Source organism: Dasypus novemcinctus, chromosome 13 (genome assembly GCF_030445035.2).
Source record: "Dasypus novemcinctus isolate mDasNov1 chromosome 13, mDasNov1.1.hap2, whole genome shotgun sequence".
In the NCBI taxonomy this organism is placed as follows: Eukaryota; Metazoa; Chordata; class Mammalia; order Cingulata; family Dasypodidae; genus Dasypus; species Dasypus novemcinctus.
In genome coordinates this window covers 35,904,484-35,976,572 of record NC_080685.1, presented here as the reverse complement: position 1 = coordinate 35,976,572, position 72,089 = coordinate 35,904,484, and the positions used below count along the sequence as shown (strand labels likewise).

General features: G+C 39.8%; 1 protein-coding gene and 2 pseudogenes across 1 annotated transcript; 1 reads left to right on the top strand and 2 right to left on the bottom strand.

Moving 5' to 3' along the window:
- Positions 1–27,410: 27,410 nt before the first annotated feature.
- LOC139436216 (uncharacterized) lies at positions 27,411–40,154 on the bottom strand (annotated as a pseudogene).
- Positions 40,155–44,414: 4,260 nt separating this feature from the next.
- LOC101444547 (serum amyloid P-component) lies at positions 44,415–50,627 on the bottom strand. The gene is given in 6 exon segments (XM_071207295.1): positions 44,415–44,692; positions 44,695–44,814; positions 44,817–44,998; positions 45,112–45,141; positions 47,525–47,568; positions 50,430–50,627. Coding segments are annotated over 6 exon segments (852 nt in total).
- Positions 50,628–69,489: 18,862 nt separating this feature from the next.
- LOC105744245 (olfactory receptor 10J5-like) lies at positions 69,490–70,409 on the top strand (annotated as a pseudogene).
- Positions 70,410–72,089: the final 1,680 nt, after the last annotated feature.

Sequence of the window (72,089 nt, the reverse complement as noted above, 5' to 3'; positions counted from 1 at the left end):
TTTCTCTAATGAACCTAGACGCAAAAATACTTAACAAAATACTTGCTAATCGTATTCAACAACACATTAAACGAATTATACACCATGACCAAGTGGGATTTATCCCAGGTATGCAAGGATGGTTCAACATAAGAAAATCAATCAATGTAATACACCATATAAACAGATTGAGAGAAAAAAACCACATGATTATATCTATAGATGCAGAAAAGGCATTTGACAAAATAGAGCACCCCTTCCTGATAAAAACACTCCAAAAGATCGGAATACAAGGAAACTTTTTGAACATGATAAAGAGTATATATGAAAAACCTAAAGCCAACATTGTTTACAATGGCGAAGTCCTGAAATCCTTCCCTCTAAAATCAGGAACAAGACAAGGATGCCCATTGTCTCCGCTCCTATTTAACATTGTCTTGGAAGTACTGGCTCGAGCACTGAGACAAGAACCAGATATAAAAGGCATTCAAATTGGAAGGGAAGAAGTCAAAATTTCATTATTTGCAGATGACATGATCCTATATATAGAAAACCCTGAGAGATCTTCAACAAAGCTCCTAGAACTCATAAATGAGTTTAGCAAAGTCGCAGGTTATAAGATCAATGCGCAAAAATCAGTAGCATTTCTATACACCAATAATGAGCAAGATCAGGAGGAAATCAAGAAACAAATACCATTCACAATAGTAAATAAAAAAATCAAATACTTAGGAATAAATTTAACTAAAGAGGTAAAAAACTTATACATCGAGAACTATACAAGATTGTTCAAGGAAATCAAAGAAGACCTAAATAAATGGAAGAATATTCCCTGTTCATGGATAGGAAGACTGAATATTATTAAGATGTCTATCCTACCAAAACTGATCTACACATTCAATGCAATCCCAATAAAAATCAACACAGCCTTCTTTAAGGAACTAGAAAAACTAACTATGAAATTTATTTGGAATAGAAAGAGGCCCCGAATAGCCAAAGACATATTGAAAAAGAAAAACGAAATAGGAGGAATCACACTTCCTGACTTCAAAACATACTACAAAGCTACAGTAGTGAAAACAGCATGGTACTGGCATAAGGAGAGACACACAGACCAATGGAATCGAATTGAAAGTTCAGATATAGAACCTCATGTATATAGCCATATAATATTCGATAAAGCCACCAAACCCTCTCCACTGGGAGAGAATGGCCTATTCAACAAATGGTGCCTGGAGAACTGGATAGCCATATGTAGAAGAATGAAAGAGGATTACCATCTCACACCTTATACAAAGATCAACTCTAGATGGATCAAAGACCTAAATATAAGAGCCAAGACCATAAAGACCTTAGAAAGCAGTGTAGGGAAACATCTACAGGACCTTGTAATAGGAAATGGCTTCATGAATATCACACCAAAAGCACGAGCAGCAAAAGAACAAATAGATAAATGGGACTACCTCAAAATTAAAGCCTTCTGCACCTCAAAGGAGTTTGTCAAGAAAGTAAAAAGGGAACCCACACAATGGGAGAAAATATTTGGCAACCATATATCTGATAAGAGACTTATAACTTGCATATATAAAGAACTCATATATCTCGAAAACAAAAAGATAAACAACCCATTTAAAAAATGGGAAAAAGATTTAAACAGACACTTCTCCAAAGAAGAAATACAAATGGCTAAAAAGCACATGAAAAAATGCTCCAAATCCCTAGCTATCAGGGAAATGCAAATCAAAACTACAATGAGATACCATCTTACTCCCATAAGATTGGCAGCCATGAAAAAAACAGTAGAATACAAATTCTGGAGAGGATGTGAAGAAAGGGGAACACTCATCCATTGCTGGTGGGAATGCAGAAGGATCCAACCATTCTGGAGGACAGTTTGGCAGTTTCTCAAAAAATTATCCATAGATTTGCCATATGACCCAGCAATACCACTGCTGGGTATATACCCATCAGATCTGAAAACAAGGACACAAACCGATATATGTACACCAATGTTCATAGCAGCATTGTTCACCATCGCCAAAAGTTGGAATCAATCCAAAAGTCCATCAACAGATGAGTGGATCAATAAAATGTGGTATATACACACAATGGAATACTACTCAGCTGTAAGAACCAATACACTACAATCGCACGTGATAACATGGATGAACCTTGAGAATCTTACGTTAAGTGAAGCAACCCAGGCATTGAAGGACAAATACTATATGACCTCAATGATATGAAATAAGTTAACTGCCTCAGAGAGCTAGAGTCTGGAAAAGTGGCTTACTGGAAATCGGGGGGTGGAGCAAGGATGTGAGTTAATGTCTGTAGGGGTGGAATCTGTGATGAGCTGGGGGTAAGTATGAGCACAAAGAAGGGACAAAATGGGGGCAAGGGGTTACCTTCGGGTGGGGTTTTCTGGGCTTGAGGGGGGCTGGGGATGGGAAGAGGGGTAATATGGTCCAAGAAATAGATGGGAGGGAGGGACAACATACAAACATGGGAGAGTGCCAGAAGTTCGTTGAGAACTAAATGTTGAGTAAAACGTATCAAAGTATAAATAGGAGGGTCACCTGGTTAGGACGCTCAGGGGGTATGGTCTGATGCGGGACGGACTCCGGAGGGAATAGCTGAAGGCTCATTTTGCCAAGGTGGATTCTACCATTGGGTGGGGTGGACCCATATCCTGGGGAAGACTAATGCCGTCGAATAGAGAGAACTGTATCTCTCGTGAGAAAGGACGGCTCCCAGGGCATTAGATTGGCAGGCATTGTGGGCCCTAAGGGGAGGGGAAAATGGACGTGCAATGGATAGAACAAAGGTAAATAAGGGGGCAAAAAAGGAGTTATGTGAGAGTACACGAGGATGAATATAAAACAGATAATATTACACCAAAAACATATAGGGGACGACAGACTAATAATGAAAACCATAAGACAAAACATAGGATAACTAAAAAATTTAGAAAACTGTACAACCTAAAGTATGGACCACATAGTAAGCACAAATGTTACCTTGTTTGAAAACTATAGTTTCGGAATCTGTACATCAGTTTCAGGAAATATGATATGAATAAGTTAAAAGATTATTGCTGAGGAAGGGAAAAGGTTTTATGGTGGATCTGGGGAAATTCTGTATATTGTATATATGAATTTTGGTGATCTAAGACTCTTCTGAAGCTGACATTATGTTGGGATTCACTTTATGGGAAGTTTTGGATCACAGAGTGGTTCAACAATGGCAGCGGAGGAATACTGATATGGGATGTTATTGACAGGATATATATGGTTGACAGGGAGTTATACAGGGCATATGCCCAGGGTATATGGTAATGTCTATATATACTCATAGTGGAAACAATTAAAAACAACAGCTGGGGGGGTACTGGCCTCCTGGCCGGGGGGTCACTGTTGTGGGCCCTGGGAGAGCAGCGGCAATCCTCCAGGTGCAACGGCAAGAACCAGGAAGGAAGGAGGGCCCAACAGTGGGCTCTTGATACTAATGGCTACACTTTTGAGCCTATGCACCTGCAATAAGAACAAGGCCTAGAGTAGCATTGTGCCTGGGGGTTTCCTCCTGACAGCCTTCATGTTACTCAAATGTGGCCACTCTCACAGCCAAACTCAGCGTGTAGATGTGATGCATTCCCCCCAGCGTGGGACACGACACCCGGGGATGAGCCTCCCTGGCACCGAGGGATCACTACCACATACCAGCTGAAGAAGCAACTAGAAAATGACCTTGAATTAAAGATTCAATGCGGAACAGTAGAATATACCTGTCTACATATAATAACATGACTTCGGGAAGTGGTTTGACCTAATGTAAGGGGGAAATGGAAAGGAGAAATGAGATTATAAGACTGTGAGTCTCTAAAAAAGAGTCTGGAGGTTGTCAGAAGGAATACCCCTATGTACAACTGAACAGAGTCTAAGAGACAGATAAGGTAGATACAACCCCAGGTATTGGTTCTTTTGAGGGATATAGAGACCCACGGGTTCTATGGTCATGGCAGAAGGGGTTCACTGCCATGACAGATGGCCCTTCTTTGGAGCTGGTGTTTCTGCGTGATGGAAATGGACTCAGAGGGGATCTCTTTTCACAAGACTTGCATGCTACTTTATTGGAATTGTAGTTGGTGCTGAGTTTAAGATATATGTAGGGGATTTGAATCTCTGGACTGATAATATGACACCCAGGCCCAGAGCCTCAACAGACTTCAGCTCCTACACTTTGACTTATTGGACTTACTCCACTCAGCTAACATGGAGTTGAAGAAGGTCAACCACCACAACATGGAGCCTAGAGTGTCTACAACTAGAAGCGGGAAGAGTGCATCCAGTACCCATGTGGAATCTAAGCCCTCACTTGACATAGGTGTGCAATGGACACATCCAATCCAATGTCCACAGAGGAAATGTGAAATGGGTGTGGGAACGGTAGCCATGGGGGCTGCTGGGTGTGGGGAACGGGAGGAAGAGATGAGATGTGGAGGCGTTTTCGGGACGTGGAGTTGTCCTGGATAGTGCTTCACGGACAATTACGGGACACTGTAGATCCCCCCAGGGCCCACTGGATGGAACGTGAGAGAGTCTGGGCTATGATGTGGACCATTGACTATGGGGTGCAGTGATGCTCAGAGATGAACTTACCAGGTGCAATGGATGTACCACGATGATGGGAGAGAGTGTTGCTGTGGGGGGAGTGGGGGGGCGGGGGCGGTGGGGTTGAATGGGACCTCATATATTTTTTTAATGTAATTAAAAAATAATAATAATAAGTAAATATTTAAAAATAAATAAATAAAACCTCATTGGAAATAAAAAAAATAAAAATAAAAAAAATAAAATAAAATAAAATGTGTTCACACTAATGAAAGAAGTTGTTAATGTGGGGAAAAGAGGGAGGTGTGTGGAGTGGGGCATATGGGAATCCCTTATTTTTTTTTAAAGATTTATTTTTTATTTATTTCTCTCCCATTCCCCCCACCCCCCAGTTGCCTGCTCTCTGTGTCCATTCGCTGTGTGTTCTTCTGTGACCACTTCTATCCTTATCAGCAGTACTGAGAATCTGTGTTTCTTTTTGTTGTGTCAGATCTCCATGTGTGCGGCGCCATTCCTGGGCAGGCCGCACTTTTTTCACACTGGGTGGCTCTCCTTACAGGGCACAATCCTTGTGCATGGGGCTCCCCTACACAGGGGACACCTGTGTGGCAGGGCACTCCTTGAGTGCATCAGCACTGGACATGAGCCAGCTCCACATGGGTCAAGGAGGCCTGGGGTTTGAACCACGGACCTCCCAAGTGGTAGGCAGACACCCTATCCATTGGGCCAAGTCCGCTTCCCCTTATATGTTTTAATATAACATTTTATGTAATTTAAGCATTTAAAAAATAAATAATATATTTAAAAATGAACAATAATATGGCATACTACCATATGGTTAAAAATTTTTCTGTACATGTGTCATGTATGAATGGTCGCATATATTTGTATATGAAAAAAAGTCTAGAAGTATTAATACCGTATCCTATTATGGGTTAACTATTATGTTGAAGCAGTGGTGAGATTACAGGAAACTTTAACTTTTTACACTGCTACATTGAGAGCAAGGAGCATATCACTTATTTTAAAATATTTTAATTTGAGCATAAAATTATGACTCATCAATCATGTAGAGAAATCAAGGAGGAAGAAAACTGAGAATAGATATGAAATTAAGCAAGAAAGAGCCACTTACTGACTACAATATCAGTAGAGTCTTGGGCTGGAAAGTCTTATAACAAGGAATGAATAAAGAATTTTGTTAATATGTTGTGGATGAGAACCACAGACTTTATATGTCTTTTCCCTTTTCTAAGGAATCTGTTATAACAAGTGACAAAAAAGAAAGAAAGAAGGAAAGGAAAGGAAAGAAGGAAAGGAAAGGAAAGAAGGAAAGGAAAGGAGGGAGGGAGGGAGGGAGGGAGGGAGGAAGGAAGGAAGGAAGGAAGGAAGGAAGGAAGGAAGGAAGGAAGGAAGGAAGGAAGGAAGGAAGGAAGGAAGGAAGGAAAGTTTAGGAGACTGAGCCAAGAAAAGTGTGGATAATACTCGGGGTAGGGACAAGGAGACAATTTTAAAGTTGAACTGGGTCAGGAGAAAGAAAAAAATCCCTGGTGTCTTTAAGTTAGGTCCTGAAAAGTGCTGCTTTCACCCCAAATCAGCCACAGATTTGTTGTAAATGAGTTTCATGCAAATATGAATTTCTTTTCTTTGATTTAGTTTTAAGGGCATATGCAACATGGCTGGTGATTCAGGGAAAGTGCACCAGGTACACAGGCCCAGGAAAAAGGGAAAGAGAAGTAACTTGATCACCTATGTTGCACGTTCAAACTGGATTGAATGGACAATAAAAGGATATCTTGAGAAAAGATATTCTTAAAACTTGGGGAAAAAAAAACAGAAAGAAGACCAGATCCAGACATATGAGAGCACCGAACATGCCCCTTCAAACCAATATTCTTTTCCTATGGTTTAGTATTTATCTAGAGGAAAGGCTGTGCAGTGTGTGAGGGAAGGGTGGAATGAGGCCATTAATGAGAGTCCTGAGCTTCCTTCCTGAAGGCTCAGCTACACCATTTAGCAAAAACAAATAAAAGAGCCCACAGCAATTAGAATTTGCCTTTCCTAGAGTGCATTTAAGTGAACGTCTACTTCTTAGATTGGGCTTTAACTGCTCACCCTGATGTTTCCAAATATTTTTCCCAACATTTTCTCCCTGAGAGGAGAAGTATATATTTTCCTCCATTTTGTTATAATTCCGAGGCTTTTATAGCTTTCCTCATAGACTAAGGGCAATTTTCTCTTTGTCCCACTTCTAAATTTGTCTCTTTTTGAGGTGCAGAAACAATCCAAACTTGCTACTGTGGAGGAATTTATGACTCTAATGGCAAACACAGAGCTGTTGACCTCTGCAAAAGAAAGAGGTGTAAGATATGGGAAAGACCAGAATGTAGGAATAAGTCACACTGTTAGCCTTTCTTGGTCTTCTGCCAGATTTACACAGAAGAAATAGGCAGCAATGAATGCCAAAATTTGCCTTGGGAAGGGAGAAGAGGTCTTACAGGGCTCCAAGAAACCACAAAAGTGTGTGGAATGGGAGGGTCACTTCCACTACGGGAGGCTGGCTGAGATGAGTTCTATGCTGTTAGACCTTGTGTTAATCTGGGGCAAGTTGACCACCTTCTCCTACCCCTTCCCTCGCCCCCACCACTGCCACTGGTTATTTTTTTAGTCTCTGCCCAACCGGAAATAACTGGGCATAATAGCAAGAGTGATATACCAACCAAATCTGGGTCCTCTCTGTGTCTGAACCCTTAGGGTAGTTCTGTGTAAGCAACACACCAATAGATAATCTCATAAGCAGCACAGTATAGGACAGAAAGGAGGGGTTGTTGATGTGGGAGGGGTGGGGTGGGTGGGGTGAGTGGGGTTTGGGGTATATGGGGACCTCATATTTTTTAATGTAACATTTAAAGGAAAACAAAGAAGAAAAAATAAATAAATAAATTTCTAAAAAATGATTTACATATTCCAGAAGGATAAAAATGCTGTGGAAGAGTAAGAACACTGAAATATACTCATGCATCAGAATCATAGTCATGAAACCAATATTCCTACCTGAGGAAAAGGAAAAATAAAGTGGAGGAGAAAAATAGTTTGAGGATGCAAAAGAAACACGCTATACAATGGGAAGAAATGATGACAAAAACCATGGATACTCACAAATAATTAAACCTTTATAAGCAAAATCTGTGCATAGAACCAGAATCTATTTTTAAAAGATAGGCTAAGCCCTTGTAATTATATACTGTGTATAAAGGAATCGTGCAGTAAAAAAAATAATGGCCTGTATTTTTCCCACAATTTCCTCTCTCCTTCTTTCCTCCCTTCTAACCTTCCTTCCTTCCATTTTTAGACAAATAAGCATAAGGATGGAGGAACTGAGTCTTAAGAAACTGATGATTATATGAACTGGTTGAATAAACAAGAATGATGACTTTTCTGTGGGACAGAAGATTCTTCAGTCCCAAAAGAGTTCACCCACACTCTTGTGTCTGTGGAATATTTCTGTGCTGTTTTCTAATTTAGAACATACCAGGCATTTGTGACTTATTTACAAAAGACCATTGCAGTGCATAGAAATGATTGTCAATCTCTGCTAAAAGAAATAACAGAATCTTGGTGTTGTTTAAAATTCAGCCTATTTAGGTTCTAGGTCGGTCTTAATAGATTATTAGGTCACTTACATTTCACTGGACTCTGGCTGAAGCACAAGGTGATACATGCATTGTGAGACCCTATGGCCCTGTTGGCTTTGCCTTTAAGAGGAGCTGCCCCTTTAAACTCTACAATTGGGAGGGGACTTTCAGAGGAGACATTTTGTTGTCTAGCTCTTGTCTCCTGGGTTAATTTGCCAAGAGATTTACTGTATATCCCATGGGTGTGTGTGGAATCAGAAACAGAAATGACCCCAAGGGATGTCATTACAAGTAGATCACACAAGGAATGCTGGGCAAGCTTGCTCTTATGTGGCCTGGAACTTACTTTTTCTTCTATGACAGAAAAATGGTTCAACTAAGAGAAAGATGTGGTGAATATCACATGGCACTGTCTTTTGCTCTTTAGAATCCCTGTTTTGTCCTTGTTTAGTAAATATAAGTAAAAATGCACCTGTATAAATGTCAATTTGGTATCCCTCTGTATATACAATGAGCTTACATCATTTCTTCTTCTGGCAGGGTACATGCATAAGTTTAGTTAGGCAAGGATTAGATTTGGAGGCAGGGACTAGAAATGGAGTATGAATATTTATTTGTAGGAATAGACAAAGATATTAATGGAGATGATTTAAGCTTTTATGCTAAATTGTAACACCACATTGTCTTCATCACCATACCTAACACACTCCAGGCTCTTAAAGTGTGCTTGAACAAGTACTGAATAAGTGTTTTGTATGTATTATCACATCTAATCCTTATAAGAACTCTATAAGGCTACAATGAGGAGAGAAGTTGCTGGGGAAGCTAGAGCTTTAGATGAGTCCACAGCATTTGCCTTTTGACATTTTCCTCCAGACTTAGATGTATGAACTCTCAGAGACTGTGGGCATTAATGCAATACATAAGCACCATTATATTAGTTTTGCGTCTGGATCTTGTGGTTGTTGGAGGCATGATGGACATGCGTTTTACCACTGCTCCAACTGTATAATGGTGCCTCTAGGCATTTTCCATGCTAGACTCAGAGAAAAATAGCCACAGCCAGACTAAGCATAAATGGAAAATTCTGCAACCCAAATGGAAGTTAGTTTATAAGCTAATTAGTTATTTATGCCTGTCAAGATAAGAATGAAAGGTGACCCTGGTCATGTTCACAATTCTTTCTGTTCTTTGAATGGTCTTGGGTCCCTATTTTTTCTGAACAATAGAAAGTCCCATGACCACCTGAAAAGTCTCCACATTGCTGGACTATACATTGGTCTCTCTAGCTCAGATAAAAGAAATACATGCTTCTTTCTCAGTCCAATTCAAGCCTAAACTAAGACATATTCCATGCTCAAGGAGACCTTGTTGCTGTCAGCCTAAGGTTCTTTACAGAGTTTCACATATAAAATCCAGAGATAACTACAAGCCTTTCTATCCAGGAAAATTCCTAGTATACTTTTTGGTAATATTAGTCCTGGAGCCAGAAAATGTGGCTAATGCTCATGTTTTTCTGTAGCCACACAAATTAGCACCAAATCCTTACTTATACAGGACAGAAGCTCCAAAATTGCTTCTCTTATTAGAGATGATTCCTTGTTTCAGCCTTTCATTGTGCATTTTGTGTTCTCCTCATTCCCCATATTCAACCAGCCTTAAGTAAAAGTGTGGAGAGGATGGCAATTATCAAGTTGTTTGACACTGAATCACCACCTAATTATGTTCCTGGGTCATCATGCCTTCTAGATCTTTCCATTTTTTCTTTTTTTAAAGATTTTTTTTTTATTTCTCTCCTCTTCCCTCTATCCCCCTCCCCCCTCCCCAGGGTCTGCTATCTATGTACATTCACTGTGTGTTCTTCTGTGTCCTCTTGCATTCTTGTCAGTGGCACCGGGAATCTGTGTCTCTTTTTGTTGTATCATCTTGCTACATCAGCTTTCCATGTGTGTGGTTCCACTCCTGGGCAGACTGTGCTTTTTTTGCATGGGATGGCTCTCCTTGCAGGGGCACACTCCTTGCACATAGGGCTCCCCTACGCAGGGGACACCCCTGCATGGCACAGCCTTCCTTGTGCACATCAGTACTGTGCATGGGCCAACTCATCACACAGGTCAGGAGGCCCTGGGTTTGAACCCTGGGCCTCCCAAATGGTAGGCGAATGCTCTATCAATTGAGCCAAATATGCTTCCCTCCATTTTTTCTTATAGGTTCTGAATGCCTTGAGTAGTTTCCTCTCTGACTTTTGCTGCTTTCTTTATTTTGACAACCCTGGAAAATGATGTTAAGCTAAAACTCTTCTCTTTTCAGTTTTGAATGAGCCATTGATACAATAGGTATCATACCCACATGCAGAATTTATAGAGGAAATAATTAAGAACCAGCTCCATGCCTCTTGTATCCTAGGCCAGAAAGAGGTATAAAAGGAAGATAGTGTGGAGATGGGGAGGAGATTTGCATAGAGACTTCTTTGGAAAGAGGTGTGTTACTTTGCTATGCGGACGTGCTGGGTTGTGTTCCTACTATCTTGAAAGGATGAATGGTGGTTTTTCTATTTTCTTCACTTTAAGCCAATTAAGGGGCTACCATGGAATCACTCAGAGAGCTTAAAATATGTTCTGTGCTGTTGAAAGGCTAAAGTCAACATGGAAACAGGAAAGTGGTGTTTGGACCAAGGTCAGCCTGAACTCCTAGACTTTATAGGGACAAGAGATGCATGAGTGTTTCTTTTGGGCAAGGTGTGGGTTACATATAAGAAAAAGTTGACATGTGGTCCTCTTGGTTTCTGTTCAAAGAGCCATCTCAAGAAGCAGAGGAGTGTTACCAAGAGAAAGAAAATGAACACTGGATTCTAGGGTCATGGAAGAAGTTGCAGATATCACCAAGAATAAGTGATATCTCTAACTCAGGTGGATAGGACTATGGAAGGGATAGGATATCAAATTGAAATAAAAGAAAGCCTAATAACATAATACATGTAATACAAGATAGATTGATTCTTGTTATGAAGCATTGTGATGACACAGACTTATTCAAATATAAACTCCAAGAAAGTAAACACCATATTAGCTTTACTCACTATTGTATTTTCAGTAACTGGCATAATGTCTAGCATAGAGTAATTGCTCAATAAAGAGTTGAATGAATGTATTTCATCATTTGAGAGTATATAAATAAAATTTATTTTAGATTCATTGGCAGTGGGGGCTGTTAAATTAAAATAGATAGCCTACCTTTGGGTTCTAACATAATATTAGGGCATGTTGGTAGAAATATCTGTTACACAATGATAGAGAGGTCTTTTTTAGTACTCATAGTATACATTTACAGAAAGGGGGTTAATGGTAAGAAACCATAGAGCAAGCCTTAAATCATCAGATGACAACTGGAATATTAAAATTTCCCATATTTCTAAAATCCCTGTCTAGTCAACTTGATGTCCTAAATGGTTCCCCAACTTCTATTTTTTTTATTATTAATTTTTTATTTTTATTTTTAAAGAAACTTTAGATTACATAAATGTTACATAAAAATATTGGGTATTCTGATATACCCGACCCATACCCCTCCCACACGTTCCCACATTGACAACATCTTTCATTAATGTGGTACATTTGTTGCAATTGATGAACACATATTGAAGCATTGCTACTAACCATGGACTACAGTTTACATTGTGGCTTACATTCTGTCCCACTCAATTTGAAAGATTTGACAAAATATATAATGGCCTGTATCCATCATTGCAACATCATGCAGGGCAATTCCGATATCCTGAAAATGCCCTTATATTATACCTATTTTACCTTTCCCTCTGCTCAGAAACTCCAGTGGCCACTGCTTCCACATCAATGATAAAAATCTTTTCCTTGCTAGACTGACAATAAGTCAATAGTAAAATAATAGTATGTGTAATTTAGTTTATTGCTCATTCCCCAATCTTAAGGATTTGGGGATGTCCACTTTTTTTCTGAGACCGAGCTTAGATCCCATGGGGCAAATGAATGGAACTATTTTTGCTTTCAGTTGCAGACACTCTCTGTTCCTTGGGATGGGCACTGTCCATCATCATCTCATTAGTTATCCTGGGTGAGTTCAATGAACTGGAGAGTAGGTTTTACAAATCTGTTGAGATTCAGTGCTCCTCTGGCACATGAATGGACCAAAGATTTAAGTCTCTGGGATATATATTTAACAGGTATAGTGCTAATTATAGATTCAAATAAAAGGAGAAGAAGAGCCATGTGCAGGGAAATTATAAATTAATCTAACTCTGTTACACTGGGGAGCATAAACTCAAAAGTAAGGTCCATTGACAGGGTGACAAATTCCTGAGCTTGTCTGCACTGCTTAAAGTGTCTGGATGTCTCTAGAGCTCTCAGGAGCCCTGTTATTTGAGGCAATATTTACTCTGGCAGTCAATGAGATCCTGCTGAGATGTGCATAAACATAACCTCTGGAATGATCTCCTGACTCACTTTGAAATCTCTTAGCTATAAAAACCCATTTACATTTAATATTTCCCCCTTTTGGTTTTGGTCAAGGTCTTTTTCCAGGTGTTTGGTAATAATCCCTTGGTGCTAGGAAGGCTCATCCCCAGGAGTCATGTCCCATACAGGGCAGAAAGTCATGCATTTATACTCTGAGTTTGGCTTAGAGAAAGGCCACATTTGAGCAACAAGAAGGTTTTCAGGAGGTAACTCTTAGGCAATATATAATACTAGGCTGTTTCAATTTCAAAAGAAAAGTTTCTTAAGTACAATCATCAATATCAAGGGCTTGGATAATAGTCTGTCTTCCTTCACTAGGCAATGCCCTTATACTTGGTATTCTTGTTGTCCTGTTAAAGAATGTAGCAGAACTCCCCAGGATAGGAATTCAATATTCTTTTGGTTATTGTGTGGGTTTCCACCCACCAAGACAGAGTCCAATGAACATGTAGCAATTTGATATTATTTATGAATTCCAAAAAGAAATATAGATTATTTTTGTAAACTAGTTAATTCCTCTGGCATGATAACCCTTTGATTGTATTAGATTCAGTTTAGATGTCTCATTAACTTATGTTAAGATTAGGGCTCTGATCCAACCACATCATCAGAATGTGACTCAGCATTGAGTCCCAACCCCCTTGGGTTGATAAAACATTCTCAAATGGAAGGAAACATACACTTAAGCAGATATGCAGGAAGAGAGAGAGCTCCATAGATACAGCCTCAGGAAGAGAGATGAGCCTGATAGTCTACAGCTGACCTTGTGGAAAAAACAGAGCAGCTGAGCACAGAAAGAAATGAGTCCAGGGGAGAATGATGAACCTTATGCCATGTTACAGCTGAGATTGGAAGAAACTGGGCCTATAGAGCCTTAAGAGTAAGGAGAAAGGCTGAACTCTCACAGACATCACCCACAATCCTGTGTCAACACATGGCAACAGACTTTGGGTGAGAAAGTACCTCTTATGGTACCTAAAGTTGGACTCTTTAGGTCTGGTAACTATAAGCTTCTACACCCAAAAAATACTCTTTATAAGAGCCAACAGAGTTTTGGTAGTTTGCATTAGCACCACTTTGGCTGACCAATAAAGAATATTTGAATATATTCATATGCCTTAGAGTCACGGTACAGGTGAACCCCTCTCCATTCATCCTCTGAATGTTTTTCACCTCATCAGAAATTATACCAAAATGTATTTAAGAAGATCCTGCAGCTCCATTTAAGTACTTCAACAAACCTCCCCAGGTTCCTGCTGCTCCTTTCTGCCCCAACCTCATTGTTCTATTATGGAGTTAATTGAATTCATCATACTTCCTTGTATCTGGTGCCTGCCTCTTTGCCTATCCTGGGTGAACGGACTTGTGGGTTTGAAGTAAGCACTTTGATTATCATTCTTAAGCTGTCCTGGATGCTGTCTTTCTGATTCCCCTCCACTACCCCCAATATATTAAGAGGAGTTAAACTCCTGGCTTATTGCAGCTGAGAGGGGAGCAGATATCTTCTCCCCTGTCAGCTGTTACAAGGGAAAAGAAAGGGAAAGTCAGGGGCTTTTCTTCAGTGAATTCAGCCAGCAAGGCACACTTTGAATCTCAACTCTGGTCAGACCAAAACACAGGAAAGCAGAGATTGAAATGCTTCCATGGATGGTATGCCAATGAGTGCCATCTGATGGCTAGTCTGAAAATTGCATGGACAATAACTCTGTACCCTAACTCCTGGGAGAAACTGGTCTGATTTTGATAAAATTTTGGGAAATTTTAAAGACTTAGAATAGGTTGAGCCATTTATCAAAGAAGAGCTGTAAAAAAAAAAAATAGGCAAGAGAGAGAAATTGGCCATCAGAGTAAATTCACCAACATATTCAGAGGCCTAGACATCAGCAAAAAATTACAAGCCATACTAGGAAGAGGAAGAGATGGCCCAGCCAAAGGAACAAACCAAATATCTTAAGATACAGGATTTAAGACAATCAATGATAATCACACAACTCTCCTAAACCAATTCAAAGAATTGAAAGAAAATTTGACTAAAGAGATAAAGCATATTAAGATACTAAGTGAGCATAAAGAACAATTTGAAAGCCTGAAAAGAGAAGTGAGAGACTTTATGGGAATGAAGGACCTGATGGATGGGATTAAAAATGCATTAGAGGAGAAGGCAAGATGGCATCTGAGTGAGTGCATTTCATAGTTTCTCCTGCAAAGAGGCAGCCAAGTGGGGCTGGAGTCTTACCGGAGCAAGGTTGCAAGGCAGGAGGTATGTGGACATTGATTTAGAGAGACAGTGACAGAGGTAGTGCTTGATAAAGGTAGAATTGCAGGTTGCAATTACAAAGGTCAGAGGCTACAGGAAGGTGGGACCCTTCCCCCTAGGGCTGGCTGTTTCAGTGTTCCCTGGGAACTGTCAGTGGTGCGGCAGCCTTCCTGGGCCCTGTGATCCCCAGATGCATGGTCCCTAGGGCCATGTCCCCTAAGTGCCCATAGCCCGCATCTCACAGATATACATACCCTGAGTCTGCATTGTCCCGGACTTCCCTTTCCCAAGCCCAGCACTCCCAGAGTTCCAGGATTGCCCTAGTCCTCCAGTTTTGGACTGACTCCATGAGTGGGAGGAAGTCAGTGGAAGGTGCAGCAGTGGGGCCAGGCAAGTACGGATTCAATTTTCTGGTCTTCCCACTCCTACCCTTTTTTTTTTCTGCACTTGGAGGAGCATACCAGCTGGCTTGGGGAGAGTCTGGGAAAAGAGGAGTGGTGAATATGCTGAGAAAGCCCAATTCACCTAAATACCCTGGGATAGGAAACTTGGTCTGGGAGAAGGTGGAGTCAGAAAATCAACTAGACCTCTTGTAGCACACCTAAAGGAAAGGGACTGTAGGAGGTGCTTTCCAAGCTTCCAATAGCATACTTGGGGTTCCCAGTGAGGAGTGGGTGCACTCTCTCTGGAAATTAAGAGTCATTGTTTCCTGTGTGGAGTTGGTTCAACAAGGACCCACTTGAATCTCCTACCAGAACTCTGAGGCAGCTTTCCTGCTGCCAGAAGAGAGGGAAATGAGGAAGGGAGAAAGGGAGAATGTCAAATCCCTAAGCATTTTATATAACTACAAAGAGGATTCCTTGTTTGAAATTGTCTAGTATTTGTTGGTTTATCTTCTTGTTTTTCCTTCCTCTTTATCCCCCCAAGTCCTTTTTTCTTTATCTCTTTTTCTTTTACCAGCTTGCTTCACTCCTCCCTTTTGTCCCTTTTCTTTATTTCTCTTCTTTTTTATTCCTTTTATATTAGGTGCTGCAGGTACTGCTTCACATTTTCTGTATTTTCTCATCCTCCATTTCCTCTTTTCTGTGTGTATTGATTTTGGTCACCAACACTATCCCCTCTCCTCTACATCTTTCTAACCTCCATCATTTATTGTTTCTTACATTACACCTCTCTTTGTTTGCCTCCCTATTTTTCTGAATTTTTATTTCTAATACCTTTGTTCTATGCACCTTCCACTGACTTCCTCTTATAGTCACTCTTTATATTATTGTCCTTTCTTTTCTCTTTCCCTCTCTCCTAAACACACTGGCCTTTCAATTCACACTATATTCCTCCCCATATTCAGTTTTCTGTCCTACTGTTATAACTCTACATACCTTACATGAGTCTAATATCTGTTCTCCTAGATTTCACATGGTTCCTCTGTTAATATTTACTACCAATACTACTGTTATTCATTTTCTTTTCTTACTCTTTTTGCTTTCTCTTGCCCTAATATTTTCCTTCAAGTGAACTAAGCCAATGACAAGGAAATGAATAAGCAAAACAAAGTGACAGAGAAGACTTAACACACAAAAAAACAACTAATTAAATCTCAAAATTAGACAAAGAAGCTAAGGAATTAATTAAACCTGTCAAGATAAAATGATGACCAGACAGCAACAAAAAACTACAAACCAAACCAATAATCAGGAAAACTGCCCCAATCCAATGAAAAAACTGAAAACCAGGAAGAGGAGCAGAACGTCAAGCAAGTAACCAAAGCTCTCAAAACATTATATTAGGAACCAATTTGATGAAGTGAAGGAAGAGATTAAGAATATGAAGAGGGCGGCAGACTTGGCCCAGTGGTTAGGGTGTCCATCTACCACATGGGAGGTCTGCGGTTCAAACCCTGGGCCTCCTTGACCCGTGTGGCGCTGGCCCATGCACAGTGCTGATGTGTGCAAGGAGTGCCGTGCCACACAGGGGTGTCCCCCGCATAGGGAAGCCCCACACACAAGAAGTGCTCCCCATAAAGAGAGCTGCCCAGTGTGAAACAAAGTGCAACCTGCCAGGAATGGCACCGCACACATGGAGAGCTGACACAATAAGGACAAAACAAAAGGGAAAACAGATTCCCGTGTCACTGACAACAGAAGCGGACAAAGAAGATGCGGCAAATAGGCACAGAGAACAGACAACCGGGGTGGGGGGGAAGGGGAAAGAAATAAATTAATAAATAAGTCTTTTTAAAAATGATATAAAAGGTAAAAGAATGTTGTTTGGGACACAAAAGTGAAATAATAAAGTGCAGAAGGAGAAAAAGTTATAAAAAAAAGAAATGAAGAAGACACTTAGAATACAGAAGAAATCACAATCATACACAAAATGAAAATAGATATGATGATGATGAACAGCACAATTCAAGGAATCAAAAATATACTCTCAGCAAAGAACAGCAGATTCAAAGAGGCAGAGGAAAGAATTAGTGATCTGGAAGACAGTATATCAGAAATCAAACACAGAGTAGAACTGATCAATAAAAAGATAGGAAAAATCCAGCAGGGACTTAGGGACAAGAGTGACAGTGCAAAACACACAAACATATGCACTATATAATATATATAAACAGTGTTTATATGGCTATGAGTTTCCCAAAAAGTCAGGAGGCGATCAGAAGTGTCATGCTTATGCACACCACAGCAGTGTACCAGACAGCCAAGGTAGATGGCAATCCAGGTGGTGGTTCTCCTGAGGGCTTCAGAGAACCACAGATTCTATGGTCATAGCAGATCACTTTGGAGTTCAGGGCCATGCCAGTTGACCCAGCTTTGGAGTTTGTGTTCGTGAGTGTGATAGAGTTGGACTCAGATGTGACCTTTCTACACATGCCTCTTCTGTTACTTTTACCAGTCCAGTGGTTGGCATTTGTGTTGATGTATACTCAGGAGACCTGAATCTCTGGACTGTCCATGTGACAGCCAGGCCCTGAGCCTCAGCAGACTTGTGGCTCCTACCCTCTGGTTTGTTGGACTTTACCCTGTCCAGCTGACAGGGAGGTGAACAGGGTCAACCACCACACCAGGGAGCCAAGAGTGCCTACAACCACAAGCAGGAGAATTGCATCCATGATCCATGTGGAATCTAATGCTCCTCTTGATGTAGAGGGGGACTGGACATAAACATCCCAGGGTCCACAGGATGGAGGAATAGAGTAGGGATTAGAGTGGATTTACTGGTGTTCTGCAGGAGAACTATTGTGATTAGTAAGGGAAGAATTTGTAATAGTGATGTGGAGAGGGCTGCCATGGTGCAGCTGATGGTAGGGAGATGGAAGAAGAGATATGGTGTAGGGGCATTTTCAGGATTTGGAGTTGTCCTGGGTGGTGCTGCAGCGACAGATGCTGGACATTGTTTTTCCTGCCATGGCCCACTGGGTGGACTGGGGGAGAGTGTGGACTACAATGTGGACCACTGTCCATGTGATGCAGCGGTGCTCCAATATGTATTCTCCAAGTGAAGTGGGTGTGCTGCGATGATGGAAGAGGTTGTTGATGTGGAAGGGGTGGGGTGGGGGGGTGCATATGAGGACCACATATTTTTCTAATGCAACATTTAAAAGAAAATAAAGAAGAAAAAATACATTAGAGGCACAAAAGAGCAGATTTGAATTGCTTGAAGACAGAATTAGTAATTTTGAAGGCAGAACATCTGAAGTGGAAAAGACAGAAGAACAGAAAGAGAAGAGAGTGAAAAAAAAAGGGAACAAGATCTCAGGGAATTGAATGGGAACATGAAACATACAAACATACACATTATTGGTGTTCCAGAAGGACAAGCAAATGGAAAATGGCTAGAAAGAATATTTGAGGAAATAATGAACAAAAACTTTCCAAATTTATGAAGGATAAATGTCAATATCCAAGAATGGTAAGGTACCCCAAATAAAATAAATCTGAATAGACTTACCTTGAGACAGCTACTATTCAGAATGACAAATATCAGAGATATTTGATTTGACTATGTCAGTAGGGCATGACTCAGGGTTGAGTCCCCGCCACCTTGGTGGGCTGATATAAATGGACACTCACAGAAGAAGATATACAGAAGGAAAGAACTTGGTCATTTTGGTCCTGCCATGTGTCAGAAAGGAGATGGCTCAAACAGTCAAAAGCCCAGGGGAGAGCCGAGCTATTTTTCTGAAGAGACTAGCACCCTGAGTTGCTGAGAAGGCCTAGAAAGAAATGAGCCCTTAAGCCTACAGCTAAGATTGGAAGAAGCTGGGCCCATGGATCCTTAAGAGAAAGAGGAAGTAGGAGACTGAACCATCACAGACATCCCCAACATCTTGCTCAACACGTGGCAAATGACTTTGGATAAGAAAATACCTCTTATGGTACCTTGAGTTGGACTCTTTAGGGCCTTGTAACTGTAAGCTTTTCCCAAATAAATAACCTTTATAAAAGCCAACAGATTTCTGATACTTAGCATCAGCACTCCTTTGTCTGACTGATACAACAACATATCAAAACCTATGGAACACTGCAAAAGCAGTGTAGAGAGGGAAATTTATAGCCCTCAATGCTTACATTAAAAAAAAAACTAAAATTGAAGCTCTAACTGTACAACGGAGGAAATAGAATTGTTCTACATGATCTTGCAATAATGGATACAGGTCATCTTATTTTATTTTTTTTATTTTTTAAATGATTTATTTACTTTTTTTTTCATTGTGTTACATTCATTGCATTTGGTGAATACATTTTAGAGCACTGCTGCACATCATGGATAATAGTGTATATTATATTTTACATTCTCCCTCAGTACATTTAGTGGGTTATGGCAGGATATATAATGTCCAGCATCTGTCCCTGCAATATCATTTAGAATAACTCCAAGTCCCTAAAAAGTCCCCATATCTCATCTCTACTTCCCACTCCCTGCCCTCAGCAACTTTCTCCACATCAATGCTACAGCTTCATCCATTACTAGTCACAATAGTTCTCTAGTAGAATATCAATAAGTACACTCTAATCCATATTTTATTCCTCCATCCTGTGAACCCTGGGATGGTGATGTCCACTCCACCTCTAGATCAAGAGGGGGCTTAGATTCCACATGGGTGATGCATGTAATGCTCTTGCTTGCAGTTGTAGGCACTCTTGGTTTCCTGGTGTGCTGGTTGATGATCTCCTCCCTGTTAGCTGACCTGGGTAAGTCCAATGAATCAGAGAGTAAGAGTTGCAACTCTGCTGAGGTTCAGAGCCCAGCTGGCACATGGACAGTCCAGAGATTCAAGTCTCCTGAATACACACCAACCTAGAGCCAACCACAGATTCAGTAAAAGTGACAGAAGATGCATGTGTAGAAAGGTCACATCTGAGTCCAACTCCATCACTCTCAGGAATACAAATTTCAATGTAGGGACCACTGACATGGCACTGAACTCTTAGCCATATTCCATGACCACAGAACCTGTGGGTCTCTGTAGCCCTCAGGAGAACCAGTACCTGGGGTTGTATCTACTTTGGCTTTCTCTGAGGTCCTGTTGAGGTGTGCATAAGCACAACACCTCTAATAACCTCCTGACTCTTTTTTTGAAGACCCTTAGCCATATAAACTCATTTATCTTTGCCATTTCACCCTTTTGTTCAAGGTCAAAAAGCAGTTTTTAACACCTGATCCTACATGTAGGCTGAGATATTCTGCTGGTCTGAGTGGACCCTTTACTCAAGGTCTCATTCTAGTTGCATCACCAGTTAGTGATTGGTAGTAATCCCTCGGCACCAGGGCAGGCCATTTTAAATTTCATCAAAATTTATTAAAGTGTAATGTCCAAAATGTAAGCCATAATGTAAGTCATTGGCCATTGTTAATAGCAATGCTTCAATATTTGTACATCATTTGTAACAAATGAACCATCCGCATGTGAAATGTTATTAATGGGTGAGAGAGCAAAAGGGGGAGGATGTTGGTTATATGGGAATCACCTATATTCTGCTCATGATAGTTTGTAAACTAAAGCTTCTTTAAAGATAAAATAAAAAAAAAGGCACAGGGGTATATATGGAAGAAAATGTCACTGTACATACATGACATCAGCTCTTACAGTGATGAAAGACACAATGTCAAAAATATTTTTTATTATTTCAAATTTTTAGAATTTTTTTGTATTTTGTTATTTTTAAAACTACCATTATTTCATCTTTTTATTAATTTTATTTGGTTATTTTGTTGGTTTCATTTTTTAAGAAGTTTTGGATCACAGAAGGGCCACAGTTGTAGCAGGAAATGATTATTGGTGTGAGATGTCAATAATGGGGGATGCATGGGAGAAGGTTCACCTGGGGTATATCTATGAGGCATACAATTGTGTTCAAGTGTTAATGGGGCATGGTCACAGTAGGTGGAGATTCACACAATAACCAAAAGAATACCGAATTTCCATCCTGGGAAGCTCTGCCACATTCTCTAATGGGGCAGCAAGAATCCCCTGAGTACAAGAGCAGTACCTAGTAAAGGAGGATGGGCCATTGTGATAAGCCCTTGATATTGATGACTATACTCATGACACTTTGCTTTTGAAATAGAAACTTAGCCTAGTATTATATATATAGCATTGTATGCTTAAGAGTTACCTCTGAGGGCTAAAGAGACCCATGGGAGTTATGGTCATGGCCGATGGGGTTAACTACCAGGTCAGATGGCCCCTCTTTGGAAATGGTGTTTATGTGTGATGAATCTGGACTCAGATTGGATCTCCCTTCATAAGACTTTCATGCTAATGTGCTGAAGGTGCAGTTAATGTTGGGGTTTAAGATATATTTAGGGGATTTGAATCTCTGGACTGACAATGTGATAGCCAGGTCCTGAGCCTCAACAGACTCCAGCACCTACAATCTGATTTATTGGACTTACCACACTCAGCTAAGATGGAGTTGAAGAAGGACAACCACCACACCATGGAGCCTAGAGTGATTACAACTGAAAGTGGGAGGATTGCATCCAGCATCCATGTGGAATCTGAGCCTCCTCTTGACATAGAGGTGCAATGGACACAACCAATCCAATGTCCACATAGAAGAGGTGGCATTGGATTGGGAAAAGTGGACATGGTGGCTGATAGGTATGGGGAAAGGCAGGAAGAGATGAGAGGTGGAGGCGTCTTTGGGACATGGAGCTGCCCTGGATGGTGCTTCAGAGGCAATCACCGGACATTGTAAATCCTCACAGGGCCCACTGGATGGAATGGGGGAGAGTATGGGCCATGATGTAGACCATTGACTATGAGGTGCAGAGGTGCCCAAAGATGTACTTACCAAATCCAATGGATGTGTCATGATGATGGGAATGAGTGTTGCTGGGGGGGGGGGGGAGAGGTGGGGTGGGGGGTGGGGTTGAATGGGACCTCACATACATATTTTTAATGTAATATTATTACAAAGTCAATTAAAAAAAAGAAAAAAAAAGAGTTACCTCTGAGATCCTCTTTGTTGCTCAAATATAGCCTCTCTCTAAGCCAAACTCAGCATATAAATTCACTACCTTCTCCCCAGCATGGAACATAACTCCTAGGGGTTAACATCCCTGGCACTGAGGGATCATTACCAAGAACCAACTAGCAATGCACCTGGAAAAAGACCTTGACCGAAAGGGGGAAATATTAAATATAAATTAGTTTTTATGTCTAAGAGATTTCAAAGTAAGTAGGGAGGTCATTCCAGAAGTTACACTTATGCATTTCTCTGCAGGATCTCATTGGCTGCCAAAGTGACAGGGCTCCTGAGGGCTCTAGAGACATCCAGACACTATAAGCAGGGAAAGCAGCTCAGGAGCTTGGTACCCCACCAGTGAACCCTACTTTGCAATTTATGCTTCCCATTTGTGGTTTCCCTACAAAGGGTTCTTCTCTGCCTTCTATTTGAACCAATAGTTAGTACTAGACTTGATAGGTGTATGTATAAGAGACTTAAATCTTTGGGATGTCCATGTGCCAGTTGGGCCCTGAATCTCAGCAGATTTGCAACTCCTTCTCTCCAGGTCATTGGACTCATCCAGGACAACTATCACAGAGATGATGATGGACAACAAATATCCCAAGGAACAGAGAGTCTGCAACTGCAAGCAAGATAGTCCTATCCACCAGCCTCATGGGGTCTAAGTCCCCTCTCAATTAGAGATGGAGTGGGCATCTCCATCCCAGAATCCTCAGGATTGGGGAATGAATGATGAACTAGAGCAGACATGTTTATTTTACTATAGACTTTTTGTTAGTCTAGCAATGAAAGAACCTTTATCATTGATGTGGAGTCAGTAACCACCAGAGTTTCTGAGGTGAGGGAGAGGGAAAATCAGGTGTAATATGATGGCATTTTTGAGATATTGGAATTGTGACTAATATTGCAATGATGGATACAGACCATTATATATTTTGTCATAACTTGCAAGATTGTGTGGGATAGAGTGCAGACTATAATGTAAACTATAAACCATGTTTGGGGCAATGCACCAATATGTGTTCATCAATTGTAGCAAATATACTAGACTAATGAAGGATGTTGTTAATGTGGGAATGTGTGGGAGGGGTAGGGAGTGGGGTATATGGAAATCTCCTATACTTTTTATGTAACATTTATGTAACCTAAAGTATTTTTTAAATAAAAGAGTATTTAAAATATTAAAAAAAGAAAAAGAACAGCAGACTAACCCAAACCAAGCTGAAGGAAAGAAATAGCAAAGATCAGAGCAGAAATAAATGAAGTTGAAAACAAAAAACAACTTAATCAACAAAATCAAAAGTTGGTTCTTGAAGAAGATCAACAAAATCAAAAAAATCCCTTAGCTAGATTGACAAAGAAAAAATGAGAGAAGACACAAATAAATTCATAAATGAGAGAGGGGACATTATCATCAACCCCACAGAAATAATAGAGATCATAAGGGTATACTAGGATACTATGAACAATTGTATGCCAAAACATTGTAAACAATGTAGATGAGACGGACAAATTCCTAGAAATACACAAATCATCTACACTGACCTCAGAAGAAATAGAAGCCCTCAACAAACCAATCATAGTGAAGAGATTAAAACAGTCATCAAAAACCTACCAAAGATGAAAATCCCAGGACCAGATGGCTTCACAGGTGAATTCTACCCATCATTCAAAGATGATCTAATGCCAATCTTGCTCAAACTCTTCCAAAAAATTGAACAAGAAAGAATGCTACCAAACTCATTCTATGAAGCCAATACTAAACCAGATAAAGAAAAAGAAAACAACAGACCAATATCTCTAATAACAAATTCAAAAATCCTCAACAAAATATTTGCAAATGAGTCCACAAATTAAAAGAATTATACACTACACTCAAATGAGTTTTATCACAGGTAGGCAAGGGTGGTTCAACACAAGAAAATCAATTAATGTAATAAATCACATTGATAAGTTGAGGAAGAAAAATCATGATTCTCTTAATTAATACAGAAAAAGCACTTGACAAATAGCCAAAAATGTACTTTAAAAAGAACAAAGTTGGAGGACTCTCACTTCTGGACTTTAAAGTATATTACGTAGCTACAGTGGTAAAAACAGCATGGTACTGGCATACAGACAGACACATTGACCAATGAAACTGAATTGAGAACTCAGAAATAGACCCTCATATCTACAGTCAAGTGATTTTTGACAAGGTAATCAAGCTTTCGAGCTGGGCCAGAACAGTCTATTCAACAAATGGTGTTGGGAGAACTGGATAGCCATATCCAAAAGAAAGAGGACCCTTTTCTCACATCCTATACAAAAATTAACTCAAAAAGGGTCATGGACCCAAATATAAAAGTGACAACCATAAAACACCTAGAAGAAAATGTAAAAAAACATCTTCAAGATCTTCTGGTAGGTGATAATTTCTTAAACCTTACACCCAAAGCATGAGCAACAACAATAACAACAAAAAATAGATAAATGGAACCTCCTCAAAATTAAACACTTTTTAAAAAAGATTTATTTATTTATTTCTCTTCCCTCCCCCCCCCACCCACCCCAGTTGCCTGTTCTCTGTGTCCATTTGCTGTGTCATCTTCTTTGTCTGCTTCTGTTGTTGTCAACAGCATGGGAATCTGTGTTTCTTTTTGTTGCATCATCTTGTTGTGTCAGCTCTCCGTGTGTGTGGCACCATTCCTGGGCAGGCTGCAGTTTCTTTCACACTGCGCAGCTCTCCTTATGGGGCACACTCCTTGCATGTGGGGCTCCCCTATGCTGGGGACACCCCTGCATGGCATGGCACTCCTTGCACGCATCAGCACTGTGCAAGGGCCAGCTCTACATGGGCCAAGAAGGCCCTGGATTTGAACCACGGACCTCCCTTGTGGTAGATGGATGCCCTACCACTGGGCCAAGTGTGCCGCCCATTATTAAACACTTTTGCACCTTAAAGGATTTTATCAAAAGGGAGAAAGAACAGCCTACTAAATGGGAGAAAATATCTTGCAATCACTTATCTGATAAGGGTTTAATATCCATGATATACAAAGAGATAATACAACTCAACAATAAAAGGACTAACTAGCTGGATTATTCAGGGTTCTCTAGGGAAAGAGAATCAACAAGGGACATCTGTCAATAGTAAGAGATTTATCAGAGTCTCATGCAGCCATGAGGATGCACAAGTCTAGGTTCCACAGACAGGCTGAAACCAAGACCTTTGAAGGAGATCCAATGAAGATTTTTTTTGTCTTTATTTATTTTTTTAATATTACATTCAAAAAATATGAGGTCCCCATATACCCCCACCCCCCTCACTCCACTCCTCCCCCCATAACAACAATCTCCTCCTTCATCATGAGATATTCATTGCATTTGGTGAATACATCTCTGAGCACTGCTGCACCTCATGGTCAATGGTCCACATATAGCCCACACTCTCCCAGAGTCTACCAAGTGGACCATGGGAGGGCATACAATGTCTGATAACTGTCCCTGCAGCACCACTCAGGACAACTCCAAGTCCTGAAACCACCCCCACATCTCATTTCTTCCTCCCATTCCCTACCCCCAGCAGCCACCATGGCCACTTTCTCCATACCAATGCCACATTTTCTTCGATTACTAATCACACTAGTTCATGGATAGAATATCAGTAAGTCCACTCTAATCCATACTCTATTCCTCCATCCTCTAGACCTTGGAATGGTTGTGTCCACTCCACATCTATATCAAGAGTGGGCTTAGATTCCACATGGATGCTGGATGCAATTCTCCTGCTTTCAGTAGTAGGCACTCTTGGCTCCCTGGTGTGGTGGTTGACCTTCTTCAACTCCATATTACCTGAGTGGGGTAAGTCCAATAAACCAGAGTGTAGGAGCTCAAGCCTGTTGAGGCTCAGGGCCTGCCAATGAAGATTCTTGACAAGTTCTTGGAGATGTTGGCTGTCCTAAGACGGGTTGGGAAATTCTCTCTCAATGATGAAATCACTTCCCCTTTAAAGGGATTCAACTGATTGGGTTAAGCGTCACTCATTGTTGATGGCATTCTCCATGATCAATGTAATTATAACCAGCTATCTATGATTTACCACTGCAGTAAAGCCTTGTATTACAGTTAGCCCAGTGCTTGCTTGGCCAAAAACTGGGCACTGTTACCTGGTTGAGTTGACACAATAGTCTAACCATCACAGTCCACCCCTTGTCAACTCAGCAACCATGCACATTAACTTAAACCATACTTTGTCTCTAAGTAAAAACAATAACAGAATATATATAACAGAATATATATATATATTTCCACCTAACAAAATTCAACTCTCCTATTAATTCCATACAGAATAGCTGCAAGTTCTTAAGTAATATTCACTCTCAAACTTGACATCCTCAAATATTATCACATGAAAAGGATACAACTTGTTGTATGATAAGGGGAAAGTTTGGGGAAGTAGACAAAGAAATCTGTTTTGTGTGCGTATATAATCATCATCATAATGAAACAAGGAAGAAAGATTCATGACCATCATAGTCCTCATTTCTGTAATTGGTCACGTGGTCGAAGTTCATATTTATCACCACTTCTTCCACTACCTATTCCATGTTTCCATTACCCACGGCAAGCACTTCAGCTGGCCGTGGTTCTTTGCCTGGTGGGGTGACCCAAACTTTCATTCCTGAAGATTCTGGGTCATTGTTAGTCCTGCATGGATTGGGTTGTTGCAATTTTCCATTGACTTTAATCATAGGACATGGTAGTACTAAGAGATGCCCTAGAGGAACTCCTGTATTCCAGGCAAACTCTTCTTTACTCCCATTATGTAGATGTAGTCCTATTTCCCCTTGATAGTCAGGATCAATCACCCCAGCCAGTACAGTAATTCCCTTCTTTGACTGTCAATTCAGAGATAAGAGGAGCCCAAAGTGGCCAGGTGACAGTTTTAACTTCCAGTTCAATGGAATCATTCTTGTGTTTCATGGTGACAGCACTCCTCCTTTTGGGACTAAAACCTGTGGACCAGCAGAGTTTGAGGTTGCAAGGACAGGAAACAAAAATTATCCTAGTGGGTCACTAAGGGTACTAGTGAGTAGTGCCACTCCCATTTCCATCCCTTAATTCCTAAACTCATGAATCCTGGTTATGGGAGAAACAGCACCATAGAGTGGACACTGATTGAGAGCATACACAGCCTCCTGGAGAACATTGCCCCAGTCCTGCAAGGTAGTGCCACCTAGTTGGCATGATAATTGAGTCTTCAAAAGGCCATTCCACCATTCTATCAATCCAACTGCTTCAGGGTGATGGGGAATATGGTAAGACCAGTGAATTCCATGGCCATGTGCCCATTCCTGCACATCATTTGCTGTGAAATGGGTTACTTGATCCAAAGCAATGCTGTGTGGAATTCCATGGCAGTAGATAAGACATTAGGTAAGTCCATGGAGGGTAGTTTTGGAAGAAGCATTGCATGCAGGAAATGCGAACCCATATCCAGAGTTTATGTCTATTACAGTTTAAAAAATCATTGCCCTTTCCATGGTAGAAGTGATCCAATTTAGGCAACCTGCCATCAGGTAGCAGTACAGTCACCTCGAAGAATAGTGTCATATCTGGGACTGAGTGTGTGTCTCTGCTGCTGGCAGATTGGGCCCTCAGCAGTGGCTGTAGCCAAGTCAGGAAGCCCATGTTGCTGAGCCCATGCATAACCTCCATTCTTACCTCCATGGCCACTTACTTCAAGAGCCCCCTGGGCAATGACAGGAGTGGCTAGGGAAAGAGGCTGAGCATTAGCCACAGAGCAGGCCATCTTATTCACTTGATTATTAAAAAATTCCTCTGCTGAAATTACCCTCTGGTGAGCATTCATGTGGGACACAAAAATTTTCATGCTTTTTGCCCACTGAAAATTTTTATTTTATTTTATTTTATTTATTCATTTTTTAAAAAATATTACATTAAAAAAATATGAGATCCCCATTCACCCCCACCATTCCCACCCCACCACTCCCCTCACAGTAACACTCTCCCCCATCATCCTGACACATCAATTGCATCTGGTGAGTACATCTCTGGGCATCACTGCACCCCATGGCCTGTGGTCCACACCATAGCCCACACTTTCCCACGTTCCATCCAGTGGGCCATGGGAGGACATACAATGTCCAGCAATTGTCCCTGCAGCACCACTTAGGACAACTGGCAGTCCTGAAAATGCCTCCACATCTCATCTCTTCCTCCCATTCCCCGCACCCAGCAGCCACCATGGCCACTTTTTCCACATCAATGCCACATTTTCTCAATTATTAACCACAATGTTTCATGAATAGAATATCATTAAGTCCACTCTAATCCTTACTGTATTCCTCCATCCTGTGGGCCTTGACTTGGTTGTTTTCATTCCACATCTATGTCAAGAGGGGGCTTAGATTCCACATGGATACTGGATGCAATCCTCCTGCTTTCAGTTGTAGGCACTCTAGGCTCCATGGTGTGGTGGTTGACATTCTTCAACTCCATGTTAGCTGAGTGGGGTAAGTCCAATAAATCAGAGTGTAGGAGCTGAAGTCTGTTGAGGCTCAGGGCCTGGCTATCATATTGTCAGTCCAGAGATTCAAATCCCCTAGATATATCTTAAAGCCCAGCACCAATTACAAATCCAGTAAAGTAGCATGAAAGGCTTGTGAAAAGAGATCACATCTGAGTCCAGCTCCATTACACAGAAACACCAGCTCCAAAGAAGGGGCAACTGACATGGCAGTGAACCCCATATGCCATGACCATAGAACCTGTGGGTCTCTTTAGCCCTCAAAAGGACCAATACCTGGGGTTGTATCTACTTTATCTGTCTCAGAGACTCTGCTCAGGTGTGCATAAGGGCAATCCTTCCGACAACCTCCAGACTCTTTTTTAGAGACTCATAGCCATTTAAACTCATTTGTCCTTTCCATTTCCCCCTTACTTTAGGTCAAACAGCATTTTTAACTCCTGTTATTATATGTAGACGGGGATATTCTGCTGGTCCACGTTGAACCTTTAATTCAAGGTCATTTTCCACTTACGTCATCAGCTGGTCCTTGATAGTGATCCCTCGGTGCCAGGGAGGCTCATCCCCGGGTGTCATGTCCCACACAGGGGGAAGGCATTGCATTTACATGATGAGTTTAGCTTTGAGACTGGCCACATTTGAGTAACACGGAGGCTCTCAGGAGGGAACTCTTAGGCACACTGCTGCTCTAGGCCTTGTTCTTATTTCAGGTGTATAGGCTCACAACCATAGTCACTAGTATCAGGGGCTCACTGTTGGACCCTCATTCCTTCATGGTCCTTGCCGTTGCACCTGGGGGACTACCGCTACTCCCCTAGGGACCATGAAAGAGCCCCCAACCCTGGCCAGGAACCCAGTACCCCCCCCATCTGTTGTTTTTAATTGTTTCCACTATAAGTATATCCAAACATTTTCATGCACCCTGGACACATGCCCTGTATAACTCCCTGTCAACCCTATATCCACTGTCAGTAACATCCCATACCAGTATTCCTCTGCTGCCATTGTTGAACCTCTCTGTGATCCAAAACTTTCTGAAAAGTGAAGCCCAATATAATGTCAGGTTCCCTTAATAGTAAAATGGAATATAGCAATGAGTTTAAAGATTAGATATAGAATACACATTGATTTGGAAAAAATCTATGTCTTATCTTTTTCTTTTCTTTTTTCCCTAATTATTGAGCTTCTCTTCACAAGAGCCTTAGATCACAGTAATTAATATATACAATATACAGTACTCCCACATATCCATTATAAAACCTTTTCCCTTCCACAGCAATAATCTTTTAACTTATTCATATCATATTTACTGAAACTGATGTACAGATATTGAGATAATAGCTTTCAAACAAGGTAACATTTATGTTTACATTGTGGTTTATACTTTATGCTATACAGTTTTCTAAATTTTTTAGTTATCCTATGTTTTACATTATGGTTTACATTATTAGTCTGTCGCCCCCTATATGTTTTTGGTGTAATATTACATGCTTTATATCCATCCTTGTGTACTCTTGTGAAACACTTCTTTTGCTTTGGTTCTATCTATTCAATATCTATTTCCCCCTCCCCTTGGGGCCCACAGTGACTGTCAATCTTCATTTCTTGAGGAGCCATGTTCAGAGATACTTGCAACAGTGTTGAGGGCTTGACTTGCTCAACTGCCCTAATGCCCTGGGAACCACCATTTCTCTTGAGAGAAACAGTTCCCTCTATTTGACGGTATCAGTCCTCCCCAGGTAGTGGGTCTACATTTTCACTCTCATTATATGGGTCTCTACCCAATGGTATAAGCCACTCTGGCAAAATGAGCATTCAGATATTCCCTAGGAGTCTGTCCTGCGTCAGATTATCCCCTTTGAGTATCTTAAATAGGTAACTTTCCTAATTATATTTTGAAAAGGTTTTCTCAGCATTATACTCTCAACCAACACCTGACAATATCCTATGTTCATCTGTTGCCCCACCCTCCCCCCAATTTCTTGGACAATATTACCCAGCCGCCCTTCCCTAGCCCCCTCAAACCCCCAAAACCCCACCCAAAGGTAACCATATGCCCCCATTTTATCCCTTCTTTGTACACATACTTACCTCTAGCTTATCATAGATTTCATCCATGTAGACATCAGCTGATATCCTTCCTCTACCCCTCGATTTCCTATAAGCCTATCTTCCAGTCTTTAGCTCTCTGAGGCAGCTTGCTTATTTCATATCATTGAGGTCATGTAGTATTTGTCCTTCAATGCCTGGGTTGCTTCACTCAAGATAAGGTTCTCAAGATTCATTCATGTTATCATGTGTGTTTGTAGTGTATTTGTTCTTAAAGGCGAGCAGTATTCCATTGTATGTATATACCACATTTTATTGATCCACTCATCTGTTGATGGGCATTTGGGTTGATTCCAACTTTTGGTGATAGTGAACAATGCTGCTATGAACATTGGTGTGCATATATCGGTTTGTGTCCCTGCCTTCAGTTCTGCTGGGTATATACCCAGCAGTGGCATTGCTGGGTCATATGGCAAATCTATCGTTAGTTTTTTGAGAAACCGCCAAACTGTCCTCCAGAATGGTTGGATCCTTCTGCATTCCCACCAGCAGTGGATGAGTGTTCCCATTTCTTTACATCGTCTCCAGCATTTGTATTCTTCTGTTTTTTTCATAGCTGTCAATCTTATGGGAGTAAGATGGTATCTCATTGTAGTTTTGATTTGCGTTTCCCTGATAGCTAAACATTTGGAGCATTTTTTCGTGTGCTTTTTAGCCATTTGTATTTCTTCTTTGGAGAAGTGTCTGTTTAAATCTTTTTCCCATTTTTTAAATGGGTTGTTTATCTTTTTATTTTCAAGATATAGGAGTTCTTTATATATGCAAGTTATAAGTCTCATCGGATATATGGTTGTCAAATATTTTCTCCCATTGTGTAGGCTCCCTTTTTACTTTCTTGACAAACTCCTTTGAGGTGCAGAAGGCTTTAATTTTGAGGAAGTTCCATTTATCTATTTTTTCTTTTGCTGCTTGTGCTTTTGGTGTGATGTTCATGAAGCCATTTCCTATTACAAGGTCCTGTAGATATTTCCCTACACTGCTTTCCAAGGTCTTTATGGTCTTGGCTCTTATATTTAGGTCTTTGATCCATCTTGAGTTGATCTTCGTATAAGGTGTGAGATAGTAATCCTCTTTCATTCTTCTACATATGGATATCCAGTTCTCCAGGCACCATTTGTTGACTAGGCCATTCTCTCCCAGTTGAGAGGGTTTGATGGCTTTATTGAATATTATATGACTATATATATGAGGTTCTTATCAGAACTTTCAATTCAATTCCATTGGTCTGTGTGTCTCTCCTTATGCCAATACCATGCTGTTTTAACTACTGCAGCTTTATAGTATGTTTTGAAGTCAGGTAGTGTGATTCCTCCAATTTCATTTTTCTTTTTCAATATGTCTTTGGCTATTCAGGGCCTCTTTTCTTTCCAAATAAATTTCAAGTTAGTTTTTCTAGTTCCTTAAAGAAGGCTGTGTTCATTTTTATTGGGATTGCATTAATGTGTAGATCAATTTTGGTAGGATAGACATCTTAATAATATTTAGTCTTCCTATCCATGAACAGGGAATATTCTTCCATTTATTTAGGTCTTCTTTGATTTCCTTGAACAGTCTTGTATATTTCCCGGTGTATAAGTTTTTTACATCTTTAGTTAAATTTATTCCTAAGTATTTGATTTTTTTATTTACTATTGTGAATGGTATTCGTGTCTTGATTTCCTCCTGAGCTTGTTCATTATTGGTGTACAGAAATGATACTGATTTTTGTGCATTGATCTTATAACCTTCAACTTTACTAAACTCATTTATGAGTTCTTGAGACTTTGTTGTAGACCTCTCAGGGTTTTCTATGTATAGGATCATGGCATCTGCAAATAATGAAATTTTGACTTCTTCCTTTCCTATTTGAATGCCGTTTATATCTGGTTCTTGCCTCAGTGCTTGAGTACTTCTAAGACAATGTTAAATAGAAGGGGAGAGAGTGGGCATCCTTGTCTTGTTCCTGAGTTTAGAGGGAAGGATTTTAGGATTTCTCCATTGTAAACGATGTTGGCTGTGGTTTTTTCATATATACTCTTTGTCATGTTCAAAAAATTTCCTTGTATTCTGATCTTTTGGAGAATTTTTATCAAGAAAGGGCGCTGTATTCTGTCAAATCCTTTTTCTGCATCTATAGATATAATTACGTGATTTTTTTCCTTCAATCTGTTTATATGGTGTATTACATTGATTGATTTTCTTATGTTGAACCATCCTTGCATACCTGGAATGAATCCCACTTGGTCGTGGTGTATAATTCATTTAATGTGTTGCTGAATACTTTTAGCAAGTCTTTTGTTAAGTATTTTTGCATCTAGGTTCATTAGAAAAATTGGTCTGTAATTTTCCTTTCTTGTGTTGTCTTTGTTTGGCTTTGGTACTAGGGTAATGTTGGCATCATAGAATGAGTTAAGCAATGTTCCTTCTGTTTCAATTTTTTGGAAGCGTTTCAGCAGGATTGGTGTTAGTTCTTTCCGGAATGTTTTGTAGAATTCACCTGTGAAGCCATCTGGCCCTGGGCTCTTCTTAGTCGGGAGGTTTTTAATGACTGATTCTATCTCTTTACTTCTGCTTGGTTTGTTGAGATCTTCAATTTCTTCTTTCATCAATATAGGCTGCTTATGTGTTTCTAGGAATTTGTCCATTTCCTCTGAATTGTCGTTATTGTTGGAATAGAGTTTTTCAAAATATCCTCTTATGATAGTCTTTATTTCTGTGGGGTCAGTGGTGATATCTCCTTTCTCGTTTCTTATTTTGTGTATTTGCATCTTCTCTCTTTTTTTCTTTGTTAGTCTTGCTAAAGGTTTGTCAATTTTATTGATCTTCTCAAAAACCAGCTCTTGGTCTTGTTTATCTTTTCAAGTGCTTTCTTATTTTCTATTTCATTTAGTTCTGCTCTTATCTTTGTTATTTTCTTCCTTCTGCTTCCTGTGGGATTACTTTGCTGTTTTTTTTTTCTAATTCCTCCAAATGTGCAGTTAGTTCTTCAATTTTTGCTCTTTCTCCTTTTTTGATGTATGAATTTATGGCTATAAATTTCCCTCTCAGTACTGCTTTTGCTGCATCCCATAAGTTTTGGTATGTTGTGTTATCATTATCATTTCTTTCAAGGTAGTCATTGATTTCTTTTGAGATTTCCTCTTTGACCCACTGTTTTTCTAAGAGTGTGCTATTTAATTTCCATATCTTGTTGTGAAATCTGGGCCTCTGGCCCTTGCAGATTTCCAGCTTCACTCCACTGTGGTCAGACATATTATTTTGTATGATTTTGATCTTTCTGAATTCATTAAGCCTTTCTTTGTGGCCTAGCATATGGTCTATCTTAGAGAATGATCCATGTGCACTTGAGAAAAATGTATATCCTGCTGTGTTTGGGTGTAATGATCTGTATACGTCTATTAGATCCAGCTCCTCTAATATACTGTTCAAATACTTTGTTTCTTTAGTGATTCTCTTTTGAGATGTTCTGTCCAGAGTTGATAGTGGTGTATTAAATTCCCCCACTATAATTGTAGATGCATCTATTCTTTCACTTAGTTTTTCCAGCGTTTGCCTCATGTATTTAGAGGTGGACTTGTGAGGAGCATAAATATTTATATTGTTCATTCTTCTTGACAGATTGTCCCTCTCACTAATATGTAGTATCCTTCTTTGTCTCTCACAATTGTTTTGCATTTAAAGTCTATTTTGTCTGATATTAATATAGGTACTCCTGCCTTTTTTTGGTTATTGTTTGCTTGTAAGATTGTTTTCCAACCATTCACTTTCAGCCTCCATGAATCTCTGGGTCTAAGATGTGTCTCTTGTAGACAGCATATAGATGGGTCATATTTCCTTATCCAATGTCCCACTCTGAATCTTTTGAGAGGTGAGTTTAATGCATTGACATTCAGTGTTATTACTTTCAAGGAATTATTTATGTTAGCCATATTTTGATTGGACCTGTGTTTGTCATTTTTTGTTTGTTTTTCTTCTTCTCTCTTTGTCTTTTTTGTTGCTCTTACACTCTCCTCCAACCCTGCCTGTCCTGTTTTTTCCTTTCTTGCTGCAGAACTCCCTTTAGAATTTCTTGAAGGGGAGGTTTCTTGTTGGCCTACTCTTTCAATTTCTGTTTATCTGTGAATATTTTGAACTCGCCATCATTTTTGAATGCTGGTTTAGCTGGATAGAGTATTCTTGGTTGGAAATTTTTTTCTTTTAGTACCTTGACTATATCATACCACTGCCTTCTTGCCTCCATCGTTTCAGATGAGAAATCAGCACTTAATCTTATGGAGCTTCCCTTGTATGTGATGGTTTTCTTTTCTCTTGCCCCTTCTGGAATTTTCTCTTTGTCTTGAGCGTTGGATAATTTGACAAGTATATGTCTTGGGGTGTGCCTGTTGGGATTTATGATGTTTGGGGTGTTTTGTGCTTCTTGGATATGTACATCTGTCTCTTTCAGTAGATTTGGGATTTTTTCAGCCATTATTTCCTGCAACACCCCTTCTGACCCCTTTCCCTTCTCTTCTCCTTCTGGAATGCCTATCATACGTATGTTTATGTGTTTTGCATTGTCATTCAGGTCCCTAAGTCCTAGCTGGATTTTTTCTATCTTTTTATCGATCAATTCTACTATCTGTTTGATTTCCGATGTACTCTCTTCCACATCACTAATTCTCTGCTCTGCCTCTTCTAATCTGCTGTTATTTGCTGGGAGTGTATTTTTGATTTCTTGAACTGTGGTGTTCATTGCCATCATATCTGTCATCTTTTTGCATATGTCTGCAATTTCCCCTCCAAGTGTTGTCTTCATATTGTTAACCTCTTCCTTTACTTCATTAAATTTGTCTGTGATATATGTTCTGAGATCTTTACTTACTTGTGCGAAGTTCTGCTCCCCTTCCTGGTTTTTAGTTTATTCATTGGAGTCAGCCATGTTTTCCAGATTACTGGCTTGGTTTGTAGATTTTTGTTGCTGTCTGGTCATCATTTTATCCTGACGGGTTTAATCAGTTCCTTAGCTTCTTTGTCTAGTCTTGGGGATTAATTAGCTGTTGTTTTTGCATAAGTGTTATATCTTCTCTTTGTCACTTTGTTCTTCTTATTCTAATTTCTTATTGCTGGCTGTGTTCACTTTGAAGGAAAGTATTAGGGCCAGGGTAAGGCAATTGTGTAAGCAAGGAAAATGTGTAAAGTAGTATTGATAATAAATGTTAACAGAGCAACAGTATGAGAACTGGGAGGATGGATATTAGATTCATGTAAGTTGTGTAGAGTTATAGCAGTAAGTAGAGTACCTATAATGAGGTAGTTGACTGAATATGGGAGGAATATGGTATGAATTAAAAAGCTAGTGTTTTCATGAAAGAGGGAAAGAGAAAAGAAAGGCAATAGTTTCAAGAGTGGACAAAAGACAGAAAACAAAACAAAGGTATTAAAAATTAAGAGTTAGACAATTTGGGGATCAAAGAAAGGGAGGTGGAATATAGGAGAGACAGTAGATGATGGAGGATATCAAGATTTGGGGGAAAGGGGATAGTGTAGGTAGCCAAAATCAATTCACACAGAAATGAGGCAACGGAGGATGAGGAAACCCAGCAAATGTGAGGAGTTCCTTGCAGCACCTATTGTATAATTAAGATAAAATAAAATAAGAAGAAAATGAGGGACAAGAGAAAAGAGAGAAAAAAAAAGAGAGAAGAAAGAAAGAAAGAAAAAGTGGGGGTGGGTAAAGAAAAGGGAGGGGAACAAGTAAGGAAATGAAAAGAAGATATAGAACACCACCAACAACAACAACAACAAAAAAACCCTAAATAAATGAAAAAAAAAAAGACCTTGGGGGATACAATGGGAGAAAAGTCTAGGAAATAATGCAATATTAGCAACCAGGACCACAAAAATGAAAAATATAAAATTTAAATTTAAATTTAAAAAAAATGCAAACATTGAGGGCTAGGACAATCAAGGACCTCAGATGGGCCTCAGGGCATGGTGGATTCAGGGATGGAAAGTCTGTGATACTGCAGACTCAAGAGGTGTGAGTCTCTGGGATGTGGGCCACCAGGGTTTAGGGGACACACACCTGGCAACCTCAGATCCAGTTAACTGGGAGCCTGGGAGCACCGCAGTGCAACACAGCCTTTAGGGATCCCCGCAGCTGGGTGCCAGCCCTATGGGAGAGGTCACATCCACAAACTCTGACCTATGTGTCCGAAACCCACAATTTACCCTCTCTCTAGGGTCTCTTCTGTGGCTGTATCACCAATTTGACTTCAGGACACCTCCTGCCCTGCAAGCCCCTGAAAGAGCCAGTTGGGGGCGCCTCTATATTGTAGCCAATGTAAGGACACTGCAGATCTGCAGCCAGGCCTAGGGGGCGGAGCTCTAGCCGGAAGCGCTGTATCAGTGTCCAAAACCATAAATCCCACACCTCGCAAAAGATTCCCCTAATCGGCTTCCAGATGCCCCCAATCCTGCAATCCCCAGAAATAGCCTCCTGGTGCTGTCTCTTTACTGCCAGCAATTTAAGGCCACTGCAGATCAGCAGCTGGCCTTGGGGGCGGGGCTCTGTTATTCGTGTCAGAAATAAAAAATTCCCCACCTCGCAAAAAACTCCCATCTCTCTCACCAAATTGGTTTGCGAAGGCCTCCTGCCCTGTTCGCCCGTTAATAGCCCACTCAGGGCTTATGAATTCCCCAGTACCACAGAGCCTCCAGGAATCACCACCGCAGTGCCGGTGCCGCGGTTCCGCCCGCCCCAGGGGGGAGCATCCCACGCGCAGCCCCTAACTCCATGTAAGAGAGCCTCAATTTTATCTTTTACACGAATTTTCTCTGTTACCTTCCCATGAAATCGATGTCCAGACACCTCCTGCCCTGCAAAATCCTGAAACAGCCTGGTCCTGAAGAATTTCTAACACTGCCCAGCCACTTCTTTGCAGGAGAAACTATCAAGTGCACTCACTCAACCACCATCTTGCCCTGCCCTTCAAAAATTTCAATCCACATACCTCTTCCCCAAACCTCCTTGTCACCAATTTTCCAATTGTGTTCCTTCCAGGTCCCTGACCATCCAGCCAAACCATTGGCAACAGCCCATGTGTCATTGTACAAATGCACGTCTGGCCATTTCTTCTTCCAAGCAAAGTGAACAGCCAGGTGCACTGCTCAAAGTTCTGCCCACTGGGGAGGGGGTGGATTTGCCCTCACCATTGTCTTTCAGGGATGTCCCAGAAAGGGCTGCAGTGCTGCAGCTGTCCACTTTTGGGTGGTACATTCTTATCATGCAGAACCATCTATAAACCAGGCCCTAGTTTTCGTTTCCTCAGTCAATTGATTGTAAGGGACTCCCCAAGAGGCCAAAGCTGTGGGCTGGGAAAGAGAAGGTAACATGGCAGGGGTGGTGACAATGGGTATTTGGGTTACTTCCTCATGTAACTTACTTGTGCCTTCAGGACCCACTCGAGCCTTATCTCATATATGTCACTTCCACTTTATTATGGAGTGCTGCTGTGCCTGCTCAACTTTATGTTTTGGTGGGTCAGAAAATACCCGCTCATGATAGGCAACTCAGGTCTCCTGGTAACTTGATGGCCCATGGTTAAGCATTCAGTCTCCACTAAGGCCAAGTAGCAGGCCAAAAGTTGTTTCTCAAAAGGGGAGTAGTTATCTGCAGAGGATGGCAGGGCTTTGCTCCAAAATCCTAAGGGTCTGCATTGTGATTCTCTTATAGGGGCCTGCCAAAGGCTCCAGACAGCAACTCTATTTGCCATGGAAACTTCCAGCACCATTGGATCTGCTGGATCATATGGTCCAAGTGGTAGTGAAGCTTGCACAGCAGCCTGGACCTGACACAGAGCTTCTTCTTGTTCCAGTCCCCAATCAAAACTAGCAGCTTTTCTGGACACCCAGCAAATGGGCTGGAGTAGCACACCCAGATGAGGAATGTGTTGTCTCCAAAATCCAAAGAGACCATCTAAGTGTTGTGCCTCTTTCTTGGTCAGAGGAGAAGCCAGATGCAACAGTTTATCCTTCACTTTAGAAGGACTATCTCAACACGACCCACATGACTGGACATCTAGAAATTTCACTGAGGTGGAAGGACCTTGTATTTTAGCTGGATTTATCTCCCATCTTTTCTCATGCAAATGCCTTACTAATAAGTCTAGAGCCTTTGCTACTTCTTGCTCACTAGGTCCTATCAACATGATATAATCAATATAATGGACGGGTGTGATGTCTTGTGGGAGGGAGAGAGGGCCAAGATCCCTGTGAACCATATTATAACATAGGGCTGTAGAGTAATATACGCCTGAGGCAGGACAGTAAAGGTATACTGCTGGCCTTGCCAGTTGAAAGCAAACTGTTTCTGGTGGTCCTTATTAATAGCAATTGAAAAAAAGCATTTGCCAAATCAATAGCTGCATACCAGGTTCCAGGGTATGTGTTGATTTGCTCAAGCAGTGATACCACAACTGGGACAGCAACTGTAATTGGAGTCACCACATGGTTAAGTTGATGATAATCTACTGTCATCCTCCAGGATCCATCTGTTTTCTGTACAGGCCAAATAGGAGAATTGAATGGGGGTGTGGTGGGAATCACCACCCCTGTATCCTTCAAATCCTTGATGGTGGCACTAATTTCTGCAGTCCCTCCAGGAATCTGGTATTGCTTTTGGTTTACTATTTTGCTAGTAGGGGCAGTTCTAGTGGCTTCCACATGGCTTTTCCAACCATAATAGTCCTCACTTCATAAGTCAGGGGCCCAATGTGGGGATTCTGCCAGTTATTGAGTATGTCTATTCCAATTATGCATTCTGGAACTGGGGAAATACCACAGAATGTGTCCAGGAACCCACTGGACCAACTATGAGATGGACCTGCACTGAAACTCCATTAATCACCTGACCTCCATAAGCCCCTAGTCTGATTGGTGGATCATAACGACATTTTGGGTCTCCTGGAATTAATATCACTTCTGAGCCAATGTCTAATAATCCCCAAAATATCTGATCATTTTTTTTCCTGAAATGCACAGTTACTCTGGTAAAAGGCCATAGATCTCCTTGGGGAAAGGAGGGATGAAGACTAACAGTATACATTTTGGGTAGTTTAACAGGATCCTTCCCCAAGGAGACCTGGCCTCCTCCTCATTCAAGGGGCTCTGGCTCTGTAAACTGTCTCAAGTTTGGGAATTGATTAAGGGGCTGTGATTCTCTGCATCTGTAATTTGAGTTATGGTTTCATTCATTCTATCCAGAACACTTCTGTTTATACAGAAAGAAATTATAAGGAAATTTAGTAGACTGCCCATCTATTTCACTGCTAGGTACCCCATGATGTATTAGCCAATGCCATAAGTCTACACAACTCAGACTATTTTGAGTGCTTTTCTGAATCTGCCTTTCATTGTGGTAGTGATGCTTACCTTGACTTTGGTGATTAACTGGTGATACTTGACTTTTACCAAACCCACATCCAATCATCCCCATAATGTTTAAGGATTCTAATTCCATCACAGCCCTCCCTACAGTAATATGTGGACTACAGAGAAGAGCAACCACAGAGCTCTTCAGGGAAGATGGAGTTAGTTCTATACATTTATTCCTCACAGTCCTGGTTAAAGGTTTGTCCTTTGGACATTCCTGGAGTGGGTGGGCAGCTCTCAAATGTTAAATCCATTCTAGCATTCCAATCTCCCTAAGCCTTTGAATTCCCTCTTCTACTGTGTACCAGGGCAAATTGGGCATCTCGACCTCAGACATGCTAAGCCATCTTTTGGCCCATGTTTCAACCAGCCACCAGAAAAAAAACTGTTAGAGCCCTTTCTAACCCCTCAAGTTACAGCGTTGAATACAGAATTTCTGCTTAATGGGCCCATATCAATAAATTCAGCCTGATCCAACTTTATATTACTTCTACCGTTATCCCACACCCTTAGTATCCATTCCCACACATATTCCCCTGATTTCCGTCTATATAAGTTGGAAAACTCATGCAGTTCTTTCTGAGTATACCTTATTTCCTCATGGGCTACACTTTGTATTCCACCTTTGGGGGCTTGTTGTGATTTTAGTCTAGTAATAGGTCTTGAAGACAAGAGAAGTGGTGGGGGTGGGTAAGGAGGAGGATTAGAAATGCCTTGCAAGCTACTGATCTCAGGGCATTTTCTTTTGGTGAGACTGTATTAATCTCTTCAGATAAGGATTTGAGCGCAGACTGGAGGTTTGGCAGTGCATGCTGGAGTTTGTCTGGTATGTGCTTCAGGGCTGGGACGAGATCCAGACTACCTAGGGCAGGCTGGAGGCTGGATGACACAAGGTTAACAAGGTGTGGCCTGGACAGGGCAGTCCCTGGCAGGCTTATCTGGCAAAGTCTCAGCAGAATTCTGGATTCCAATGTCTCCATCAATATTATCATTATCCCATAAGTCTCCTTCCAAATTCTCTGGATTCCACTGTTTTCCAATCAGTATCTTCACTTTAACTGCAGAAACCCTGCAGAGTTGAGATTTTTGTTTCCTTTGTAACTCTGCTACTCAAACAATGAGAGTCTGAGTACGGTTCACAGACATTTTGAGCCTGTGGCTACACGAGGCAAGGTTTTCTTTCAGAGCACAATTAGAAACTTTCACCTCATCTATTCAGGTATTTAAGTTTCAAAATCCAAGCCTTTAATTCATCTCTTTCTTTGGTAACAGTATCCAGAGTATTTAGGAGGAGCCATCCAACATCATTATACCATTTGACTCCACAAAACTCTGTTAAAGTATTGAAAGCACTCTCACCCAGATCCTTGCTTCTTACAAGCGTGGAAGTAGGGGAATCCAGTGATGCTATTTTGCAGATCTCGATTGCCAACTTACAGCATGGACTGTTAGCAGCCTCCTTGTTATTAGAAAGGGAGGCATCAGTACCCTTGAGTCCATTTAGAGTAGAAAAACAATTGCAAAACTCCCAGAACCACCTCGGACATCCCATGTTAAGACTCTTTTCTCCAAGAACCACTCCCAGTATCAAGCTGTATTAGTCAAGGTTTTCTAGGGAGATAGAATCAACAAGGGACATCTGTCAATAGTAAGAGATTTATTAGTCTCTTACGCAACTGTGGGGATGCACAAGTCCAGGTTTCACAGGCAGACTGAAACCAGGGGCTCTGATAAAAGTCCAATGAAGATTCTTGACAAGTTCTGGGAGATGTTGGCTGTCCAAAGACGAGCTGGGAAATTCTCTCTCAAAGATGAAATCACTTCCACTTTTAAAGATTCAACTGAGTGGGTTAGGTGTCACTCATTGCTGATGGCAATCTCCCTAACTGATATAATTATAACCAGCTATCTATGATTTATCACTGAAGTAAAGTCAATGGTGACTGAAGTCCATAAATGCCCTTGTATTACAATTAGGCCAGTGCTTGCTTATCAAACAACTGGGCACTATTATCTGGCTGAGTTGACACAATAACCTAACGATCACACTACCCAATTTAAAAAAACAGGCAAAAGACCTGAACTGGCATTTTTCTGAAGAAGAAATACAAATGGTGAAAACTCACATGAAAAAAATGTTCATCATCCCTAGTGATTAGGAAAATGCAAATCAAACTAAATGAAATACCATTTCACACCTATTACACTGGCCACTTAAAAAGTCAGAAAACTCTAAATATGGGGAAGATGTGGAGAGGATAGGAATGCTTATTCACTGTTAGTGGGAATATAAAATGGTACAGCCATTGTGGAGGACTGTTTGGCAGTTCCAAAAGAAGGTGAATATGGACTTGCTCTGTGACTTGACAATACCATTACTAGTTATATACCCAGAAGAAGTAATATGACATACATATGCACACCAATGCTCATAATGGCATTATTTATGATTACCAAAAGTTGGAAACAACCCAGGTGTCCATCAACTGATTAATGATTAAGAAAATTGTAGTGTATGCACATGGTGGAATATTATGCAGTGGTAAGAAGAAATGAGATTGTGAAACATGACAACATGGATGAACTTGGAGGACATTATGTTGAGAGAAGTGAGCCAGATACAAAAGGATAAATACTCGTATGATTGTGCTATTATGAATGAAATATATTATGCAAACTCATGGAATTAATAATTTGAATATAGGTCACCAGAAAATAGTATGAGGGTAGAGAATGAAAAGCTGATGGTTAATCTGTGCAGAAATGATTAAAAGGTTGTTTGTAAATCTTTGGAAATGGATGGAAATGGAGAGAGTACATCATGGTGTTTGTGACTAGCAGAGCTATTATATGGATATTACAGTGGTTGAAAGGAAAAGTGTAAGGACGTGTATATTACAAGAAGGAAAGCTAAAAAATGCAATACAGAACTGTATAGCATAGTGAAACCTCATGTAAAATATGAATATGAGTGATATTGCATATATAAGACTTTGACAAAATGTAATACAAATATAGTAAAGAGAAGGAAACAGAATAGCAGCTATGCAAGGAAGGGGAAGTATAGAGAGATTGAGAGCTGATGAATTTTGCTTGTTTATTTGTTTTGTTTTTGTTTTTATTATTACTATGATTACTGGAGTAATGAAAATGCTCTAAAAATGAACTTATGAATTCATAACTATGTGATTATACTGAATACCATTAATTGTACACTTTGGATGGATTTATGTTTTATTAATATATATCAAGAAAACCTAATTGTTAAAAAAAAGAAAAAATCTACCTCTAAAAAATACCAGTATTATGAAAATCGAACATTGTATAGTGCCACTGGGATTGCATTGAGAAATAAAGGCATATTTGTCCTTACATGAAATGATCCAGACTCGTATACATTTTTAGTTTTCATTCCTACTTCTTCTAGTTTTTTCCCCATTTCATTACTTGCTGTCAGATTTTCCACTATTGTTAGGTTATCTCACTATAGTTGTCTCCCTAGTGTAACCTCCTTTTGATTGGTTTGCAGCTGGAAATCCAAATAGAAGAATTTCTACTGAAATTCTGCTAAAAATTTGAATTGCTAGTAAAATGATTGTTAGTAACTTATAAGTGTTGCCACTATCTTACTCATTAAGTGCTTTCGCTTTGTGATGTATCTAAAGGTTTACCTCCCTGTATTTTACAAAATGATTTTTCTGGATAATAAAACACCAATTACCAAATAAATATATGTAAGAGAAAATGTTTAGGACTATTGACAATCACTTAACAAATGCACGTGGCATAATACAATATTTTATTAGGCAGACATGCAGACAAGAAAGTCAAAGAACAAAGACCTGTAGATATTGAATCTGGTGTCCAGTTGCCTTCAGCACATCACTTAGATCTCAGCTATTTCATTTTCAAGTGCTCGTATTTGCTCAAGACCTCAGACCAACATGACGGGTTTGAAGATGACATACCCCTTCACTTATAGTAAGAACCTACTAGTCCATGGCATTATGATTGAAGAAGGAACCTGATATACTGATAGGATCTCTTCTGGAGACAATACAAAGTCCCACATGTACAAATCCCTACTCTCTCCTACAAAGGACTGGCTCTTATCAAATTCTCCACCATAGGAATCATGCTTCTGCCCCAGGACAATCATGTGTTTATCCCTGGCAGAGTATACCTTCCTTACCAAAGGACATGGCAACACCTAGCTGAAGAAAATTTTTAGCTGGCATAAATGTGCACTGGGGTAGGAAACTCCTCAGTAACTTTGGAGGTAGTTTAGGTTCTTCCAATGTATAGACTGAAGTCTCCAAATTTTTCTTTAAAATTTGGCACTCATTAGCCTTGTCCTGGGTGTTGTAGGAAAAGAAGCTGTATGCATAGGAGAGGTCACTATAAGCTCAAAATCACAGGGCAAAGTTATGCAGAGTTTTCTCCAACTGTGTGATCAAAATCACATGGTCTCTAGAAGGTTCTCTAGGGAACACAAACACCTTCCCACTGAAGTCTGTGAGATGAAGAAAGAAATACATGAACTTCATCATAAATGCAAGTGAAAATATCACAGATTCCATCCCTTTTTTCATCCCACATTTCTTGACCATTCCCTGACCTCCCTGTATATCTGAGCAAAGGATTCAAGGAAACTGACAAGGCTAGAGAAACAAAGCAGCAGCTTGTCTGTGTTCTTGGTCTGTTACAGCAGCAGTGATGACGAGGAGGATGGAAGCAGACAGCACAGTGACTAAGTCCACTCAGCTTCTGAGATTCATTTCTTAAAACTCAGGCTTTCCAGGGGTTATATGTATCTATGTGTGGCAGTTTGAGATGATTTATGAATACCAAAAAAAGAAATATGATGTCATAAACAATTCTTCTTGCTGTGATACCCTTTGATTATATTGGATTTGATTGAAGGCTCTTGATTAAATCACATGTTAAGATTAGGGCTTTGATTCAACCTTGTCAGTAAGGTGTGACTCAGGTTGAGTTCCCACCCCCATTGTGTCACTCAAGAAGACACACAGGAAGAAGAAAGAACTTTATTATGTCTGATCTTGGGGCCCCAGGGAGAAATGAGTCATTTGCCTGAGAGCCTAGTTGACCTTGTGAAGAGACCAGAGCATCTGAGCAGCTGAGAAGTCCTGGAAAGAAATGAGCCCTATGCCAGAGACTGATACAGAAAGCCCTGAGTGACAAGCCCTAGGCCAGCCTACAACTGAGATCAGAGAGGAGCTGGGCCCACAGAGCTTCAAGAGGAAGAGGAAGGGAAACGGACTTGGTCCAGTGGTTAGAGCGTCCGTCTACCACATGGGAGGTCCGCGGTTCAAACCCCGGGCCTCCTTGACCCGTGTGGAGCTGGTCCATGTGCAGTGCTGATGCGCGCAAGGAGTGCCCTGCCACGCAGGGGTGTCCCTGCGTAGGGGAGCCCCACACGGAAGGAGTGCGCCCTGTAAGGAGTGCCGCCCCACTCGGGGTGGCCCCTGTGTAGGGGAGCCCCATGCACAAGGAGTGCGCCCCGTACGGAGAGACACCCAGCGCGAAAGAAAGTGCAGCCTGCCCAGGAATGGCTCCTCCCACACTTCCCATGCCGCTGACGACAACAGAAGCGGACAAAGAAACAAGACGCAGCAAATAGACACAGAGAACAGACAACGGGGGGTGGGATTAAATAAATAAATAAATAAATAAATAAATAAATAAATCTTAAAAAAAAAAAAAAAAAAGAGGAAGAGGAAGCCCAGGAAAGAGAGACCAGGCAGAGATCAGCAACCATCTTACTTCAACATGTGGCAGTTGATTTTGGTAAGAAAGCAAACTTGAATGGCCTTATAGCTGCAAGGTTTTACTCCAAATTAATACCCTTTATAAAAACCAACAGACCTCTGGTACTTCATGTGAATACCTCTTTGGCAGACTAATATACTATGGGTGAGAGTGTGGGATGGAGAATACTAATAATGTGAGTGATTTTCTAAGCCTGGCCTCATGTCAACATTCAGAGCTGTTGATGGGGAAGGAGGGCCAAGGCCCTAGACTGGGAAAGCACTGAGAGTTATATATTAGATGCCAGTGACTCCAGAATGCCAATCCCCTGTGACCCAGATCGTGGTGCTGGGGCAAAGTGCTAGGCAAGAGAGTGGTTGCAGGGCTGCAGGATTATGAATGGCCTGAGGGACCACGCTTCCACGTCAGGATGCCTCACATCACTCTCCAGGGGCCCTGTGTCTGACAGCCCTGGTGCTCTTCAGGGAACCACTCATCCACAAGGAGAGGCTCCTGAGGTTAGGCCTCTTGCAGGTTGTGGAACAAAGGCTTTTCCTTCCTTTTAAAGGTCTGCAAAGTAGTCTTCTGTTTGCAGGACATTCTGGGATTCTGCTTTCTGCTGTTGACCTTGAAAAGTCCCTTAGCCTTTGATTAATTCAGTTTTGAGTAATATGCCAGGCCATTGGTAAGGGGAAAGAAGGAATTGGGGAACACATTTTATGTTCCCTTGAAGCTTACTATTTTTCTGCTATTACTCAACATTTTTTCCCTTCTTTCTAGTATCATGGTGTTTCCTTATCCTAGATTTTCTCATTTCTCTTTATGACCTATTTTCTTGTAGGCCTGGCTATTATCCTTAGTGACGTCAGCATCTCATTCAGTTTTCTCCTAATTTTTGTGGCCCAGGCCAGGGAGGGTAGATTTATATCTGTCTTCGGTGACCACCCAATTAATACATTATACTCACATTTATCTTTAATACTGTTGAAGAAAAAACTGTGCTGAGCAACATTGAACTGGTAAGGATGACTTTATTCAGGGTGCTGTTATAGCAAGGGAGAGAGCAGAACTCAACTCCAAGAAAACAAAGTTTGGCCAGCTTTTTAGGACTGGGAGAAAAACAGTGGAAGATAGTAAGGGGGTTGATCACTGGGAGGGGAGAGTCATTTATGAGATTTAACTTAGGACAGTTTGGTTTCACTGAGATGGGTGAGGGATTTACTAAAGTGATTAGGATGTAGGTGAGTGGATGTAGCTCAAGTGGTTGAGTACCTGTTTCCCATGTCTGAGGTCCTAGGTTCAATCCCTAGTATCTCCTGAAAAAAAAAAAGGATAAAAAAGAGTAACTGATTATTACCTCTGATGTGTGACTATATAAAATCAAAGATACACAATCCTAGGCTGATGGGAGGGTCTTGAGGTAAAGGAAGAAAGGGCAAAGATGATATATATAATTTTCTTATTAGAAAAGTTGTAGGTTTATAGAAAAATTATGCAGAATTCCCATATACCTTCCTCACACAGTTTTACCTATTAGAAACCCTTTGCTTTATTGTGGTACCTTTGCAAGAATTGATGAAACAATATTATTATGATTATACCATTAACTATAGTCCACAGTTTACACAACAGTTTACTATTTGTGTTGTACAGCTCTATGATTTAAATTTTTTTTATTCTGATAACATATATATATATAACTTAAAATTTCCCCTTTTAACCACATTCAAATATACAATTTAGTGGTATTAATTACATTCACAATATTGTGCTATCATCACCACCATCCATAACCAAAACTTTTTCATCACGGGAAACAGAATCTCTGTACCAATTATGCATCAATTTCTCCTTCCCTACCTCCATCCTGGTTTCTGGTAACTGCATTCTAGTTTCAGACTTTGAATTTGCATATCTAGTCATTTCATATCAGTGAGATCACACAATATTTGTTCTTTTGTGTCTGATTTATTTCAGTCAACAAAGATGAGATTTTTAAAAAATAAAAATATTTAGAATACTGTATCAAATTAGATCTTGTTACGAATTTCCGACTGTACATGATTTAGAAAAACATGGTGCTATTGGGGCAGATAGACCAATAAAGAGAAAGTTCATTTGGAGGAAGAGGTGAACAGTTGATAAGTTTGGTTTCCAAAATGTTAAATTTGAAATGATAGTTTGACCTACACATAGAAAAGGCCAGCGGAGCATTTGAAATATGTGAATGCCACTAGGGATTAGAAATACAGGTTTCAGAGAAATCAGCATATAAATGATGATGAAACAATAATGGATTATCTCATTCAGTGGAAGAGAGAAGAGGGGGAATGGTCAGGGAACTATGCATTGACTTGAGGGAGACTGACATTAATGGGGTTGGAAGGAAGAGAGAAGTCAAGAAAAGAGACCAAAAAATAACATTTGGAAGTGAGGATAGTGTGTGGAGTACCATGGAAACCAAGTTAGAATAAGTTTACAGGAAGCAGTGTCCAGTGGTATTAAATGCATCAGAGATATCTAAGTGGAGAGGATGCTGGATTTAGCAATAAAAACTTCATCGGTGACCTTTAAAAGGGCAATTTCAGTAAAGTGCTCATGATTACAGCATATGATCGAAGAGGAGAGAGGAAGGGAGTCTGTTTCCTAAGGGTCAGTAATTGTGACAAGGAGAAAAAGAGAAAACCAAAAGTTTCAACAGGGGACACAAGATCCAATGTGTATTTCCCACACAGACTGTAGAGTGTTTCTTCTTGAAAGAGAGGCTATTGCATCTCTGCTTCCCACCCCATGACATTTTACCCTAAAACACAGGAAAAATCAGTGTACACCTGAGATTATGACTGACCTTCCTACCAAAAAATCTATATTAGACTCTAAATGCCAAGCTCTAGGCTGCTGCCAGATTCTTCCTCCCCTTTCTAGTTGAAGAATACTCACAAATTGGCTTATCCCTGTCTAGGTCCTGTTGATACACAGAAGGCTTTCCTTGATCTGAGTTCTCTCCTGATTGCAGGGTTCATTTATGAAAGAAAATCCCTTGATAAGTTTGTCATCTTACACTTTTGCATTTAGACCATAACATTTGGCAATGAGTATTACCATGGAAACCAAGTGAGTAGTTTCCAGGAAGCAGTGTCCAGTGGTATTAAATGCATCAGAGGTATCTAAGTGGAATCTCCTATTTATATCATATTCCGTCATTGAAATCTCACTTCTGAATTCAGAATTCAACTGAAACCACTGGCCACAATGTCACATCTTTTTCTGTCTTTTCCCCTATCAACATTCCTAATCTATCACAAATTTATTTTTTTAACTACCCACCTTCATATTTCTTTTAAAAATAAAATTTACTTTTTAATGGAATTCTCTGACCACAGTCATTTTATGGAGATGGAGAGTAGGCTGGAAATGGATTTCACACAGGAGTCAATATTTGAACTGGGTCTGGAAAAAGGAATAAAAATTGCCTGTGGATAGGGGAAGGAAGGTCCTTGTGGATCGTTGGAGGGTTCAGGAAGCCAGGTGTATTCAGGAAGATGAAGAAGGTACTGAAAGTGCAGAATGTTTTAAATCACATAAAGCACTTTAGATTTTATCCTTTCATGTAGGAATACTTTTGAAGGTTTTGGACAGAAAGCGGAAGTGATCAGTTCATGTAAAATAAGGAATGTGTGCAGGAGTGAGGCAGGATACTGAATTCTGAAGTTTCACTCTTACTTGATTATTAAAATGATTAAGGTTTTGATTGGGCCATGTCAGTAGGATGCTGCATCCCTGCCCTCCTAGTGGGTGGGGACTCAGAGAAAAGACATGGCAGAGAACAGAGTTTTGAGTTTTGAACTGGAGACTGGGAAATAAGCATATGGAAGAGAGCAGAGCAGCTGATCCTGGAAAGAAACTAGCCCCGGGAAGAGAGGAATTGAGGAAGCCTGATCCCTTGCAGACGTTGACAGTCATCTTGCTCTAACACATGGCAATAGACTTTGGGGAGGGAAGTAACGTATACTTATGGCCTGGTAACTGAAAACTTCTACCCCAAATAAATACCCTTTATGAAAACCAATTGATTTCTGGTATTTTGCATGAACACACCTTTGGCTGACTAATACAGAGGCCTTGTCCCAAAAGCCAGCAAAGAACTGGATCACTGCCAACTATGAGATTATATCACCTTTGAAGTGAATCCTCCAGCTCCAGTCAAGTCTGTAGATAACCACAGTCCTGGCTGACATCTTTGCAACCTCATGAGAGACCCAGAACCACCAACCTGAGCTGCTCCTGGATTCTGGACCCTTAGAAACTGTGTGAGATGATAAGTGTTTGTGTTGTAAATTACTAATCCACATAGCCAATAGAGAATATCTGTCATTACTCGAGAATATTTTCGAGGGTGGTTTTACCCTCCTACACAAACACATCACATACATACTCACACACACCACTCCTCAATTGACTCCCAAAGTATTTCTTCAAATCATATTTCTTAAAATATCTTAAATAGTATAATTTTACCCATCTCATTACATTTCTAGTGGTATTTAAGTACGTTTTAGAGTTAGAAACCTAGGCAATTGCCTAAGTAACCCACCCCTCAATCTACCTCTGTTTGGAGTAGAGGAACAATCCAAAGCTATTTTATCAGTGTGTTTTAAAGCTCCATTCACTGAGGTTAGAGACTGACCCTGGGAAGTAGCACATTCCAGAACCAGGAAATGAGTTCTGTGGCATTCTGGGGTAAGCTACAATGTTTACTTTCTTTAGTATTCTTATATTGTTATCCAGAGAGAATCCAGAGCAAGCCATGTACATCAAATAAGAGGATAAGAAAGGAGACATCTAGACAGAGGTGAATGAAGAAAGCATAATTTTCAATGACTTTGCCTAGTGACTAAATCATGTTAGGGGCTGGGTGGGGATTGGTTTCTGAGGTGTTAATATACATTTATTAATTTAACAGGTATTTATTAAACACCCACTATGTCCCAGACACAGTTCTGGGCACATGCATTCCCTCACCTTGGAGATCTTTTGCTCTAGTGTTTTGTAGCTTCCTGTCCTTGCATCATGGACCAGCCATAAATAACCTCAGTGAACATAGAGTTGTAGCAAAGAATTTTTGCCTTCTATCTTTACAATCTCTATTCTTTAAAGGTGACTCCGTGAAAGGAGAATTTCATTAGTAAATTCCAAATGAAATGTGTTTTATAGAGAAAGAGCTTCTTCCAAAAATAATGATAAATTTCAGAGGCTATAAATCCCATGATGTATTCATGCATCAAAGTGTTAATCTTGAAGTCATTTTAAACAATAGGAAAAACAGGAAGAAAAAAAAAAAGAGGGAAAACTGAAGATAAAAAAGAAATGTCATTTGTTCAGGAAAGAAATAATGCCAGAACCATGGACACTTATGAAGATTCAGATCTTTGTGATTAAAGCTGTGCCTGGAAAGTAAATATGTGTTCTCTCGTGGAGGCTCAGGGCAGCTAAGAAAATTAGTTCTTGCTGGTTTCTTCCTGGAAGGTCTGGGAAGAGGTTGGGCTCTGCAGAGTTCACTCTGCATCTCCCTTCCTGTGGCAGGAGCAGTAGGCTTGTGTATCAGTTAGAACTCTGCTGCAGGAAGCAGAAACCATGCTGGCTTTTGCAAACAGAAAGGGATTTAAAAGAAGTAATTAGTTTTTTACACATTCGTAGGAGGACTGCAGGAGCAGAGTCTGGGTGGCACCTTCAGATGCTCTCAGAACAAAATTATTGAACCACCCAGCAAGGGGTGCTTTTTTCTCTAAGAAAGTCAGGAAGGTGAGCGATCAGGAGATCAGTTGGGTCCATAGTATTTAAGAACACACCACCCTAATAGTGATCCAGGATTCAGGAAGTCATTCCTGCTGCTGAGGCCAGACTTCCTGTGTGGCCTCACTGGAAATCAGCGTGGCCGCACGACTTACCAAGACTTCTTCTCACCATTTCTATTACAACTTCTCTTGAAACCCATGATGATAATGGAATCCTCTTCAGGAAAATTCAACACTGATTGCCACATTTTGCCTGCCAATAAGTACACAGTATCCCTGAATCTTTTTCACATAGGTGTCCATGTAGCACAGTTTTGGCCGACAGTTTGTAGTAGGTTTCTGTGTAGGGAGGAGTTGGTATGTATAGGAAACTTTTGCTTTTCTGACAAAAAGGGCAGATATTTCTGGGGCTACTTCTGCGTTTTTCCTACCTTGAATATGAACATGATGAATAGAGTTGCAGAAGCGGTTTTGTGACGTGTGAGGTTAGAGTCAACATGTTTTGGAAGGAAGCATTAAAAGAGCACCACCATGGACTATTTATTTCTGAACATTTTAGTATGAGAGAAAGAGGGAAAAAACCTTTGTTAGTTTAAGTCACTGTTTGTCCAGAAGGAGTTCAGGTATTCACAGCTGAAATCCCTCCCTTACTCTCCTCTCCTCCCTCCCTCCCTCTCTTTCTCTTCCCTCCCTCCCTCCCTTCTTTTCTTCCTTCCTTTCATTTTATAAAATTTTTCTTCTGTCTGTCCAGCTTGTAGAATGGGGAGATGGTACCTAAGAGGCCACACTAAAGGAAGTCATTACTATGACAGATTCCGTTTCCATTGGAGGGCTTTTATCTACTGAAGACATAGCCTACTCACCTCATGCAATATATCAGCTGAAATATATCAAACTTTACTCCTATAGTTGTATTTTACGAGATGTACCCCAACTGTGAGGTTGAGCCTATGGGCATCTATTAGGTTGAACCACATGCAATTGCTGTTATTTAACCATTTGGATTATTTTGACTACAAAAAAAGTATTAATTTCATTATTAATCATTGCATTAATTAAGCATTGTTATGCAGAGGGTAATGGAAAACTCTGAAGGCCACATATAGTCAATTTATAACCCAAATCTCTCAAGTCAGTGGTTAAAAGTGATCCATGTCTGGTTTCTCTTTCCATGTCTGAATTGGGGCATTCCTGTATGTCAAGGAATTTGCTACTATAATGGTTCATTGTGTGAACACAGGTTCAAGACACCACAGAAAATTTCAGCAAAAGATTCTTTATTATTTGCATAGCATAAAGAATCCAGGAGAGCAGATAACCTCTTTGCTACTTACACAGCACAAAGAATCCAAAAGAGCAGGAGAAGTCCCATCATGGCCAGTCACCTGGGGTGGTCAAAACTGCTCTGGATTACAGTCAACAGATGGCAGCTTTGCTTGCATCATTTCTTGCTGAAGAAGAGAGTCGAATCTATGGAGTTTAAGTGTGGTATTTATCTACCTCAAAGGGAGGAGGCCCTGCCACTGAGAATTGCTGCCTTGATTAGCATCTGGAACTGCTTGTTCCCTTTTTTCTGGGTTTAAAGTCTGACTGGGCCTTGTCATTAGACTTAACACTTCCTCAGGTTGTGGAATGGCACACATTGGAAAAGGAGGTGGGGTTCATATGAAGTCCAGAGGATAGTTGTTTTGTGTGTGACTCCACAGAGAAGGAGGAAGGGGTAGGTGGGGTCTGGGTGATGGCCACTTAACAGGTGTCTGTGACTTCCCTGACACCTTTTTCCATTGAAAAGCCTCAGTCACACACTCCAAAAGGAACTAGCAATTGGGAATCCAAGGTCAAATCTTTCCCTTATTTTCATCTGAATGCAATCAGAAGCTTATTTTACTGTAGGTTCAAATAGACTACTACCTAGTCAAAGCTCAGAGATTTACACGGAATTTACCTAAGTAAATTGTGGAATGTAGTGAGATGAGAGAGACTATTGCTTTCTGTGCTTTTGTATTGGAAAATTCCTTAGTGGACTGCAATGGAAGATCTTATCCTGGAACCAGGTGGCCTCCCACATATGCAGTAGACCTCTCCATGAATGCGATTCAGGGACAGAATAGGACCTTGATGTTAGTGATGACTGCTCTGCTCACGGGGCATTTATCATAGGACATTGAGGATGACCATTGTTCTTCTGGCCTTTACAGGCCCAAGGACAAGAAATCCTAGGTCAAGAAATGATCATGATATCTGACTGTGCTCTCTTTGTCCAGTCATGGTTCTGATCTTCCAGCTTGCTCCTTTTTTTTTTTTTTTAATGACACAGTGTTTTCACCAGTTGAGATTTTTTTCCTCCTTTGCTACCATTGCTAATATATCTGACAATTACAAAAAGTACCCAGGGAAGGTCACTAGAATCCCATTTCAATTAAGACCCCAAGGTTTGCTGAGAAAGACTGTGGCTCTTGTGATTTATAGGTATGCCCTGGAGCAATGGGAATTAACACTTATGAAAAAAAAAGGTTTACCTCTCCTCTAGAAGGTGAGGTTAAGAGAAAAGGCATAGCATTAACTGGAGGTTGGGGAAAAGTCAAATTTCAGTAGTCATTGTTTATTACATTGGTTAATTACTGATTTAGAGGAATTTGTTTCTTGACTAAAGGCCCTCCCTGGGCAGGGATTCTGTCAGCTTTGTATCTTCAGTGTTTAGCATAAGGCCTGGTACATAGTAGATGTGAAATAAATATCAGCTGATTAGATAAATAAATGAATGAATAGAATGAGTATATGACATCAACATTTTATGGCCTAAGCCTGAGAAGACTTTTGCTGTGTTTCACAGCAGAGGGGGCTGTACAAAGAGCAGTCTTTACTGTTATGAAACATCCTTGTCAATACTCATTTCCTCAAGTTTCCAGTGAAAATACCTGTGTATTATAACTGAGTATTTGACTCACACTGTAAATCACACTGCTTCCAGGAGGTAGCAGGGGGAAAATGTTCTAATAAGTTTAAAACTTATCCTGCACTGCTAATTTAAGTCATCTCTTAAAAATAATGACAGTCTTTTGGAAAAACTGGCCAGTATCTCTGTTTCTGCACTTCCCAAGGACAGCACCTGGATGTAGAATAGGGAATGCAAGTAAAGGGTCTTCGGTTCCTCTTAATGTTCTAATTCTGTCAATGAAGTGCATCCCATGGCAGGCTTACTGATTTCCATCCCTGCCGACTTCTGAACTTCTATCAGGTTCTAAGGAAAATTGTGGAACTACTCTTCCTCATTTGGAAAAAGATGATCACAAGTTAAGCTAAAATTCTAGGTCCTTCTCTCTAATTATATTGAACCACCAAATTCAGTTTGGTGTAACACTTCCGAGGCTGTTGTAGGTAGTCCAGAATGGAGTGATTAGGGCATACACATCTCACTGTATCCCTCCTTTCTCTTCAGTCTGCCTTCTTCTTTAACAACCATTTGTGAACAAAGGGACAAATTTCCTCCGAATTCATAACTTCCTTCTTCCCTAATCTGGCATTCAGTCTGTATTTTAGATTAAGTAGGATTATTCTTCAGTAATAAATTAATGCTGGAATCTCAGTGGTTCCATATAATATGGCTCATGTACATTACAGGTTATTGGGAGGATTTGCTATACTCCATCACTCAATGATCAAGGCTAATGGAAGTGCCACCATCACATAATTGTACCAGTATAGATCCTGTGTACTTATTGATCACCATGAAAGGGAAAGAGAGCATGTGGAGATCTTACACCCACTCCTAAAAACTTCAGCAAGGATACATGACACTTTTCACAGTCAGTGGACTAATAACTAGACTTTGACATACCATGGGGGCAGGCAAGTGAGGCAGGGTTTGCGAGTATGAATTTGCACTTGCCAAGAAGGAGAAGAGTACAAGATACTGATGAGCACCAGTATTAACTACTACAGTATTGTGTGAGGAAACTCTGGTAAGCCCACCAATTTTTTGTTTGTTTGTTTGTTTTATTAAAGTATACATGGTCTCTCCTGCCCTGGAGCAACATGTCACACAGTTTAGTTTGAAGTTGGAAAGCTGCACAGGGAGATTTTAAAAATTAATTTTATTTTTGCACACTACATGTCCACCAAACATACACTCAGGGAATTGTAGTTTTGTTTTTGGTGATTACGGTAATAATTTTAATTTTGGAAAAATAGTTTAGTAATGTAAATTTTATAAATTTTAAATATTTAGAAAAATTGCAAACCAAATATGCTAAAAGCTTATCTAAAATGTATAAAGTCCATGCTAAAAGCTTACCTAAAATGTGGAAGATATATGCTAATTCAAGCCTATTGAGCACTAAAACAAAAAATGATTTGGCCGTTCCTCTGTATTAAAAAAACTCAAAAATCTTGTTCTGGGCTCCAGTTTAAAACAAAACACTTCCGAATCTAGTCGGCTGTCAATAAATCATTTTTTCCTTCTCAAAATAATTCCTGAGTCCTTACCTAAAATGTAAAAAATATATACTAATTCAAACCTATTAAACACTAAAACAAACAATGATTTGGCCCTTCTTCTATATAAAAAAACTCAAAAATCTTGTTCAAAACTCGGGTTTAAAACAAAAAACTCCCAAATCTGGCCTACCGTCAAGAAATCATTTTTTCCTTCTCAGAATCATTCCTAAGTCCTGGCCTTTCTATACACAAATAATTAAACCTCTCTCAAGTTCTACAACAAGGGGAGATGTTTCAAAAGAGAATGTAAAATACATGAATTTAATGTTTGAAAAAAAATTATCCCCGTTATATTCATTAAATAGTTCTTTGCTCTAGTATTCAGAATATACAATTATGGAAAGACACATCATAAACAGGAAATATGTGGTTAAGTCAAGAGATGGCAAAGGGAAGCTGAAAATTTCCCTTATTAACAAAACCCTGCCTGTCTGACTGATAAGACTTGGAAAAAACCCACAGAGCTCTTCCTCAGCACTTCAGGAAATCTTTGCAGGCTCAAATGGAAACTATCTAACTTGATAATCTGTTTCTGGAATTTCTGTTTTCGTTACATTGCATTGTAGCTAGTGTCTATGACTTTCATCTGCTCTTTTAAGTGGCCTCTTTAGTTGGGTTCAACTGTTTGTTTGGTTAAAACCCTGCCTTCATTCTGAATGATGTTTTTCTGATCTTCATTGACTTTGTTCTCTGCACTTAGCACCAACTTCCCTGTGTGTGCCACATTTAGCCAGGACTCCCTCCTAAGGCCACCAACTTTTTCCTTTTCTTTTGTTGTCTGTGAAAGGAGTGAAGAGGATCCCTTTTTGAAACCTACTCTCATTAAGCATCAGCTAAGAATAGGACAATTTTCGATGTGCTTTACATAAAAACAATAGCCATCATCATCAATAAGCTAAATTATATAAATAATAATATCATATATATCATTTGTTACATGCCAGCCACTAGACCAAACATTTTATATTCAGACTTTTCAAAGAGATAGTAAAATCCTGGAGGGCCTTGTATCCTATGACAATGCATTTGATTTCTATCTTGTAAATACTGGTAATTTTTCAGAGTTTGAAGCAAAAGTGGCATGAATATTTTCTTGATAACCTTTGGGTGTTGTTATGATTATCAATTATTATATTATAACAGTGTCCCTGAGGCTTGGATTATGTGACCCTAGACAGCCCCAGTGCCCTAGTTTCTGGATTTTCATTTTATTAGAACTGGTCTGGGGATGTACCACACAAGAACAAGGAACAATGACTCTAATCAGTAGAGCTGCCCAAGATTTGTTCTAATTTTCTGTTTCTATTAACTTTGAGCTGGAAATCCAATTTGGCAGACCTTCCATTAAATTCCACACAAATAAATAGTTGTGAGTAAAATAAGAATAAACTCCATGAGTGGAAATTCAAAAAGCTTCTCCTACTAATTAATTGTTAAATGTTTTAAAAAATTTTTGAAAAAAAAAAAATGACCCCAAATGAGAGGCATTTTGCACCATGAAAAACACCAAATAAGTGTTAGGAAGCAATGTACTTTCATTGTAAATTAAACAGTTCAGTAGATAGGAAATTCAAAGAAAGCAGAGCACAAATAGCCACAGGTCACCATGTATAATTCCCAGTAACTTCATCATGTTAGAGCAGATATTCAACTCCATTTCTGGGACTTCATGATCACATAACACTGCCTTTCATTGTTCAATACTCTCCAGATCATATAGATACCCTATTACAAAAACAGCAAAGAATCTCACATATTCAAATCCCCAATCTTTTCTTAAAGGACTGGGTCCTATCAGAACCACCCTCTTAGGAATCTTGCTCCTGCCCCAAGGATAATCTTGGGGCAAGCTTCCACAGAATATCCCTGCCTCAGGTCTTTCCTCACCAAATTCTTCCCATTGATCCAGAGTTTGGCAATGTCTGAGGAGGACTCCCAGATGGTGGAGACCTGCAGTGGGGCAGGGAACTCTTTGTTGATCTTGGGAAAATCCTGTCACTCCCAATGATAAAATTGTATTCTCCAATGTAGGCTTAAAAATCACTTCTTCTCCATTCCTGTCAAAGATCTATAATCTGAATTCAATCACAAGAAAACTCAAAATAAATAAAAATTTAGGGATATTCAGCAAAATATGTGACCTTAATCTTTAAGCATCCAGGTCATTAAAGACAAGGAAAGACAGAGAAACTGTTCTAGGTTGTAGGAGTCTAACAAACCATGACAATAAAAACTTGATTCTGAATCATTTTGTTTTGTTTGTCTATAGAGGACAAGATTGGAACAGTTGGCAAAACATTGAATGGGATCTCAGGATTAGATAGTAGTAATAGATCAAAGATAATTTCCTAATTTCCATTGGTTGCATTGTGGTTGTGTGGGAGAATATCCTTCTTTGTAGGAAATACACGAAGTATTCAGTGATGAGCTTCAGATCAGCAACTTAATCTCTAACAGTTCAAAAAAAATTCTTTGGACTGTACTTTCAACTTTCCTGTAAATTTGAGAAAAATTAATTTTTTAAAAATTAAAAATTGGAGAGAAAAAGTGGCACTCAGTCTTGCCTAGGAAGACAGATGAGCTGGGGTCAAGGAGAAAGTAAGATAAATTATTTGGGTCATGGAAAATTTGGGGATGAGTATTTTCAGAGTTTCTAAATGGATATGCATATTAGAGTGATCAGTAACTAGAGAGATTAGCCTCCTTGGAAAGTAATGTTCTTCATCAGGTGGAAGAAACTGAGGTAAGATGAAAGGAGTGTCCAATTCACCTCCTTGTCTTCCCTTTCTGGAATAAGTTGTTCTTTCTCAAGGTCTTAGAGGAAAGCTGTGACAGAGTGAGGAGTAAACAAAGAAGGAATAGAGGGTTCTGCCCACTTCCAATGGGAAAGAAAGGGTTGAGATTGTGATGTTGAAAATTGAAATATGGGTCTTTGTTTCTATGTTTTCAGTCAGTAAATGCTTAGGTGAGAGATGGTGGTTCTGAAGTTAGTGTCTTTTTAATGTTACTATGTTGTGTAAGAGAATTTCTTTTTTCTGAGGAAATACTCACTGAAGTATTCATCTTGTTTAGGGTGTTATCTCAGTGGGTGGAGACCCACACAATAAACAACAAAATATCAAACTCCCATCCTGGGGTGTCCTGCTACATTTTCAAATAGAAGGACAAGAATCTTTTGAGGACATAGACAGTGCTTAATAAAAGAAAATAGTCCAATATGTCAAGCACCCCATATTGATACATGTAACTCTGAACCTTATTCTTGAAAAATTGAAACTTAGTGGTTGCCATAGGTTCTGAGGGGAGGGGCAGGGAAGAGTAGATGGAACATAGGGCATTTTTAGGACATTGGGATTGTTTTGCATTATTTTGTAATGACAGATACAGACAATTACACATTTTGTTAAAACCTATAAAATTATACAGTACAAAGTATAAACCATAATGTAAACTATTAACCACAATTAGTAGCAATGCTTCAATATCTGTTCATTAATTGTAACTCACGGACCATACTCATGTAAGATGTTATTGATAGGGGGAAATGTTAGAGGGGGAGAAGGTGGGGTATATGGGAATCCCCTATATATTCCATGTGACTTTTCTGTAATATAAAGCTTCCATGAAAATAAAATGAAAAAACAAAACAAAACAAAACAAAAAAACATTGGAGAAATATACAGAAGAAATTGTAAGCATGTATAAGAGATAATGGGTCTTATGGTGATGACAGGCACAATGCCAGAGGAAAAAAAATATTTTTTTGGCGTTGTTTTTGGGGAGGCTTTGGGTTACAGAAAAGTTACAATTATGGCAGGGTGTCAATGGTGGCGGGATGTGTGGGGAAGGTTGCACACAGGTCATGCCTCTATGGAATATGAATGTGTTCATGTGATTATGGGGTGTTATCTCAGTGGGTGGAGACCCACACAATAACCAACAAAATATTAAATTCCCATCCTGGGGAGTCCTGCTACATTCTCTAATAGAGTGGCAAGAAACTCTAGAGTACATAGGCAGTGCCTAGTGAAAGAGGACAGACCAATACACTGGGCCTTGATATTAATGCTTGCACTTATGAACCTAACTCTTGTGAAATAGTCTAAGAGTGACCTCCTAAAAACCTTCTTGTTACTCAAATGTGGCCTCTCTCTAAGCTAAACTCAGTATATGAAAGCTCATTGCCTCCCATCCTTCACCTCCCTCCCCAGCATGGGACATGACATAACTCCCAGGGCCAGGCCTCCCTGGTACCAAAGGACTATTACCAAGTGTCAGTTAGCAATGCATTTGGAAAAAGATCTTGACTAAAAGGGAGAAATATTAAATTAAATGGAGTTTTTATAGCTAAGAGATTTCAAAGTGAGTTTGGAGATCATTCTAGATGTTATGCTTATGCATGCCTTAGGCAGATCTAAGTAACTACCATAGTAAACAGTGCCACAAGCAGGGGTGTTCCTGAGTTCTCTAGAAACATCTGGACCCTATAGGCAGGGCAGACAACCCTAGAAAATTGGCACCCCATTGGTGGGTCTTGTCTTGGAGTATATGTTAACTTATTTCCCCAATGTAACAGAGTTAGACTCATTTATAACTTCTCTACACATTGTTCTTCTGCCTCTTTTATTTGAGCTTATAATTAGCACTATACTCATTAAATATGCATCCCAGAGACTTGAATCTTCCATCTGTTCATATGCTAGTTGAGCCCTGGATCTCAGCAGAGTTGCAGCTAACACCTACTCTCCAGTTCATCAGACTTGCCCAGGACAACTAAAAAGTGATAATGATGGAAAATGACCATCCCCAAAAACAGAGTGTATCTACAACTGCAAGCAGACAATTCCATCCCTATGGGATCTAAGTCCCCTCTCAAACAAAGGGACAACAACATCCCAAAATCCTCAAGATTGAGGAATGAACAAATATAAGGCAGGAATGCAACATGGACCAAAGTAGACTTACTGTTATTCTAGTAATGGAAGAACGTGTAACTTTGATATAAAGATAGTGGTCTCCAGGGGTTCTGAGGCAAGGGGGGTGGGGAAGAATGGGTGTAACATGGGACATTTTTGGAACATTGGATATGTTCTGTGTGATGTTGCAGTGATGGATGTAAGCCATTATACGTTATGTCAGAGCCTGTAGAATTGTCTACACAAAATGTAAATCATAATGTAGACTGTAGACCATTGTTAGTGGGAATGCTTCAGTGTTCGTTCTTCAATCATAACAATGTACTACACTAGTGAAAGATGTTATTGGTGGGGGAGAATGTGAGAGGGGAAGGGGTGGGATATATGATAATCTCCTATATTTTTGGCATCACTTTTCTGTAATCTAAAACTCCTTTAATAGTAAAGTTAAAAAAAAAGAGTAAAAGGGAATCATGTCTCCAATTTACTCTTAAATTATTTTGAATTATAGTTGATAAGGCAAATGAGACAAAATGTAAACAACTGGTGAAACTAAGAGAAGGGTATGCAGAAGACCCTTGTACAATAACTGCAACTTTTCTATAAGTTTGAAATTTCATTTAAATAAATATGTAAAAAATACGGGGGGAAGAGGAATCAGTGATGGCATTCACTGACGGAAGAGTTGAGAAAAACCCAAGCAAAAGAAAGGCAGAGATCTTGGACATAACTGAAGATTACTAAAGGATTTATGGATATGCATCATGTAGCCTCTAGAGTCTTGAAGGTTATGCAAGATATCAAGGTTACTATTAGTTTGGGGAAAGACTGGATTAAGACTTTACTGGAATTGAAACACAAGGTAGAATAAGATTTGTGAGCTACTCAAGAATTCCTTACTCTGAGTCCCAGTGAAATGCTAGTGAGGTTTAAGGACATTTAACTGCACTGGATAGACATAGGCATTATATTTGACATGGCTACCTAATTATGACCCCAGTGCATTAACTCAACAGTGCATAATCCTAGGTTGAAGGAATGATCTTATGATATAAGGAGGAAATAAAAGTACATTAAATTCTACACATGATTCCATAACTTTCATATAGGAAAGAGAAGAATAAGCAGGTTAAGTGGGAAAATAAAGACATCATTTGCTACTGTCTCAGAAGAACCTTGAGGGACACTAGGGAGAAGGGAATTTGCATTAGTTTAGGGAAAGAAAGAGAACTGGGCATAGACAGGAAACTGAAATTACCAGGACATGACATACTCATTGTAAAGTCTCCCAAAAGGAATAATACTCAGGCTATGATTTACTAAAAAAACTACCCTGCTAAAATTGAATTTATTAACAAATGGAAGTCCTTGAGAACTACTGAATCTCACTTAGTAATATAAGCACCCTCTATCTTGGAAAGACTAATCCCTCATCATCTGAAAACAACAATCCTTGCACTATACATACTTGTCTGTGACACCTCCCCCAATAACATCAAAGATAAGGAAAACGGAGCTATCTGAAAAGATCACTCCAGGAATTACAAAGCACCAATTATGGGGGGAAATGAGGAAGTCCTACTTTTAAGAAAACCCTTTGGCATCTTCTTGGAGTCTGACTTTCCTAATTTTCTTGATATACTCAGTATGTTTTGAGGAAGAGACCCAGGAGAGCAGGGGTAGTCAATATGGCTTGTCCTCTGAGATTCTCCTCTTGATGTCTGAATTTTTGAAGTTCATTTTCTATTCCTTTAAGCGAGGTAGGAGCAGAGTACAGGTCATAAGTTATGTGTCACTCTTTCTCTAAGATACAGTCCTATCTGGAAATATGTAAGTGATTGTTACTATATATAAAAATATATATAAATGTATATATAAAAAAAGATATATAAATATATATAAAAAGATATATATAAATATATATATATATCCTTGAAGAGATTTATATATATCTTTTTGTAGATATTATCAGACCAGATTTGAGAGGTGTTGAAGATCCCTGAATACATTTCTTACATTGGGAAGGTTCTAATCCTGCCTGCTCCTGTGGCCATACTGGGCCAGGACTAGAGTTCTAGAATCAGAAACAGCATAGTAATGTCCATTAGGTTCAAGTTCTAAAAGCACAGCTTATAGATTCTTTTCAATGTTTATCCTATGATCACTGCTTTTCTTCCTCTGGCTTTTTCAGTAGCTATAGTAATGACAAATTTTTAAAAAGATAACTTTTTCCATCTTTGGCATCTTAGAATGTGTTTGTTTCAAGGTCTCTGGAGAAGAGGTCATATGCTTTTGTTTGTTTTCTACAAGAGTCATTTACATGTAATGCCAATTTCCAGGAAATTGACCTATTTTGTGGATTTTTAATTCTTTCCCTTTTCCTCAGAGGTTCACTTTCTATGCACAGTCTGAAAGAACAAAATACGATTTCTTATATGTATCAATAAATTCTGTGGTAGTTTCTTTCCTTACAATGCATCTTCAAATTTTTCTTTTTTTTTATTTAGTACATAATCTTCATGAATAAAACAGTTACTGCATTAATTCCTTGTTTTATTAGACTGTTTCAGTTTTCTTATTTTCCCAAGGGTGTAAATAATCTACAAAAACCTTTCTCTCTCTCTTATCTTTTCTTATCTTGCATTTTTTTTTCCTTTGTTCTTGGTGACTTTTTAAAAATCTCAGATGACTTCTTATCAGAGAGCAATAGCAAGAATAATTTTAAGATATACCAATTATTGAGAATTCACCCTGTGCTAATTGCTTTGAATGGATTATATCATTTAATCCTATGAGGTCAGTGCTACTGTGCATATGAATTTACATATGTGAAGAATGAAGATTGATGAGATTAAGGCTTCATAGTAAGCTGGTGAGCTGGGAATTTATTCAGACAACCCGATTCCAGAGATAATAGAAACAAAAATTTAAAAAAAGAGAAGGTTTAAGAGTTGTTGTGATGTTGGTCAGTAAGGGTCTTTGTTAACTCTATGTCTGGCCCCTTTGTTGCAGCAAAGTCAGGAGTTCTGAGTGGCAGAAAAGCCCAAACGGCACTCAGAGAGGCAGAAGAACAGATTTATTACACGCAGGCCCAGAGAAGAGGCAATCTCCAAATTCTGAGCCTCATTTCTCAGTTTTCATAGGTTTATATAGGATTTTATGCAGGACTAGCATGGTTCTCACTCATTGGCTAATGTGTTGCTAGGTGAAATATTGCAAGCGGGGTTACAGAAGCAGAAAGCAGGTACAAAGTCATGCTCTCAGGGGCTGATTTACCAGCACAATCAAAAACATTTCCTTCATCATAAAAAATTCATTTGTACTTTTTCCAGTCAATTCCCTAACAAGTAAGGCAACCTATGGTATATTAACATTATCTCTCAGCATAGAATAGATTTGTACTTTGCAAAGTTTCAAATGAATGGAATCGTTGTATATGTACTATTTGTGTTTGACTTCTTTGATTCATCATGTTGATGAGATTCAGTTATGTTGTTTGTATTACTAATTAGTTCTTTCTATTGCTGAGCAATATTACATTTATGGATTAACTGCAATTTGAACATTCAGATTGTTTCCAATTTTTGACTTTTAGGAATAACACTGCTAGGAACATTCATGTATATGTCTCTTTGTGGACACGTTTTCATTTTTCTTGGGTAAATACATAGAAAATCACACTGAGTCATTGAGTAAATAAAAATTTAAGTTTTTTAAAAACTGCAGAAGTGTTTTCCAAATTGGTTATTCCATAAACATGCCCACCAATAATGTTTTAGAGTTCTAATCACTTCACAACCTTGCCAACATTATGCGCTGTCAGGCCTTTTAAATTTTAGCCATGTGAGTACATGTGCAGCGATATCCCATTTTGGTTTTATTTTACATTTCTTTGATGACTAATGCTGAGCATCCTTTCTTGTGCTATTGATCATTTGTATAACTTCTTTCATGAAATGTGTGTTCAAATATTTTGCCAATTTTTAAAATTTGTCTCCTTGTTACTGATTCATAAAAATTTTTTAAATATTCTGGATACAAGTTTGGCTATATGTATTGTGAATATTTTCTCCCAGTGTGTGTTTTGCCTTTTCATTTTTCTAATAATGTCTTTGAAGAATAGAATCTTTTAATTGTGATAAAGCTCAGTTTGCAAATTTTTTCTTTTATGATTTATTTTTTCCTTTTGTTTATACGTAAGAACTCTATGCTCATTCCAAGGTAATGAAGATTTTCTCCCATAAGTTTGTCTAGGATATTTATAGTTTCAACATTTATATTTGCGTCTATGATTCATTGTAATTAATTTTTTTGTATATAGCCTGAGGTAAAGTTTGAGATTTCTTTCATGTGTGTATCAGAATCCAACAGTTCTAGCAATACTTGTTGAAAATATCAACAATGGCAATGGAGGGATACTGGTATGGGATACCATTGACAGGTGATATATGGCTGACAGGGAGCTATACAGAACATATGTCCAGGGTGCATGGTAATGTTTGGATATACTTATAGTGGCAACAATTAAAAACCACAGCAGGGAGGGTACTGGGTTCCTGGCCAGTGGTGCTCTGTCATGGTCCCTAGGGGAGCAGAGACAGTCTCCCAGGTGCAGCGGCGGGGACCGGGGGGGAGTGGGGGTTCAACAGTGAGCCCCTGATGCTAATGACTATGCTTGTGAGCTGATGGGCCTGAAATAAGAACAAGGCCTAGAGCAGCATTGTGCCTGGGAATTTCCTCCTGTCAGCCTTCATGTTACTCAAATGTGGCCAGTCTCGAAGCCAAACTCGGCATGTAAATGCAATGCCTTCCCCCCAGCATGGGACATGACACCCGGGGATGAGCCTCCCTGGCACCGAGGGACCACTATCAACTACCAACTGATGATGCAACTGGAAAATGACCTTATACGGAAGGTTCAATGCGGATCAGCAGAATATCCCTGTCTACATAAAATAACATGACTTTAAAATGCTGTTTGACCTAATGTAAGGGGGAAATGGAAAGGAGAAATGAGTTTATATGGCTACGAGTCTCTAAAAAAGAGTCTGGAGGCTGTCAGAAGGATTGCCCTTGTGCACAACTGAGCGGGGTCTGAGAGACAGATAGAGCAGATACAACCCCCAGGTATTGGTTCCTTTGAGGGCTAAAGAGACCCGTGGGAGTTATGGTCATGGCCGATGGGGTTAACTACCAGGTCAGATGGCCCCTCTTTGGAAATGGTGTTTATGTGTGATGAATCTGGACTCAGATGGGATCTCTCTTCATGGGACTTTCATGCTAATGTGCTGGAGGTGCAGTTGGTGTTGGGGTTTGGGATATATTTGGGGGAATTGAATCTCTGGACTGACAGTGTGATGGCCAGGTCCTGAGCCTCAGCAGACTCCAGCACCTACAGTCTGATTCATTGGACTCACCACACTCAGCTAAGATGGAGTTGAAGAGGGACAACCACCACACCATGGAGCCTAGAGTGATTACAACTGAAAGTGGGAGGATTGCATCCAGCATCCATGTGGAATCTGAGCCTCCTCTTGACATAGAGGTGCAATGGACACAACCAATCCAGTGTCCACATAGAAAAGGTGGCATTGGATTGGGAAAAGTGGACATGGTGGCTGATGGGTATGGGGAAAGGCGGGAGGAGATGAGAAGTGGAGGCGTCTTTGGGACATGGAGCTGCCCTGGATGGTGCTTCAGGGGCAGTCACTGGACATTGTAAATCCCCACAGGGCCCACTGGATGGAATGGGGGAGAGTATGGGTCATGATGTGGACCATTGACCATGAGGTGCAGAGGTACCCAGGGATGTGCTTACCAAGTGCAATGGATGTGTCATGATGATGGGAATGAGTGTTGCTGGGGGGGGAGAGGTGGGGTGGGGGTGGTGGGGTTGAATGGGACCTCATATATATATATATTTTTAATGTAATATTATTACAAAGTCAATAAAAAAAGAAAATATCATTAAGATACTTTAACTTTTTATCAAAAATCTATTTGTTATATATATGTGTGGGCCTATTTTTTGGACTCTCCATTTTATTCCATTGTCCATATGTGACCCTTATGCTAACACTGCACTATCTTGGTTGCTGTAATCTTAAATGAAGTAGTGTAAATCTTTGAACTTTGTACTTCTGTTTTAAACTTGTTTTTAGCTATTCTTTGTTCTCTGCATTTATTTATAAATTGTAAAATGGAGATAAGTTTGATTAACTTGGGTAGAGAAACTGGTGCCCTAATCTTAAGTGGATCATTGTGAATCTACAGACTGGGACAGATATGAGACATACTAGAAGGAAAAATTCTATTGAATGTGATATGAAAGTAGAATCATCCTGATTGGCTAGAATATTGATAAGGCCACTGAGGAAGACAGGAAAATTGAGATGAGGCACTTTTTCAGAATATAAGAAGGAATCAGTGTTAAGTTTTCTTTCAAAAATATGAAATTTATATTGGTAGTAAGACCTATTAGTAGAAAAATCCATAAGGAGGTAAGCTGGAGATTTGGAGAAAAGGTTGGCAATGGAAATGTTTGTGAGAGCAATAAACATAGAAATGATTTCTGAAAAAATTAAGAAGTAGAGTATGGATAGAGAAAAGCAAGGGCCATGGATTGGCCAAAGAACAGCACACACAATTATGATATAAGTGGAGTGAGTAGATTGATGGAAGGTAACAAAATGAGTGTTAGAAGGAGAGAAAAATAGTGTAAGTGCCATGGAAACCAAGGTCAGAGAGTGTTTCTAGGAGGCAGGGATCAGAAGTGTCAAATTTAAAAGAAAAGGATGATAAAATGAGGAAAAAGCAAAGACGATGGCTTTAGCAATGGAGAGTTTTTGATGACATTTGAGAGAAAAGTTTCATGGGGATGAACATGGTAGAAACCAACTTGCAGGGAATTATGGAGAATCTATTTCAGTGATTCTTAAAATTAAAAGGACACCAATGGGATGGTCATTACAGAGAAGCACAGAATCAGCTGAATGCAGATATTACTGTGGTAGAAGGTAAAGAGTTAACAGATGGTGGGTGGATATCAGAGAGAAAAATGGCTTTCAATGGGTGTTTCCCTCCCTCCACTAGGTTCCTCTTCTTATAATTATATCAAATGCTCTGTTCATCAGATTAAAAAAAAAAATAGATGATCTAGTCAGGCTCCAAGCCATTGATAGATTCTTTCTTCCTCGTCTCTTAACACTAGTACTTTTACACTTCCTTGTCCATATCTTCAGTTGTTCTAATCCTTTTCTGATACAATGGAAACAAAACAATATTTTCTCAACCGCAGTTCTAACTTCTTGATTTTAATTCTCAAAAGGACTACTGGAATGAGGAACAAAGACTTCTTGGGTGGGTTTTGGTTGAGCAATTTCTGTGGTGTGATCATGGCAGAAGTTGTGTAGTTGTTCTGTTTTGAGGGTATGCTCGTTTGTTTGGACCATATTACCTCTCTGGAATCAAGTTTCCTGATTCCAAACTCAATTGAAACAGTGTAGAATGTCTTCAGTGATTCTGTCACCAAAGTTAGTGAATGCTTTTCAAAGTTTGACTTTCTTGAATATTTCATACTGTTATATCAATTTTTTAAAAATTCTTGTCTTCGTGGTTTCCTTGATATACAACTCACCAGCATTCTCCTTTGTTGAGAGATTTTATTTTAAGTGGTAGATATCATTATTGACTAGGACACGGAGCTTGACCACCTTGCTGCTCTTTTCCCCTTCCTAACATCAGCATAATGTGTGAGAAGTGAGAATGTGCTCAGAAGCCTCCTCCATGCACAGGAAATAGTTTGCTCTACAGTATAATATTCACATGAATAAACTGAAAAGAGGCAGAAGTATTTTCTCTTTTGATGTAGAAGGGAGCTAAGTGTGCATCAGCTTGCTAGTCACAAAGGAAGGAATTGGGTTCATTCTCTCAGTTCAATATCACTATCCCTTGTTATAAAGTCCAATTGCTGATGGGAATTTTTACTTTGATGCCTTCCTTTGTTGCTTTGAGATACTGACATAGCAGAATGCAGAGAAAGAACTTCACAGAAGTGACAGAATAGATCTTCCTGGGACTTTCTAGCTTCTAAAAGCACCAGATCACCCTCTTTGTAGTTTTCCTAGTCATCTACATTTAACCCTGGCTGATAATATCAACATTGTGACAATCCCCTTCATTGAACATCATCTCCATACTCCCATAGACTTCTTTCTGAGCAATCTGTGTAGTGCAGACTATCACACTAGTACTTGTCCCAAAATGTGTTCTAGTATCATTTTTCATTAGTAACCCATCTCCCTGGCAGACTTTGCAACTCAGATGTTCTTTTTGGTCATCTTGGCTACTAACAATTATTTCCTGTTTCCAGCAATGAGCTATGACCTGCTATGTGGCCATCTGCAAGTCCCTGAGGTATATGTTATCATGAACAAAGGAATGTGTGTCCAGTTGGTATGTGGGTCCTTTTGCACTCTTCTGGTTATGGTCCTTTTTCATGTGATAGCCTTGTTTAATTTGCCTCTCTGTGGCACAGTGAGAGACCATTTCTTCTGTGGCATTTACCAAGTCATGAAACTTACTTGCATTAATACCACTATCAATGAGATCATAAATTATGGTGTAATTTTTGTTGTGATTTTTGTTCCCATAGGCCTGATCTCCATCTCCTATATCCTTATAATCACTTTCATCCTTAAGATCACCTCAGTAGAGGGCAAGAGAAGGACTTTGGACACTTGTGCCTCCCACCTCATTGTGGTCATTGTCCACTGTGGCTGTACCTCCATAGCCTACCTCAAGCCCCAAGTCAGAAAATTCAATAAAAAAGACTACTTTCTCTTGTGACTTATGCCATCTCACTCTCCTGCTTAACCCTGTTGTTTACAGTCTACAAACAAGGAGGTCAAGTTTGCCCTACACAGAATAGCAAGCAAAAACATTTCTTAAGAGCCTGAATCATTTTGTCAGGATATCTTACCTCAGTGTAATATGTATCTACTCACAAACATGCCACCGTACACATGTTCATCAAATGCAGTGTTTTCCCTGAATAATGTCAGGGGCTATAAATGCTTTTCTTTTTCATGTTCTAATGACAGGCCAGAAATCTGGATTTCTACTCTGCCAAAGTCTGTTACCATTTCAAGAATCATTCTAAGATGCACTAAGACTACTTGTTTCTGTGCCTGGGGAATTCTGGTTTGAAATCTTTCTGGCTCCTGTTTTACCTGGCTCCTCTCTGCCAGTCAAATCCTGGTAATGGGAGATGGGGGAGAAGCAGTTGCAACAGAGGTGGCAGGATCTTAGGATCTTAGGAAATGAAGCTGCAGAAACAGCCAGAGGATAGATTTCATTTTTCAGGAATTAAGTTGTGTGCCTATAGGATAATCATTTCAGAAGGTTTTCCTTAATTGCTAGTAATCAAAAAATGAACAGTTCTAGAAACAAGAGACCCCTCTTTCATTAGGCAGCCACATTAGGTACATATTAGATTAGGCAGAAATCTCTGTTGCTTCCTAGCACCTAAGCAGAGATGGAGCACATTTGTGGCTTTTCTCTGTAATTGCACTTTAATCCAGAGGTACTGTTCATAAAAACTCTTCTCTCTTAAACTTTTGGAAGCTTTTTAGATTTCAGTTTATATGTAGTAGCTGCAGCATTGTTGAAGTAGTTATATTACATATTGTTGTACTGATTCCAGAGTGTAAGGAAAAAGCAATTAAATTCTATTCTTTCAGTAAACAATGCAAACTTCATACATTGACAATTACTTGTTTATATCAAGTTACATTTTTTCTGCTTCTATTCCTATCTTAATGGGAAAGGTTGTGTGAATATCTGGTTTTATAACTATTGCCACAGAGGTTTACCTCTGCTCTGAGACAGAACTGGAAGATATATTCTAAAAGGTACAATGTAGAAGCATCTATTTCCACTCACTCCTGGCCTCCACTGACATTCCCAAGTCAGTTTTTATCCCTTTTTTTTAACCCATTTTATTTATCTGTTCCAAACCACAAAAACAGGACTGAAACATTTTCTAGTTGGCCTGTGATTTGCTCTCTATTCTATAGATCCCATTACGTGGGAATGTAGAAAGTGTGAGTGATTCTAAAGTAGAAGGTTGAAGGGTAATGTGTGGTAAGGTGAATATCAGAGAAAATGTGATCTTCAATAAGCCTCCTCCCTTCCTTTTCCCCCATTCCCTAAGTGTTTAACCATCAATTCTGCCTCACTTCCCCCCTCTCCTACCTCATGGATGAGTGAATGTTCCATTTGTGTTAGTTGTTTTCCAAACTTTGCATAGCTTTTGACTCTCTGGAGGAAACAGCCTCTACAAGAGAAGTGTGATATTGTAAGAAATTATAGGCCTAGGTAGTCAAAGATCTCCCAGTAAGATAAACCAGGAACAGTGAATCATTCAGCTGCATCCTCCTACAATCTATTCATAAATACCTAGATGCTGGCAAATGTGGGGTTGTCTTCATTATCATGACTGTTTTTGTTATCATCATCATTCCCAAGGATCTCACTCTATTCATGTTCCTTTATCTTTCTTCTGTTGCACATTGCAAATAATTTTATTATTTAACACTTACTTTTGTATTTGTTCACTTCTTTGATTCA